We start from the raw sequence: 72,089 nt of genomic DNA on the forward strand, positions 1-72,089 counted from the left end.
CGACAATCACTTCAGGTGTCTCAAGAAAGAAATTAAAGAAGATCTCAGAAAATGGAGAGAACTCCCATGCTCATGGATTGGCAGAATTAACAAAGTAAAAAAGTCCAGACTACCAAAGGCAATCTACAGATTCAGTGCAATCCCCATTAAAATCCCAACACAATTCTTCAAAGACATGAAGAGAACAATTCTCAAATTTATCTGGAAAGGCAAAACCCCAGAATAGTGACAACAATTTCTTTTTTTCAATTTTATTGAATATTCTCTGTATTTACATTTCAAATGTTATACCCATCCCTCCCCACTCCCCTCACTCCTCCCCCTCAACTTGCTTTGATGAAGGTGCTCCCTCTCCCAATCACCCTCTCCAACTCAGTGCCTTGGCTGGTTGATGATGTTGTTCTTCCCATGAGGGTGCAAACAGTTTCAGCTCCACCAGTCCTTTCTTTAGTTCTTTCATTGAGGTCCTCATGTTCAGTCTAATGTTTAGCTGCAGGTATCTTCATCTGTATCTATATGACACTGGGAGAGCCTCTGAAGAGCATTCATATCTGGTTCCTGTTAGTAAAAACTTCTTGGCATCAGCAATACTGCTGCAACAATTCTTAACAATAATTGAACAACAATTCTTAACAATAAAAGAACAGCTGAGGAAATCACCATCCCTGACCTTGAGCTCTACTACAGAGAAATTATGATAAAACCTCCATGGTATTGGTACAGAGACAAACAGGTTGATCAATAGAATAGAGCTGAAGACCCAGAAATGAACCCACACATTTACACACACTTTGACAAAGAAGCCAAAAATATACAATGGAAAAAAGAAAGCTTCTTCAAAAAATGGTGCTGGTCTAACTGTCTGTATGTATGTAGAAAAATAAAAATAGATCCATATTTGTCATATTGCACAAAGCTCAAGTTCAAGTGACCTCAACATAAAACCAGATACACTCAATCTCATAGAAGAGAAAGTGGGAAAGAGCCTTGAACTCAATCACACATGGGGAAATTTCCTAAACATAACAATGGCTTAGGCTCTAAGATCAACAATTTATAAGTGCGACCTCATGAAACTGAAAAGATTTGGGAAGGCAAAGGACATAATCAACAACACAAGTTGGCAACCTACACACTGCTATAAAATCTTCAATAACCCCACATCCAGTAGAGATCTAATATCCAAAATATGCAGAGAACTCAAGAAGCTAAGTCCCCTGCAAAACCAAGCAACCCAATCAAGAATTGGGGTATAGAACTAAACAGAGAATCTGCAACAGAGGAATCACAAATAGCTGAGAAGCACCTAAAGAAATGTCCAAAGTCCTTAGTGATTAGAGAAATGCAAATCAAAATGACCCTGAGATTCCACCTTATATAAATCAGAATGGCTAAGATCAAAGCCTCCAGTGACAGCACATATTGGCAAAAATGTGGAAAAAGAGGAACACTCTACCAGTGTTGGTGGGATTGCAAACTGGTACAACCACTCTAGAAACCAATCTGGAGGTTCCTCAGAAAACTGGAACTAGGTCTACATAAAGACCCAGCAATACCACTCCTGGGAATATACCCAAAAGATGCCCCACAATGCCACAGAGCCACATGTTCCACTATGTTCATAGCAGCCTTGTTTTTGATAGCCAGAAGCTGGAAACAACCCTGATGTCCCACAACAGCACAAATGATACAAAAAATGTTGTTCATTTACACAATGGAATACTACTCAGCTATTAAAAACTAGGACACCTTGAATTTTACAGGCAAATGGATGGAACTATAATATATCATCCTGAGTGAGGTAACTCAGTGCCAAGATGACATGCCTGGTATGTATTCAAAATTAGGAGGACATTAGCCAAAAAGTACAAAATACACAAGATACACTCCACAGAACTCAAAAAGGTCAATAAACGGAAGGGTCCAAGTAAGGATGCCTCAGTCCCACTTGGGAGGGTGAAGAAAGCAATCACAAGGGGGGAAAGGGGGGGACCTTGGAGGGATAGGGGATGGGGAATTGAAAAGGGGGACATAATCTGGTATTGCGTGGGGGAAAAGGTCTGAAGACCTGAAGGCCAGCAGAAAGAATGGAAAAAGGCAACCTCAGGAGGTAGGAGTTTGAGGGGACCCTCAAGAATGCACCAGAGACCTGGTAGATGAGAAACTCTCAGGACTCAAAGGAGGAATCTTAGATGAAATGCCCTACAATGGGGAGAGGGAAGTTGTAGAGCCAGCAGAAAGATATGGCATCAAGTGAGGGATGGGGCTGCCAACTCACAGTCAAAATTCTGACCCATAATCATTCCTGTCTGAATGAACTGCAGAGATGGAAATGGAGAGGCACCTGAAGGTTCAACAATAAGCCCAAAGAAGGATCCAGTTCAAGGGGAGTCCCCAAGGCCTGACACTATAAGTTAGAATATGAAGCACTTACAAAAAGAGACCTAGCATGACTGCCCTCAAGACCAAACAAGTAGCAGCTGAAAGAGTCGGATGCCATTATTCACACCCAACCAATGAACAAAAGCTGATGACGCCTGTGGTTGAATTAGGAAACAAACGGCTGAAAGACGCTGAGGAGTAGGGCCGGTATGAGAACCAGCAGTCTCAATTAACCTGGATCCCAGAGATCTCTCGGACACTGGATCACCAACCAACCAGGCAGCATACACCAGCAGATATGAGGCCTCCAACACATATACAGCAGAGGGCTGCCTGGTCTGAGTTCAGTCAGAGAAGATGCACCTAACACTCTAGAGACTGGAGGCCCCAGGGTGTTTAGAGGTCTGGTGGGGTTGGGAGTGGGGGTGTGTGGACATCCTCATGGAAACAGTGAGCGTTGAAGAGGTATGGGATGTGGAACAATGGGAGGGTGGACTGGAAGGGGAATAAAATCTGGAGTGTAAAGAAATAAATTAAAAAACGGAAAACAATCTTAAAGTCAATTCTGGACTTATCCTCAAAACCTTTCCTCACTATTATACCAGACAATCATGGAAGTCTATCACATCATATTTACAGGTCCCAACCATATTTAGGGAGGTTATTATACAGCCACATATACCAGGTGGTGGACTATTGGAATGCATTTTTGCCACTATACTCAGTAACTAAAAACTAACCAGGAATCCCTCTTTGCTACTATTATGGGTACTCAACCCTTCACTGAAGTTGGATATCAAGTTCCTAAAATCAACACTTATTTTCTTGGTTCACTACATGAGCTTGTATACCTTGTCCTCCAATGGCTTCCTAAAGCATTCTCCTTTTGGTTTATTAGGCATTAAATGGGGAAATTTTGGTTTGAAGTTAGTTTCTCCTCAGAATTCTGAGGAGAATTCCCATTTGCCTGCGCTATTTTTATTAACATCTGTTACCTGATTTTATGATGCTTTGTATGAAACTAGTTTTTCCCCATTGAAGGTTTATAAAATGTATTCCCCTGTCCCCAGCTTTGTGAATTCTTTTGTATTTTTCCTTTGAGGTTGCATCCTTTATCTATGGTTCTTAGCACCTAGACCCTTCTTTCACTCATAGTATTCATGTTCTTCATACATTCTAGGAAAAAAGTTGACGAATTATTTTATTGGTAATTTTTTCCTTGGATATTGTTTGTCTTGTATTCATAAGAATTTTAACTAATTTACATGTGTCTATTTTAACTAATTGTATATGTATCTATTGTTTCAAAATGATATCTTTTCTACTCTGTCTTATTAGCAGGAGATTCACTATTTTACTTCTTAATAAGTCTTTGGCTTGGTTTTTTTGAGACAGAATCTCTTTGTGTAGCAGATGATATATTATACTTAAATGACCCCAAAAATATTCACCAGAGAACTCCTACAGCTGATAAACAATTTCAGCAAAGTGGACAAATATAAAATTAACTCAAACAAATCAGTAGCCTTCTGCTACTCAAAGGATAAACATACTGAGAAATAATTTAGGGAAAAGACACCATTCACAATTATCAGAAACAATATGAAATACCTTGGATTAACCTTAACTAAGATGTGAAACATCTGTATGACAAGAACTTCAAATCTCTGAAGAAGGAAATTAAAGAAGATCTCAGAAGATGGAAAGATCTCTCATGCTCATGGACTGGAAGGATCAACATTGTAAAAATGGCCATCCTACCAAAAGCAATCTATAGATTCAATGCAATCCCCATCAAAATTCCAACTCAGTTCTTCATAGAGTTGGAAAGAGCGATTTGCAAATTCATTTGGAATAACAACAACAACACAAAAAAACAGGATAGCATAAACTATTCTCAAAAATAAAACAGCTTCCAAGGGAATCACCATACCTAACTCCAACCTATATTACAGATCATGATAAAAACTGAATAGTATTGATACAGAGACAGGCAGGGATAGAATCGAAGACCCCAAAAATGAACACACACACACACACACACACACACACACACACACACACACACCTATGGTCACTTGACTTTTGGCAAAGCATCTAAAAACATTCAATAGAAAAATGACAGCATCTTCAGCAAATAAGTTTGGTCCAACTGGCAGTCAGCATACAGAAGAATGTAAATCGAACCATTCTTATGTCCTTGTACAAAGCTTAAGTCCGAGTACACCAAAGATCTCCATATAACACCAGGTACACTGAAACTATTAAAAGAGAAAGTAGGGGAGAACTTAGAACACATAAGCACATGGTAAATTTTCCTGAACAAAACACCAGTGGCTTATGCTCTAAGATCATAAATCAACAAATGGGACCTCATGAAATTGCAAAGTTTATGTAAAGCTAGGGACACTGTCAAAAAGACAAAATGGCAGCCAACAGAATGGGAAAAGATGTTTACCAATCCTATATTTCATAGAGGGCTAATATCCAATATATTAAAAAAAAACTCAAGAGGTTAGACTCCAGAATATCAAATAATCCTATTAAAAAATGTGGTACAGAGCTAAAAAAAAGAATTTTCAACTGTGGAATACCGAATTGCTGAGAAGCAACTAAATAAATTTTTAACATCCCTAGTCATCAGGGAAATGCAAATCAAAACAACCCTGAGATTCCACCTCACATCAGTCAGAATGGCTAAGATCAAAAACTCACGTGGCAGCAGATGCTGGTGAGGATATGGAGAAAAAGGAACACTTCTCCACTGTTGCTGGGATTGTAAACTGGTACAACCACTCTGGAAATCAGTCTGGCAGTGCCTCAGAAAACTGGACATAATACAAATTGAAGACCCAGTTATTCCACTCCTGTGCATATACTCAAAAGACTCTCCAACATATAACAAGAACAAATGCACCACCATATTTATAGAAGCCTTATTTATAATAGCCTGAAGCTTTAAAGAACCCAGATGTTCTTCAACAGAGGAATTAATACAGAAATTGTGGTACATTTACACAATGGAGTGCTACTCAGCTATTAGAAACAATGACTTCATGAAATTCCTAGGAAAATGGATGGAACTAGAATGTATCATCCTGAGTGAGGTAACCCAGTCACAGAAGAACACACATGGTATATACTCACTAATAAGCAGATACTAACCCCCAAAAGCTCTGAATACCCAAGAAACAATTCACAGATCTTATGAACCTCAAAAAGAAGGAAGGCCAGAATGTGGATGCCTCAGTCTTCTTAGAAGGGAGAACAAAACATTCACAGAAGGAAATACCAGGACAAATAGAGGAGCAGGGATTGGGGAAAAAAAGATCATTCAGACATTCAGAGAGTGTCTCACCTGGGGATCCACCCCATATGCAGCCACCAAGCACTGTTACTGATGCTAAGTAGTGCTTACTGGCAGGAACCAGATATGGATGCCTCCTCAGAGCTCTGTCATAGTCATACAGACACAGTTGAGCATGCTTGCAGTTAGTCATTAGACTAAACACAGGGACACTAATGAAAACGCTAGAGAAAGGACTGAAGGAGGTGAAAGGATTCACAGCCTCATGGGAAAAACAACATTATCAATCCACCAAACCCTCCAGAACTCCCAGAGACTAAAACACCAAGCACTGAAAACATTGAGAGACCTATGTCTCCAGTTGCATATGTTGCAGGCGATGACATTTTCTGGCATCAATTGGAGGAGAGGCCTTTGGTCCAGTAAAGGCCCATTTTCCCAATGTAGGGGAACACCAAGGAGCTGAGGTGGAAAGGGGTAGTAGTTCAGAGAGGGAGCACCTTCATGGAAGCAAGTGGAGGTTGAGCAGGGATAGATGTGGGGGTATAGGGGATAATATCTGAAATGTAAATACAGAGAATATTCGATAAATATTATACCAGACAAAAAAAGCAATTCCTAGAGCTTCCCTTAAAATGTAAAAGGTCTTACAGAACTAAGCTGGACTACATGGGTCTGACCCTTTGCATATATGTTAAAATTGTATACTCTGATCTTCATGTGGGACTCCTACTGGGTTGTCTCATCCACCCTTAATTATGAGGGATTTTATTTAGTCTTATTATAACTTGTAATTCCATGTTTAGTGAATATTCTAGGGGAGGGCTCCTTATTAATTTGTTTGTTCAATTATTTATTGGGCACAGTACATTAGATCTAAGGGAGCAAAGTGGGGGAAGGGACTTGTAGAAATGAACAAATGGGAAACTGCAATTGCAGTTAGGATATAATATATGACAGAATAACAACAAAAAAATTAAAGATCTGGAGCAGCACCTCATAATTAATACTTTTTAGGGTAACAATGCTGAAAGAAGACCTCATTTAGTCACCCATGGTGGTCTGGAACTCACTGTATAACATAAAACTACAAATTTTAAGTGCCCTTCTTTCCAAGCCCTGTGTACTAGGAGTTATCCTTGTAGATTCAAGTAACTGAACTATGTTACAAAGAAAGAATAAATATATCACACCAAATCTCACAGCCAAGAAAAAAACAATGCTACTCAATTGATCTCACAATTTCCATACAATACAAGTTCTCTACCAGCACTTTTGGAAGCCTTGCTACAATATTAATATAGCTAATAATATAATAGCCTACTCATTGGTACTTGACAATTTTATGGCTGGGTGAGAAGAATGCCATTTCCTACATATCCACAACTAATGTCAAGGAGGGGTTTTTGTATAAGGGTGTATCATGTACCACTGTAAATACTATCATTCCAGTGCTCATCACTCTGACTCAGCAAGCAGACCACATTTCTGGAGATACATTCACTGTCTAGAAGGAAACCTGTATCTTTCTTAGGCTTGATATCCTCTGCTTTGAACCTCAAAACACCTCATATCCAGAAACGAGACACTCTACTCCATAGGGGTGCTTTATGGAGACAAAGCTATATCTAGTATCTAGAAACAAGTTGATATTTCACATAACTATACTTAAATTTACCTCACCCAATAATATATTTTTGTATCTTTCTCTGAAGATTGAGAACAAGGTCCAACTAAAAGTTGTTTTTAAAGCTTACATAGAAATAATTTATGATGTATTTGAATTACTCCTTTTCAACTTTTACCTTAAGTACATTGCAACTGTCAGATCTCACAAGCTGGCTTTAGAAGTTTAACTTCACAAACTGACTTCATATAAAATATTGATAAGCATTAGAGATGTATTACTGAAGCAAAGTTCATGATGGCCCTACATGCTCATCAGGAGTTACATTGGGAAAACAGGACACATTCTTAATTGTCAGCATAAAATATAAATAGGTACCAGGAGAAAATTTTTTTATTTTTAGACACTTGGCTCATACAAAATTAATTGATATTATATGTTTTATTATATATTTTTGCTCAACTGTATATATGCTCTATAGAAAAAAATCATAAGGAATGTCAATTATTTATTTTTACTAATCAAAATTTGAAGAGAAAAATAATATGTCAAGGTCTTGTGATGAAACTGGAAAATGTTAACATCTGAGGATTTGGAGCTGTAAAGGCACAATTGAGCTCTGTATGTCCAAGTTACTTAGCTTTTCGCAGCTGAGTACAAGTCCACGCTCTTATTGCTAATATAGAAGCCGAGATATAAAGAAGACTAAGGAAGTTGGTATGCTTAAAATATGCTTTGAATCTTACAAAGGAATGATGCAGGTGCATACTTTGTGGATTTTTCCCAAATGTTTGATTTTATTTTGGAATCTAATGGCATTCAGTAAGCTTAATTTGGTGGTTTTAATATTCACAATAATGTCAAATGAACGAAAGGGAGACTGACTTTGCTATGAATGTTAAATGATTATTCAGTTTGATTTACATTCTCTGCCATACTCAATCAACAAGTCTGTGGGAAATGACCAGGTGCCATGGGTATTTGTTGTGAACAGAAACAATCGACTCCACTGGCATGAAGAATGTAACTTGGAGAGCTATAGATGTGGACCTCAGAAGAACACCAGAAAGGATCAATTTGTTATATTAAAAAAAAAGTCATTCGGGGAGCCATTTAGATGGATGTTCTAGAGGTGAAAACTGGAATGATGAAAGCAAGGATCCTAGTCAATTTGGAAGACTTAGCTTCTCTCCTTGTACTTGAGTTTTAAATTCTACCTTATGCTCACACATTTCACTTTATATCTACTCAAGTAGCTGATTTTTGGTTACTGGTCAGCAGAAAAAGACCTGTATACCTAATCCAGTTAGCTCTCTCTAGCATGCCTTTCCTTCTCTGCTCTGTCAAATTTTCTCCCAAAAGATCAATTGTCCCTTCCATTTATCCAGGACAGGTTTGTTTTTTTTACTTCCTGATGGTCCATTTATGCTTTATTCTCCTTTTTTTCTCCTCAGACTTGTAAATGAAGACAAACATTTCAGCACCATTTAAGATGTCTTAGTTTTTAAATATCCATGTTTTATAGTCGTTTCAGTACTTTTCCTCCTTCAATTTTTAAACCAGTTTCCTTAGATTTTTGCAAATTTATACATTTCTTATACACACATAATCCCACTTTCCCACAAAATGACACAGTATGCTTCCCTTTTGCTGGTTGACTTAACCACAAAATACCAACCCAACCTATATCACTTAAGATCCCCATGTTCCGAAACTTAAGGTTTCTTCTCATATTTCTTCTCGTTCACCACCACACAGATTTTAAGTGGTATACAGTCTATCCCTCAAGGATATCTATGTCTGTGACATTCATCCATTCCTTCCAGATTGACCCTTCCTTTTTCTTGCCATCAAGACCTCATGCCCAGAACAAATATATCCCAAGAGAAATACAGACCAAGGAGTCTAGGAGGTCAGATGATGCTGTTAATTCATGAATGGATTATTCACATGCATGCTCCAGATGGCACCAACTAAGAAAACATGGAATAATTTCCCCTCTGAAGAAATTCCCCTCCAAAGATCCCGAAAGACTAAAATAAGTGTTATATATTAAATAGAGGCTTATTCATATGGAAAGAGTCATATCTATATGGATGGGATCTTTTTAAAAATGGAAAAAGGAAAAGGAAAAACCAACATCATCATCGTCTTCTTTTAACTAGTTGATATACAGTAACAATGTGGTAACACCATAAGCATGTGCGCAGCAAAAGAAATGACCTAGAAAATTGCATCATGATATAAAACGCAAGTAATTTTTGATACTTGTTTGTATTTTAAAATATTTTGTATTGATATAATAAAAGTAATGCATGATTGTTAAAGCAAAGTTTTCTCTCTTCCTCTCTCTCTCTCTCTCTCGGGATTTTTGCTAAAATCTGTCAAATATTAAGTGAGATAAATTATTTCAAAAAATTAAGAAAAGCCCATAAAAGGAAAAGATATTGAGACAGAACTCAACCATATATTTTCAAAACTATTTTTGAACTCAGGGGGAACCTAAATAATCTAATAGTTTTTTTTTTATTCAAGAAGTTTTTAAAATTCCAGATGTGTAGGGAAAAGATAATAAAATTATAATACCATTGTTATTTAAAAAACTTGAGTTCTCTTGCTAATAGTTAAGGATACTGATTTATTTAAAATATTACATGTTTCTGCTTCATAACAACGTCTGTATTATTTTACATTTTTATTGGCAACTCCCACTGTACCCTGGTGATTTCTAGAAATCCTCATACTTTTCTGCCGGTCAGAGTTTCCAAAAAATAACAAACAAATGATTATAAACTATGATCTTTTTATTCTATGACCATGTACTTCATAACAAGCATTTAAAAAGGCTGAGCTATTAATTTGGGGGGAAATTAGGTCCATACACCAGATTTCAACTGCAGAGATATTTGGTGCGGGAGACAGACCATCTAGTATTGATAGTAAAACACCCACCATAAATATATTGGACCCAAGAGAGAGCTTCAGCATCTGGACTTCTACTAATATTATACACACTTCTTGTCGAATATCCATTGTTCACAGAGAAGCTGTTGTTGTGGGCAGCATTGCCTGCTGTGAAAAGACACATCCAGAATTTCTTAACTCTGGGTGATTTAGATTCCCATGGAACACAGTAATGACTAGAGGTAGTTTTGGCTATTATATCTTGAGGATTTTCTAGTGGGTAGAGCTCAAAAATTCTATTAAAAAAGAATACAAAGCACCAGACATCCCCTTCACCAAGGAATATTAATGTCCAAAATGTCAGTAGTGCCAAGGTCAAGAAACCCTATACTAAGTTTATAGTTCCATAAGTTGGTGCCTGGGTACTACAGGCATTTTGCATGTATCTACTTTATGATCTTTTACCTGGAGAATTGAAATTACAGGGGGTGGGAATAATTCATGCCGGTAGCCTTCAGGAAAGATATGATTAACCAGTTTTAAGATACTGTACATTCTGGGCAGTTGGCAACTCAAGTCACTGCACATAGCCAAAAAGTAAGGGTTCCTCCTTTACCTTCTAGTATCTCACCCAGTTCGTTTACACTTGAACTTACTTCATATCCCTGGAACATTTTATCACTCACCCTCTAACAAGTCTTGCTCCCAAAGCCTTTAACCATACAGTAGTTTATATGATTCCTATAAAGTTTTCAGAAATATTACCTAATGGAAATGGAGTTTTTTTTCTTTTTAAATTTGATCTTATTTTTTTAATTGATTGGTTTATTTATTTACATTTGAAATGTTGTCCCCATTTCAGGTCTCCCCTCTATAAACCCCGCATCATATCCCTGATCCCCTTTGCCTCTAAGAGGATACTCATCCACCTACCCACTTTCACCTCACCCCTCTAGCATCCTCCTTCCATAAGGGAATAAGCTGTCACAGCACCAAATGCTGCCCCCTCCCACATATGCCAGATAAGGCAATCCTCTGCTAAATATAGAACAGGAACCATGGACCCACTCATGTGTACTCTTTAGTTGGTGGTTTAGTCCCTGGGAGCTCTGAGGGGTCTGGTCAGTTGATATTGCTCTTCCTATGGGGTTGCAATCCCCTTCAGCTCCTTCAGTATTTCCCTATTTCTTCTTTGGGGTACCCAAACTCAGTCCAATGGTTAGCTCTGAGTGTCCACATCTGTCTTAGTCAGGTTCTAGCAGAGCCTCTCAGAGGACAGCCATACTATGTTCCTGTCTGCAAGCACTTCTTGGCATTGACAATAGTGTCTGGGTTGGTGTCCATGGATGGGATTGACCCCAAGGTGGAGTAGTCTCTGGATGGCCTTTTCTTTAGTCTGTGCTTCATTTTTGTCTCTGTGTTTCTTTTATACAGGAACAATTCTGGGTTAAAAATTCTGAGCTGGATGAGTGACCCCCCTCCCTGAAATGGAGGTCATGCCTGTCTACTGGGAGTGGTCTATGTAGGTTTTTTTCTCACCTCTATTTGGTATGTTGGATAATGTCATCCTCATTGCGTCCTAGGAACCTCTCACATCACTGGCATCTGAGACTCTCTACTGCTACATATTTCTACTCATTCTCCAGGCCCTCTGGACTTCTCTCCAGTCTCTTCCCAAACCTGAACCTGCCCTCCCTTTTCCCTCCCCGAAATGCAGTTTTCCATTCAACCTTGATTCAAACTGGATTAAAAAATAAGATTGGCATTGGAGACTATTTGAGGATACTAGGGATCTCCCATGCTATAGCAGGCCCAAATGAATGTTAACAGATATAGCACTATGACTTCATCAAATTCTGTTTCCTTATCCTTGTGGGACCAATTTGATAAATGCCTTGCCTCCTCTTTGATGCAAGCAGGCCATATCACTGATTGTGTTCCACATGTGGATATCTTGCACTCGTAGGCATAATTCTTACCACTCCCCACACACATATCTTCATATTCGTTTTCCTCTATGCTTGGTTACAAATGATGTAATTAAATTCTGAAGCATCAAGTTTAAAATCATAATGTGAATGGAACATATTATCTGACAGGTTGAATATTGTAGGACCTTTCTCTATACCATATCAACTTTGCTTAATTTATATCTTTGGTATCCCTTGGCATTTCAAATATTAATGCGTACCTTAATATATTTAATCTAGCTGCATTTAAATGATGTCATAAGAACAAGATTTATTAGAAATTTCCTAAACAGTTTAAGAACTCTGACTGTGTGAAACTACATATAGCAGCATCCTAGAGAATTTGGGAAAGAGAAAAGCCATCTCTGCTATTATAAGCATAGCAAGTAGAAACAATTTAATCAAAGGCATAACCACTTACAAATCAACAAACAACTGGCATCCTGCATTATGGAACCATGAAAGGTATCCTGGCTCCTGGTGGAGAGAGGTTGAAGCCCTAGTGACCCTAAGAGACAGTAGGCACTTCCCTAAAACTCCCAGGGAACCAGGCTGCCATCAATAGCCACAGCCCTCCATAAATTTATGGCCATCACATAGGGCAATGCCCCAAGCCCCTCCTCCACAAGGGAGGATGTGACCATAGGTCACGTAGGTTCAAGACAGATCTTCTTTATATAGTGAGGTACCTAAAGGCCTGGAGGTTTAGCCAGTTAGCCTATTTTTTCCCAGACACTCCTCCCTGCAGAAGGTATTTAGTTTCAGGCCAACCCTCAGAAGTCAGGGTATGTTTTTTTTTTTTTTTCTTGTCCGCTTTCAGCCATGACAATAAATTCCTTGAAAATATGGACTCTCCTTTCCATCTCGACCTGCTGTTGAGAAGCCTTTCGCCTACAGAGCTGCTGCCTAATCTCCCGTAGAAAGCCTCTCTGCGTTCCTAGCAGAGGCTGCCACCAGACCAAGCCTGCAGCCAACCATAGACAAGACAAGGAACTACATAGGACTAGCTGGAACTCCCCTCTTCTCCCTCAGCCCCCAGTCCCCTGGCTAGACCCTGCCTGAGGCCCCCCACTCTGTTCTCAGCTCCTCCGAGGCATCCAGCAGCGCCTGGGTGTCCAAGGGCCTGGGAACCTGCTGACCCTGGGCCTTGTCACAGGCCTGGGGCCCTGAGCCAGCTTCGGCTGTTCAGCCCCACACCCCAGACTGTGCTTCTGCAACCCCAGAGACGTGCCCTGGTGCCCTGCGGCTTCCCATAGGCTCAAACCGGCTCTGTGGTGGCATGGGGTAAGTGCAACTTCCTGTGTCCTGCCTCCCCCAGTGGCTCAAGCCTTGTGGTGGAGTGGACCCAGGACCTGCACACCATACAACCCAACACTGCATTTAGCTTTGGAAGCTATAAATGGGTCGTGTAATTGTGTTCACCCATACACATTATACACAGTACTGATTATGTGTTAATGTGTTTTGATTTTGTTTCAAAAACAAAATACACTGCCAGAATGCTCTGGGTGAACAGATGCTTGGCAAAATGATGAACAATGTCTTAGAGTAGAGAAAGAAAACTTAAAGCAAGCAACAATAATATGTTCTACTTGAAAGAAAAAAATCCAAAAGATAAAAAGATAGCTAGATAAATAGAGAAATTATACATATAGACGGGACCTTTAAGAAGCATGTACTATAAAGGCCAACATAAGCCAGGCATGCTGAATATTACCTTGCTTTCCAGATGCTTCCATTCCATATTTGGAAGTGAAAGTGATGAAGTGAAACAGGATGAAGTTGCTTTTGCTGTTAAGTGATTCCCCCTATGTTGAGGATTTGGCTGTGCTTCAAGTCTCTGGAGAAACTCTATTAAAAGAAAACATTTTTTTAAATCTTTGCAACCACAAAGGGCTGAAATTTGAAGTAGTAAGAAACTTTGGTTTAAAACCTAGAAACGCATCTGATTTTATTTTATTTTAAATTTTATCCTCAAGGAGCACATTACCCGTTTTAAGACATTCTTGAAGACAGCTTCCAAAAATCTTTCAGTTCATAGGAGTATTTGCTAGACTGCAACATTTTCATCTACTTACTAATGTCTGAATGCTACCAACACTTATGATTAGTTTAATCTACTATGGGTTGTGCATGTTTGGGTCATTTTGTTGCAACAAACACAGCTTTATATACCTTTTGTATGTATGAAGTTCCCCATCGTGTCAGGGCAAAAGTGTATTAGATAGGCTAGACATCTGTAGTATTTAAGCAGCTACACAATCACATTCAAATTATGGCAGTAGATGTGTATGCTCTATCAATATAGGATACAAATAAACTCTGTTCTCTTGATTTTCATGAAACTGCAAAAATATGGTGTGTGTATTGTCACACTTGAAACATTATCAAGAACATTCGTAGTGGAGATGACTGTGACTTTAAACAGGTATTACTATGAGCCAATCAAGGACACATAACTCTACACTTCTGATACCTAGAAAACTTCTCTAAAATCTTGATTCTGAACTCATACACTGAAAATCTTGTTTGCTCTTACTATCTACAAACATCAATTATTATACTTATGTATCAGTAGTTTCTGGTCCTATACCTTGGATCAAAACACAAGGTATCTCAACACAAATGGGATTATTTTTTCATTTCTCCCACTGGACAAAACAACTAATGATAACATATATTACGGGCCTATTAAAAATGAATTTGGAAGGTGTAGAAATGTACTTCCTTGCTAAGAATTTTAAACTTCTATCTTTCATCTGTGAGTAAAGGCAAATGCCATTATCTACATACCGAACTCTCTTTAACCTCAGCCAGATCCACTCCTCCCCAAAGCCCAGGTTATCTTAAAAGTCGCATACCACAAAAGGAATTGAAATGGGGTCAAGCTTTGGCTAAATGATCTCAGTTTTTGAAATTATACAAAGCACTTGAGACATCTCAGGAGTCCTTCCATAAAATCCCAGAAGAGGGCTGTCCAATAGCATGTCCTCAATCTTAAGCTTCATCACAATCAGAGTGCTTCTATTTTTATATGTCAGAGTTCTTTTTTGGTGAAAATAATTGTATCATGGCAATTTGTTAACATGTAGATGTTAGAGCATAATAAAAAGTCATGGTACATTCATTTGGTGTTAACAGTTGTCAACTAGGGCTTTGTCTTATTTCTTCAAAATCCTCATTTTTCTTCCCTCCTGTCCCTAACCCTAAGACATATTTCCAAGTAAACTCGAAGTGTACTATTTCACCAATAATTAAAATATATACATATTTGTGGTTAAGTTTATATCTCCTTTAAAAAAAACAAATTGAGACAGTACATCATTCTGTTGCCTAGGCTAGTCTGGCACTTTCTATTTAGTCCAGACTTGCCTTGAACTTATAGTCTCCTTCCTGAATATTGGGAACAGAGCCATGAGATACTGTGCCCAGCTCTAAGTTTACATTTCTAGTACAAGATTTTATGCCAAATGTATCAGTAGTTACATGAAATTAAAATGAACGTTTGCTTTGATTTCTGCAAGGAATCTTGCATTTATCTTCCCTATTTTCATAACAGCTAAGTCTATTTTATGCCATTAATTTTTAGTATTTGCAACAGAAATGTTATTCCATGTGAACTGACAATGACCCTTTTTGTTTGCAATAGAGCTGTGAATCAACTTCTGCTCCAAGGAATTATATGTTACTTTTCTCTCATTTCTAATAATAGTAATTAATCTATTGTAATTCATACGAACACACAAATACACACACAAAAAAGCATGTGATTCTTCATCTTATTTTTCATTATCTCAGCCTAAACAAAACTGGAATTTCAAATTATGAAGAAAAATATACATAAAAGATGTGAAGAAAAGAACTATGAAAATACACACAGAAAAAAAATCATCTAACATGCTATCTGCTAAGGAAACACAAGTCATACCCATTCCATTAGGCATGCTCAAAATTTAAAAACAAATGATTAAAAATCTCACCACTAGTGTTAAGTTCAAATTGAGAGAGAATTTCAGTTGATGTCTTTAGTGCATGAAGAAATTTATAAGATTTCACTAATCTTACTAGGAAAATGAAGCCTGTTGAGATACTATTCCTTCCAGAATTTTCATTTATAGTCATAAATGTTCTAGCATAATATGAAAAAAGAATATTAGTGAGCGTATTTGTTCAGGAATTACTATAACATTAAACAGCATGAAAAATTCCTTTATAATTGTGCAGTCTAGTCTGGGCTAGAATCCAAGGGTTCTGGAATAACCTATTCTCATAGAACTTAAGATCTAGGAAACAGACAACTGCATAAAAAGACACAACATAATGTGAATGTTATTACCACTGAGGAATGACAGAGGCTTTCATAGTATAGAGTAACAGTGAAACCAGAATAACCTGGGACATGAAACTAAAGGTAAGATTCAGTATCTTTCTTGGTGTGATTTTGTTGTATTAAAGGTATTGCTTTGAGAAGAATTGAGAGACTCGGAGAATACAACAAATGCTGGCATAATGTTTGGAGGGCAAAAGATGTTAGCACCTTGAATAAGGGTAATGGTTAGGAGGAAGGTTAGATGAGCAGAAATTGAGGAACTGATTTAGAATTAGTTTCTACTGGGGCTTGGTGATCGACTTGTCTGTCTTGGAAGAAGACATGAAGAACTAATTTGATATCCTAGAATGAGAGATGCTAATATTGTGAGACTGACAAGACAAATGAAGAGTCAAGGATATGCATATCTGGGAGCGATTGACTAGATCATGTTATTTAAAGTAGAAAAATCTACCTTAGATGTGAGCATTAACATTCTACAGTACCAGTCTTTGGATTCCAAACTGAATGATGTGAGCTGAGAACCAGCCAATCATTCTTATATATTAATACCCTTCTCCCAACTCTGTCATCTCTCATCTCTTTTCTTCTGTTACCCCTGTCCTTTTCCTGATCCTGATTGGCCTAGATCCTGATCGTACTTCTAATATGACTAGATGTTTCAAAGTTTTGAAACATTCCCTTAAATACACCATGACATTCCCTTAAATACACCATTCCTTATTCAATATGCTTTTGCCAGGTATTTGGTCAAAGCAATGAAAGAAAGAACTAACACAGAATGAAAAGTGGTTTGTGAACTAGAAAAGTGGGTTGAGCTTTTTGATTTCTAGACATTTTAAAATTGTTTTATTTATTTAATTCTAGTCATTGTCCCCCCCCCCCCGAGTCCCCTCTCCCACAGTTCTTTACCACAATCTTCCTCCAGCTGAGACTCTGAGAGGGTACTCCCTCCCAGGCCTCTCCCCTCCCTGAGGCCTCAGGTCTCTGGAGGATTAAGCACATCTTCCACTGAAGGCAAGCAAGACAACCCTCTGTTATGTGAGGCCTTGAGCTGTAAAAGGTATCCTGATTCCCAGTTGAGATAAGTCGAAGCCCCAGAAACCATAAGGATGGTAGGAAGCTTTCTAATCTCCAGGGAAATCAGGCCCCTCTCACATAGCTACAACCCCCCACAACCCCCTAAAGAGAGGTTTGAGTTGATTAAGACAATGCCCCAAGTCCCTCTTCCACAGGTGAGAATGTGATCACACTTCATATAGGCTCAAGGCAGGACCATACTCCCAAATATGTAAATGAGGTATTCCTAAGTTCTCAGGCCAAGCCATTAGGAAGTACCTGTTGCCAGACTCTGACTCATTCCAAAACTGTATATAAGAAGCCTATCCAGAAGTATTAAAGGTGAGCATAAATTACTCCATTGTCTGAGAGCTTCTGTCATAAGAGCTGTATTACCACCACTTGGGAAGAGATCTACTCTAATGAGATGATTATGTTGTTTTCCTTGAGTTTGGTTATATAGTAAATTATGTTGATCGGTTTTCTTATGTTGAACCATCCCTACAGGCCTCTGATGAAGTCTACTTGATAATGGTGACAGATGATTTTGATGTGCTCTTGGATTCTGTTTGCTAGAATTTTATTCAGTATTCTTGCATCAATATTCATAAGTGAGATTGGTCTAATGTTCTCTTTCTTTGTTGGGTCTTTGTGTATCACAGTAATTGTGGCTTCATAGAATGAATTAGGTACGGTTTCTTTTGTTTCTCTTCTGTGGAATACTTTGAGGAGTGTAGGTATTAGCTCTTCTTAAAAGACCTGGTAGAATTTTGCAGTAAAACCATTTGGCCCTGGGCTTTTTTATTTGGAAGGTTTTTGATAACTATTTCCTTAGGGCTTATGTGACTGTTTACAAAGTTTACTTGATCTTGATTTAACTTTAGTATATGGTATCTGTCTAGAAAGTTATCCATTTCCCATAAGTTTTCTAGTTTTGTAGAGTATGCACATTTGTATTAGATTCTGATGATTTTTGAATTTCCTAGTTTCTATTGCTATGTCTCCCTTTTCATTTCTAGTTTTGTTAATTTGGATACTGTCTCTGTGCTCCTTAGTTTTCTCAAAGAACCAGCTCTTCTTGGTTTGCTTGATTCTTAGTATTGTTCTCTTTGTTTCTAACTGGTTGATTTTAGCCCTGAGATTGACCATTTTCTGCCATCTTTTAAATTTATGTCCATCTATTTTTTTAGGTTAGGAAAGTTTTCTCTATGATCTTGTTGGAGGTGTTTTCTTGTCCTTTGAGCTGAGATTTGTCACCCTCTTCTATTCCTATGATTCTTAAGTTTGAACTTTTCATTGTAACTTGAATTTCCTGGATATTTTGGGTTAGGAACTTTTTATATGTGGCATTTTCTTTGACTGAGGGGTCAATATCATATCTTCTAAGGTATCTTCTAAGGATGAGATTCTTCTCTAGCATTCTATTGGTGATGCTTACATCTGGAGCTCCTGTTCTCTTTCCTATGTTGCCTATTTCTAGGGTTACCTCCCATTGTATTTTATTTATTATTTCTATTTTCATTATTAGTTATTCAACAGTGTACTGTCTGGTTTTATGTCAACCTTAAACAAGCTGGAGTTAATCACAGAGAAAGGAGCCTCAGTTGAGGAAATGCCTCCATGAGATCCAGCTGTAAGGCATTTTCTCAACTAATGATCAAGAAGGAAGGGCCCAGCCCATTGTGGGTGGGGCCATCCCTGGGCTGGTAGACCTGGGTTCTATAAGAAAGCAGGCTGAGCAAGCCAAGGGAAGCAAGTCAGTAAGTGACATCCCTCCATGGCCTCTGCATCAGCTCCTGCCTCCTCACCTTCTTGATTTCCAATCCTGACTTCCTCTGGTGATGAACAGCAATATGGAAGTGTAAGCTGAATAAACCCTTTCCTTCCCAACTTGCTTCTTGGCCATGATATTTTGTGCAGGAATAGAAATCCTGACTAAGACAGCTTTGTTCAATTCATTAAAGTGCTTGATTGTATTTTCCTGTCTTTCTTTAAGGTGTTTATTTGTTTCTTCTTTAAGTGCTTTTACTTGCTTTCTGGTGTTTTTTTAAGGGAGTTCTTTAAATCTTGCTTAAAGGCCTCTATCATCATCATGAGAGTCAGAGAGGATGGGGAAGAGAAGGATCTGGTGTGGAAAGAGATAAGGAAAATGTACAGAGGGTCAGGAAATTGGACAGAGGTGTGTAGCAATGGGGAATGGGGAACTGGGGGTAGCTACCAGAAAGTCCCAGATGTCAGGAAAGCAAGAGAATTCCAAGACCCAGTGGGGATGACATTAGCTGAAATGCCCAATAAAGGGGAGAGAGAACCTGTAGAGACCATATCCAGAGGTTTGGCACAGTCGCTGGCTGAAGGACTGAGCCACCCACCTATCTCCAATATTTTAACCCAGAATTACTCCTATCTAGTCCCTCCTATGCAGGGACTGAAGAAAAGGCCATCCAAAGACTCCCACCCCTGAGGATTCATCACATATGCAGCCACCAAATTCAGGCACTATTGTTGATGCCAAGTACTTGCTGATAGGAGCCTGATATCTTCTGAGAGGCTCTACCAGAGCCTGACCAATAGAGATGGGGATGCTTGCAGCCAACCACTGGACTGAGCACAGGACCACACTGGAGGAATTAGGGAAAAAACTGAAGGATCTGAAGGGGTTTACAACCCCATGGAATGAATAATGTCAACAAACAGATGCCCTGGAGCTCCCAGGGACTAAACAACCAACCAACAAGTACACATGCAGGGACCCATGGCTCCAGCTGCATATGTAGTAGAGGATGGCTTTATCTGGCATCTATAAGAGGGGAGACACTTGGTTCTGTGAAGGCTGGATGCCCCAGTGTAGGGGAATGCTAGGGCAGTGAGGTGGGAATGTGTGGGTGGGGTAGCTCACTCATAGAAGCAGGGGGATGGGAAACCAGGAAAGGGGATAACATTTGAAATGTAAATAAATAAAATATCCAATAAAAATTAAAAAGGAGTACTCCCCATAGACCCGTGAATTTGAATGTTTGAACCATAAGAACTGACACTATTAGGAAGTATGTCATTTCTAGGGTAAGTGTGTCCTTGTTGGAGGAAGTGTGTAACTGTGGGAGCAGGCTTTGAGGTCTCATATGCTAAAGGCACACCCACTGTAGCATTTACTTCTGTTATCTACAGATCAAAGTGTAGAACTATCAGCTACTTCTCCAGAATCATGTCTGTTTGCATACCATGCTTCCCACCATGACAGTAGTGGACTAAATTTCTAAACTGTAAGCCAGCTCCAATTGAATGCTTTTCTTTATAAGAGTTGCTGTGGCCATGCTGTTTCTTCACAGCAATAGAAACCTTAAGACAATGACATTACATAACCTCAAGGCCAAACATACAGATAGTTGTAATTTATCTTTCTAGTTTACTTGCAGGGACAACTAAGAACAAAAACACACTGTACAGTGTTTGATCTCTGGTGAACCACAGCAAGAATTGTCCATTCTCCAGGCTTTATAATCCATTCTCCACAGATTTGTGATTATCATCCTTAACAAATAGAAACTGTGCCCAGCCAATACTACAAGTCAAGTAATTTTATATCCCAGGCTATTACTGCATTCCCAGAATGTCTCACATTATTCATATTTTCTGTAAAATAACCTTGAGTTCCCACCAGGAGACAACTTTATATTAAATGATGTAACTGCACTTTGGGATATAGATCCTATTAGTATATTTCATATTAGTATAATATCCCTAATTTGAAAATCTCATCTGTTAGTTTAAAGCAAAGCTTCACTTTCTGTTCACTTATAACTTACAAAAAGACATGTTGAACAAGTTAGTTATGTCAATACATGTCTGTTAAGCCCATGAGCTGCATTCCAAAAGGACTGAAAGAATTTTTTAAGTGCTCTGCTTACACTGCTGCTCTGTTAGGATCTCTGACCCAATTAAAAACATGCATGGACAGAGATGTAACAGTCTGTGATTTAAATGACAAGTGTATAGAAAGAGGCCACACTGGGTGTTTCAATGTTCTAGGAGTGACCTCGTCCATTTGCCAACAAGTCAGAGTGATCCATCTAAAAGATCTGTCTGGCTTGAAAAAATCCCAAGAATAAGAAAAATAATAAGCACATGGTTTCTCCAGAAGAAGGTGCATTTTTCTGTAGTTGTCTTGCAAGCTTAGGATTAATAACTCTACTCATTCCTATAAATGACCTTAAAACTTGAAGTTGGCAGCCTACAACCTACCAAAGTGACATACGCAGAAAGACAGAACTCTGGCTCTCCTTTTACCATCAAAAGGAAGACCCACTTATTGAGATTGTTGCTTGGTTTCTCTCCCATCTCTAGCTTTCCCCAGACTCTATGTGCTTGGCACTACTTCCCATAACCTACCTCTACTCTAATACCTGCTCTTTGAATACATTGGCTCCTTGGATACCTTAAATATAATTCAAACTCATTCTGTTACTCATACCTGGATCTACCCCTCCACAGAGACTTTAGGCTCTATGAGTTCTCTGTTTAGTCTAAAGTAGAACAGAATGGGCTGTGCCCTGAAGGCACACTATTGTCACTTGTGATTATTTAACTCCACAATGGCTCCAAATCAAAGTTTTCATTTTGCTAATTCTACATATTCATAATAGATGCTCTGGACTGCTCCAAAGTACCTTTTCCCACAGGCTCTCCACCTTTTGGGACATCATCACAGGCTCATAGGAAAGAGGAAAGAAGGGTGACACATTGGAAACTAATTTTTTCCAACACAATATTTTTACTCACTACTTGGGAATCTCACATCATGAATCCCTATCGCATCCACATCCCAGTCCTCCCATGTATACCCCTACACTTGTGACCCACTCACAAGAAAATAACAAAAGAAACAAATTTAAGTTTGCTGCCATATACTCAATGGCACGAGATCAAACTTCCAGTGACCAGCTCCTTAAAGAAAATCGAGTCCTTCCCCACCCCAGCATCCCTGCCAGAAGCTATCAGCTATAAAGAGCCACACTTCAACATCCTTATCACAATTTTTGAATAGTTCTCTTTAATGGCTTCCTGTCTGTCTCTCAATTGGGAAGGGGGGCCCAGAAGCCTTCTATGTTCCTCTTATATGTTATTTATCTGTTTGTTCAATTATTTATTTATTTATTTATTTATTTTATGTGTGTGAATACACTGTAGCTCTCTTCAGATATACCAGATAATGGGCCTAGGACAGGCCTTATTCAGTAAAGACAAGTTACAAGAGCTCCAACACAATCCTCACTGGCCACCCTGCAGCATATGAGACATGACCATTGAGCTTGTAGGCTTTGAGGAGAAGTGCAAAAGTTGTGTGACATAGTGTGTTATGGGAAGAAATGGATGTTCTCTGTAGATAATTGGGGTCTTTCTCATGTTCGTGTTCTCCCAGAGTAGAACTGAGAAAAATCTTACTGAGACACACTGGGTCCTGAGGCGCTGTTGCTTGTGACGTATGCTAAGATAAACCTGTCGATAACACTGTTAAACTCCCTTTCTTTCTACCTTCCCAAGTGGGACTGAGGTATCCTCAACCACAAAGGGGAAGGAAAGGACCTGGGAAGGAAAGGGAGGGGTATAGAGGGGAACATGTTCTGGTATTGGGTGGGAGAAAAGGAATGAAGCCCTGAGGGCCAGCAGAGAGAATGGAAACAGGTTCAATCTCAGGAGGTTGGAAGTATGCACCAGAGACCTGGGGGGTGAGACACTCTCAGGACTCAAAGGGAAGGACCCTAGATGAAATTCCCTACAGTGGGGAGAGGGAACTTGTGGAGCCCACCTCCAGCAGAAAGACAGGGCATCAAGTGAGAAATGGGGTTGCCATCCTACACTTAATATTCTGACCCATAATCATTCCTGTCTGAAAGAACTGCAGGGATGGAAATGAAGAGACACCTGAGAAAAAGAAGGTGCAGCAACAGACCCAAAGTGGGATCCAGCTTAAGAGGAGGCCCCAAGGCCTGACACTATTACTGAGAGCATGGTGTGCTCACAAAAAGGGGCCTATCCTGACTGCCCTCAGACAGACTCAACAAGCAGCTGAAAGAGTCAGATGCAGATATTTGCACCCAACCAATGAACAGAAGCTGCTGACCCCTGTGATTCAATTAAGAAAAAAACTAGAAGAAGCTGAGGAGGAGGGTAACCCTGTAGGAGGACCAGCAGTCTCAATTAACCTGAACCCCTGAGATCTCTCAGACACCAGATCACCATCCAGGCAGCATACACCAGCAGATATGAAGTCCCAAACACATATATAGCAGAGGACTCTCAGGTCTGGGTTCAGTCAGAGAAGATGCACCTAACCCTCAAGAGACTGGAGGCCCCAGGGAGTGGAGAGGTCTGGTGGGGTGGGTGGGATAGGTATAGCCACATGGAGACAGGGGTGCAGGGAAGAGAAATGGAATGTGGAACAGTTGGAGGGTGGACCAGGAGGGGAATAAAATGTGGAGCGCAAAAAGATAATAATTAAAAACACTCTTAAGTCAACAGTAAAAATACGCAGTTTTCACGAATAGAGAGAACATGGAACACAAGGATACAACATAGACTCCTAATCATTAGTTACAAGGGAAATGCAAATTTAACAAAATATTAAAGGACAACAATATCAAATATTGTTAGAAGATCAAAAGTAACTAGAATTTGAAAACATTTGGAACACAAAGTAAGGCAGTTTCAGTAACTGTTGGGCAGTTTTCTAATAAACATTCATGTATTCTCTGAGCCAGAGAATTCACTCTTACATAATTATTTAAAAGAAGTGAACAGTTCATGCTCACAAAACAAATTGTTTGTAATGATCAGAGAGCCATATTCTATTCATCACAGTACAACAGTGGAGAGCATTCATGTATTCTCAAAATGTAAGATTGAATAAAACCGTATAGGTTCATATAATCAATTACTAACCAGACATTAAAAATAAGATGTCCATAGAATCATGGATATTCTCAGTAACTCTATGCTGGTTGAAAGAATATAAGAGTACATATCTATAAACCATTTATATGAAGTACTGAAATGGGAGAATTCACATGGAAAATTAATATAGTAGTTGAAATGACCAGAAAGGAGTACAAGAAAGCTTTCTAAAATTATATAAATGATATTTTATTTTATTTTGATGGATAACACACACAATTCTCCAAATGTATTTGAGACAAGGATCTGTGCTAATTTTGTTTTAGAGGAATAATACCTCTATATAAAAATACATTATGCCATATCACTAATTAAGAATATTGAAAACAACTCAGCTCTGATTTTAGGCCATGACACAGAGTAAGAAACCAGGTCTTGCAGGCCAGCCGGTGTTAATATTTAAAAAAAAATAATCACAATTCACTAAATTTATCTGGTAAGTGAAGACATGACAAGGCTGAGTATTACAAAGGCACAATTCCACACCCAGCCAAAGAGCCTCTCCTTTTCTTTTATCTGTCTCTACAGTGTTATCTCACACTGATTTGTTCAAACCTGTCAGTGTGTCACTGCTGTAATCTCTCAGTGTCAGACATAATTGCCTAGGCCCAGTACTTAGAGCACTGGGGACGCCCATGCAATGCACTGAGCTTATCAATTGCATGGCTGGCTAGAGATGTACCAGGAACTGCTCAATTGGTCCATTATTCCTAATGCTGATAATTATGGTCTCTTTGAAAGTCTCTGCAAACAGTGTCCCTTATGATTCCTTGGAAACCACTATGGGTGACTAAGTGGGAAAAATAAAATAAAAGTCTTCAAATGTTAACATTGAAATATCACCTCTCATACTTTAATGTGCATACAAGTCAGCAACTGTAATTCAGGAACTCTGCCATAGAGCTCAGTGTTCTGTATTCTTAGTAGACTCCCAGGCTATGATAAGTTGCTATTACTGGGAGAATAGTGTGAGTTTTAAGGAATTGGTATTTTTTTTCTTTATGACTATGCGGTCTACAAAAATCACCTTTCTTGGTGTGTAAATGTATAATCCATGTTTGGGCAGTCAACAGTTTCAGTATCAAAACATAAAAGCTGGGGTCCCAGCAGTGAGGAGAAGATCTTCATTGTCAACTTCATCATATTTAGATTCACAGAAGTAGGAGTTACCTCTTTGCATGTTTCCAAAGGTGTTTCTCTAGAGATGGGGGTGGCTCCATACAATGAGCAAGAGTTGTGGACTGAATCAAAGGACAGAAAAGAAAAGTGGCTGAGCACCAGCTCTCATCTCTGTTTCTTTCTTTTCATTTTATGTGTATTTACTAATACACATAAAATACACATAATGCAATTTCTGTTTCATGTATGAAAACAAATCATGTGCATATGATTACAAATCATGTGCATAAAGACGCCCACAGAAGCCAGAAGCAGGTGTCCGATTCACTGGAACTGGACTTGAAGCTATTGAGATGAGAACCCAGTTCTTCTGTAGGAATAGCAATACTTTTACCCACTAAGCCATTTGTCCAGTTCTCATTCCTGCTTTTTTTTTATTCTTTAAAGACTATATACATGCATAAATACGTATAAATACACATAATATATACATAAATATGTGTATGTATGTATAGTGTTTGTCCTTCATATAAGTGTACTAAATGCTGCCTGGTATCCATGATGGTCCAAATAGGGTACCAGGTCCTCTAGAACTGGAGTTACAAACAGGTTTAAGCCACCATGTGGGTTCTTGGCAGCAAACCCTAGCCCCTTACAAGGGTAGACAATACAAACCATATAGCCTTGTCTTTAGCCCCTCACCTTTGTATCTTCATTACAAATTTAGTGTGACCTGCTGCTATGCCTTCCCACTATGCTGAACTGTATCCCCCACAATCCATGAGCCAAAACAAATCCTCCATTCTTTAAGTTGCTTTTGTGAATCATTTAGTCTAAACAAGTAGTGACGTAATTAATGCATCATTTGAGGCTGAGAATCAGCATTTTGGAAAGCCACTCTAGATTTTACTAAGTCCCTATCAGTGTATATCTGCTCTATATCCATCAATTTGCTGATTATCATTGAACAACACAGAAAAGGCAGACTTAGCTATTTATGTAAATTATCAAGCAACAAAAATACTGTCTCCATGCTAAAACTCTATGCCTTCATCTCAATAAAAATGCATTTTAATTGTTGAATGTAAGTAATTTAGAATATTCCTAACCCCAACCATTTTAAGCAGTGAAACTTTGGGGAGAGAAAAATACCATAAAAATGTATAAAAGCATATGAAATAGTGTTATAATCTGATACTAACAGATATTGGGTGATTAATATTTAGAAAAGAATAGAGTGATTTGTGGCTTTGTGGAATGTTTGTATTTTTGAAGGAAGAATGTGTTCATCGTAAATTTGCAGAAAGCATACCAAGTACCTGACAAGTACTCTTAAGATTTGTGTGACAATATAATATCTTGCAGGTGGTAGCAATTTTTTTCATTGCTTTAACCAAAACATGGTAAGAAGTAACTTAAAGAGGGACAGTTTATTTGGGATCACAGTCTGAGAAGATACAGTCAACTACAGTGGGGAAAGAAGGGTGGCTGGAAAATGAGACAACTGATCATTTGCTTTCTGAAGCCAGGAAGCAAAGAAATTGCTTGTGGTCATCCCACTTTTTCCTGTTTATTCAGTTATGGACCCTAGCCCTTGAAATGATATCATTCATATTCAGGGTAGATCTTGTCCCCCCCACTCAGCTAATCTTCTCAGTATATATATATATACTATAATGTTGTTTATAAAGACGTTCACCTTTCTGCTGGTCACATTCATGGAATGTTGAGTTTTATGCACTGGTATTAAGAAAATTTGATTTATTTTGTCCCCAAAAAACTAAATACAATTTACATGCTCACTTTTCAAACAGTAATTATTTCATAGTAACACTAATAAGAAGTTACAGAGATTTTCCCACCTACCCATAAAAAATGATTTTCTTAGAAGAAATGACAGGAGCCCATATGAATGAGTGAAAGAACACACTAGGAGAATTTTTATCATTGGTTGAAAATGTGTTCTAATTCCTATTCTGTTGCCTGTACACATGTATGCTTATTGTATATTTTCATTATCAAAAAGCAAGATGACTAACAAAAAATTTTGTGAATGTACACAATTGGAAATCTATAATAGTAACACCAACATATAACACTTGACTTTTCCCTCTTGATTTCGAGATAGCTTCTATAATCCTAACAAAGCACCATATCACAAGACAGCAGTCCAAACTGATGAGGACTGTTTTTTTCTTACAACTATATTTTAAAAAACAGAGATACATGTACAGATTTTTAAAATAATTTTTGCAAAAAACTATATGAATATATTTTTGTCAGTACTTGAGTTTTTTTTAAAAGGTTTGATAGTATGCATTGAAATCTTACTAGATACAGTGAGCATAAAGTACATGTAAAACAAGATGTAACCTGGAAATAGTCAAAGTTTTCTTGGTGTGTAAGGATTAAACATAATGAATTTTAAATACCAAAAATTGCAACAAGACAATTAGCTCTAGAGTTACTAATGATTTAAGGTCGAGGTGTACCCCACTCTGAAAGGGTGCTATATACTTACTGTGTTTTTTTTTTTTTCTAACAAGGGCTGAGGCTTCCACTTTTTGGCCTTTCTTTTTTTGAGCTTCATGTGGTCTGTGAGTTGTTTCTTGGGTATTCAGAACTTTCTGGGGCCACTATCCAATTATCAGTGACTGCATATTATGTCTGTTCTTTTGTAACTGGGTTACCACACTCAGACTTCTTATTTATATGGGTCATTACGGAAATTTAATTTCCTTAGCCTCCAGAAAATTCCTCTTACACCGAACTGACCATTGTCTACTATCAAATCAGTCACTGGAAAAGAGGTAGAAAATTTACACCTGCTCATGTTTTATTCTTTTAGGCTGGGCCTCCTTCCCTGAACAGAGAAAGCTAGGTTGCAATAAACAAAAGAAGAGGAAAATAAAGTATCACCCAACTTCTAAACAGCAAAATATGCTATCATTGGTAATTATCAATTAAAGATACATTTTATAAATAGAATCAAATGACATGACTTCACAATTACGTGTAATATAAGATGATATCATCAGTGTCAAGCACTGGTTCTCTCTAACTGTTCGATGAACAGAAAGGAGGTTTAGATGTGCAGTTCTCTCCATTCAAGTAGCGTGATCCTCCTGAAGCAGTGGTTCTCAATCTTACGTGTGGATCTCAGCAACTGGAGTGCTTGAAAAGCTATAGATATTTGGAACCCACCCCAATAGATCTGAAGTAGACTGCAAGCACATGCATTTCTAACAAGCTCTGCAGTATGCTGACGACGTGATTCAGAATAACTCTCCAGAACCACTGCCTGAGAGTAATGCATAAGCCTTGAGTATGATGAGCAGCATGCATAAACCATAGGCTTAAAACAATAACATCCTGTGCTCACTGAATGCTCACCAGTCCAACCAAATGACCTCAAAGACCAGATCTGTGGAATATATATAGCATTTCTGAACTTTTAGAGTGTTTCCAGGTTGCAGAGCCTCAGACAGAAAAGCTTCCTTCAGAGATAGATCCTTACAGGTAAGCTGGAAAGAACAGGTAGACCATCCACTGGAAGTAACTAGCTACCAACTCCCCCAACAAAGGGAAACTAAAATAGCATCCATTCACGTTTGAAATGCTTTTACTGGCTTAAAAGTCTTATAAGTTAACCATCCTTCCTTTCTCCTGTGCCTGATAAAATCATTTAAACACAGACCCCAAGCACTTACAGCTCTTTTACTTCTTTGCCAAAGGACAATTCTCCTTGATTGGTCTCTATCACAAAATCCAGAGCATAGCCCAGACAAACTGGCTAGACAGGTCTGCTGTCAACTGCTTTGCCAACAGTGGATGAAAGAAGCGGACTGGAAACTTTTTTTCTGTAACTCAATGCAACATTTTTTTTCAAAACAATATTCTAATTTGCATAGCAAGCCAAATTCTCTCTCAGAGGAGGGATAGAACACATTCCATTGTGTAAGACAATACTCAGTCATTCCCACATAGTGATGTCAGTGCCCAACAAGCAATGCTCTTTCTAACATTCTTTGTCTGCCTTGTAAAGTTCCTATTGTAAAATGTGAACGACTTCAGAATCAAGCAAGATGTTGCAAATACTTCTGTTATCATTTTTCTAAAACACAAAGAGACAAGGCTGTCACCAACTGCCTCGTTCACAACTATTTAATGACTTTTCCCTCTTGGTATGAATAGGATTTCTAAAATCTATCTTCACTTCCCAGGACTTTCTTCTCACAGGAATTCTGATTTGGACAGTTTATTTTTGCCAGCTTTTAACAGCCATGGAGCAAAGGCATTGTTTACTAAGATAAGAGGAGGCATGTCAAGGTTGTAAGACTGAACGTTAGGAGGAATTCTGAAGTTAATGGAAAACATACTGGGCATTTCATTAGGAGTACAGGAAAGAGCAAGGACAAAATATCCAACACATAAATAAATGATGGAACATGGTATGGCATAGCAGAAATCAGCATGGGCATTTTGACAAGAGCTTATTTATAATATTTCTCAAAAGCAAGGTAAAATAAAATAACTTATAAACCTCTATCTTCTGGTTTGTATAGATACTGTGAAAACTTAAGAATAAAAAAATACTGGCGAGGCATGGTGGCCTGTGCACCCAGGGTCAGAAGCAAGTGAATCTCTGTGAGTTTAATGCAGCCCTGGCTACATAATGAGTTACAATACAAGCCGAGCTATGTAATATAAAGAATTTGTCTCAAAAATAAATAAATAAAAATATAAAACCAAAAAGAATAAAGAATAATTGACTTCCCATTGAACTATAATCATGTGTTAATGTGTTCACTAGAAAGAGTTTTTAAAAACATAACAGTAAAGAAAATATAGCCCAACCTACCTAAATAAACTGTTCATTTTTAATCACTTTGACTTAGCAAATTCTAAACTAAAAAAAACAAAAAAAAAAAAAAACACAAAAAAAAAACAAAAAAAAAAACCCCAACAGTACAACAAAATAGAAATACCCTTAGTTCTTCCCATGTTCATTTGTTCCTTACTTCTTAATTTTTTCCTAATCTTCCAAATATTTTATAATTTCTATCTCCAAGCCTTATAGAAATACTCTTGTATATTTCTGTAAGAACTCAGTGATGCTGTTGCAAAGTATTTACAATTCTATAGTTTGATTGCTTGCATTTAATGGTAATTGGGAGCCATTATATTTGGAGCATATCTACCTAGGTATATACAGGTCTTGAGTAATTTTAGTGTTCTGATAGCGGTAAAACATAAGAAAATACAACAGTTTATTTTTGTCAGTTGATGGAGACTTTGGATATTTTCTATTTTTTAGGCTCACCATCATGGCCATGTTTCTTCAGCCATTAATGACATTATTTTCCTTGGGATGGTATCAAGGACAGGTCTGTGGGGTCCTAACATCAGCACACTTTAACCCTTGACATGTCCTCAAACTGTTGGCCCCAGAAGAGAGTAATTATTACTCCAAATAGTCAAGTGTGAAACTCTTTTCTTTCATTCTTGTCAAATCTCCAACTCTACATTTCCTCTCCTCCAAGAATCCCTTAAAAAACATGAAAAATAAAAAGTTTGCATAGACATAGAATGATAATATAGTGGCTATCTCTCTGCCTACCAACACCCCCATTTTTTGAAACACTGTATCTCTTTTCTATAGAAAACAGTCTTCATATATAATAGTGTAGTGAGTCATCCAGACATAAAGAAGTATCACTCTGGCTTCCATTCAGAGTCTGACAGGAGGCAATATAGACAAAAGGAGAGAAAAAAATTCTTTTTAAATAAACATGAGGAATGAGGACCAAGTTTTATTGCCTGCTGAGGTTGAAGCCAGGTAGAGAAAAAGAACAATCAAGATTTACAGAAATTCCACTTTTAGGTATAAATACCAAAGAACTAAAAACAAATCCGTTTCAACATAATTTATTTAAGTACATTTCCTGTCGCTCTGCTAAAATATTCTGAGTAAAGCAGCCCAAAGAAGAAAGGGAGGAAGGCAAGGAGAGATTGAAAGAGAGAATGGATCGATTTGCATTCTTCTACATGCAGACTGCCAGTTAGAACAGCAACATTTGTTGAGAAAGCTATATTTTTTTCCCACTGGATGGTTTTTGCTCCTTTGTCAAAGGCCAAGTTACCATAGATGTTTGGGTTCATTTCTGGGTCTTCAGTTCTATTCCATTGATACACCTTCCTGTCTCTGTACCAATACCATACAGTTTTATCACTATTTCTCTGTAATACCATCATGAGGTAAGGGATGGTGATTCCCCCAGCAGTTATTTTATTGTTGAGAATAGTTTTCAATATCCTGGGTTTTTGGTATTCCAAATGAATTAAAAATTGGTTTTTTTTTTTTGCCTTTTTTTCTAACTCTGTGAAGAATTGAGTTGGAATTTTGATGGGGATTCCATTGAATTTGAAGATTGCTTTGGAAAGATGACCATTTTTTAAAATATATTAATCCTGCCAATCCATGAGCATGGGAAATCTTCCTATCTTCTGAGATCTTCTTCAATTTCTTTCTTCAGAGACTTGAAGTTCTTGTCATACAGATCTTTCACTTGCTTGGGTAGAATTATTTTATATTATTTGTGACTATTGTGAAGGGTGTCATTTCCCTAATTTCTTTCTTAGTCTGTTTCTCCTTTTAGTAGAGAAGGACTACTGATTTGTTGGAGTTAATTTTCTATCCAGCAACTTTGCTGAAGTTGATTATTAGCTGTAGGAGTTCTCTGATGGAATTTTTGGGGTCACTTAATCATACTATCATATCATCTGCAAATAGTGATGTTTTGACATCTTCCTTTCCAATTTGCAAGTCTAACCATTCTTCTCATCCTGTACAAATCTCAAGCCCAAGTGGATCAAGGACCTTCACATAAAACCAGATACACTCAAACTAATAGAAGAGGAAGTAGGGAGGAGCCTCGAACACATGGGCACTGGGGAAAATTTCCTGAACAGAACACCAATGCCTTAGGCTCTAAGATCAAGAATAGATCTCCTAAAATTGCAAAGCTTCTGTAAGGAAAAGGACAATGTCATTAGAACAAAATTGCAACCAATAGAATGGGAAAAATCTTTATCAATCCTACATCTGATAGAGGTCTAATATCTAATATATACAAAAAACTCAATGAGTTAGACTCTACAGAATCAAATAACTCTATTAAAAAATGGGGAAAAGAGCCAAAGAATTCTCAACTGAGAAATATCGAATGTCTGAGAAGCACCTAAAGGAATGTTCATCAACCTTATTCTTCAGGGAAATGTAAATCAAAACAACCCTGAGATTCTACCTCACACCAGTCAGAATGGCTAAGATCAAAAAGTCAGGTAACAGTACATGCTGGTGAGGATGTGGAGAAAGAGGAATGCTCCTCCACTCTTGGTGGGGTTGTAAACTGGTCCAACCATTCTGGAAATCATTCTGGCAGTTCCTCAGAAAATTGGACATAGTGATACCTGAGAACCCAACTCTACCACTCCTGGGCATATACCCAAAATATATAACCACAGGGCATCATGCCACCCACATTCAGGCTGGGTTTCTCTATATCAACCTTGTCAAGATAAGCCCTTACAGGCATAAAAAGAGACCTGTTCTTCTAAGTGAATCTAAATCTTGTTGCCAATAATAACCACCACATTCAGAACAGTCAAAAGATAGAAACCATAAATGCCCACCAATAGACCAATAAATTTACAAAAGTCCCATATACATATAATAGAGTTTTGTTCAATAAAATAAATAAATAAAATACCGGCATCTTCTATAGGGTGGATAAGTTTTTAATTAATTTTAATCGTTTTTATAGTCCAGTCACTATCCCCCTCCTGTTCTGCCCTCCTCATTCCATTCCTCCTTCTTAGTCTCCAAGAAGATGTCCCCATATCCCAACAGCCCCTACATGTTGTTTTGTGACCTACAAACATATACAGTGGCACATGTGTACCTACACACACATACACACACACATACTCATACTCACACTCACATATTCTTTACATTAAACTAGTTTTAATTGCTTTGGCTTAATTAACCTGATACATTCTAGCATTCCCTTATTTTGAACTGGTTTTCTTTCAAACGGAACCGAAATATTTCTGTGTCATATAGATTCAGACACAATCTGTTATGAAGGAAACTAATATATTCCTGACACTTATTAAATGTGTAAACTTTTAAATTCTCAGTGCTTTCAAAGAATCAATGAAATCTTATTATAGTCCACTGGGGGGGGGGGGTGAGCAAAAGCTGGCAATGTCTTGAATGGATAGCATAATTCCTTAAGTACATTTAGCTGTTTGCTACAGTTCTAACTAAAACTTTCTCAGATTTATGTTATCATGTTAAGAAATGAGTGATATTTACAAGAAGATAGACATGAAAGAGAATCCATGATGATGAAAATATAGTAGAAATGATTCATTCATTCTAAAACTAAAAAGTAAAGGAAATTATTCAGTCCTAAGATAAACATAATTCTCTTATTTAAAGCACCAATCTTTATTCGGAGCATGACAATTCTTTCCAAGTTTCATTATTTCTTTTCCAATGAACCAGAAATTCCCTTCTTACTTTTTAATAAAGACATGTTTGTTGCTACTCTATTTGCCATAGCTACAAAATAGAAACAACCAAAATGCCTGTCAACTGATGAATAGATAATGAAACTCTGGTACATATGGAATACTATACAGCTGTAAAGAAAAAACAGTGAAATCATGATATTTGTAGGTAAGTGGGTGGAGCTACACAGTGAGTGAAGTGACCCAGATGAACAAAGATAAATCCTGCCTCTTCTCTCTTATCTGTGGACCCTTGCTGAGAACCTCTAGATAATCTGTAGTAACTTTAGAAACCAGGAAAGTAAAAAGCAACCATAGTTGGAGCTCTAAAGAGAAGACAATCAAGATACAGGTGCTATACAGGTGAAAATGTGAAAAACGTGGGTAAACAGGGCAATATAGAGGGATAAGGAAAAAAGAGACAATATAAAAAATGTTTGAAAAGGGCCATAGGAAAACATTAGTTTCGAATTACTTGAAAATACATAATATATATTTTTTTTTCTCTAAAAGCACTGTTTTATTTATAGAGTCCTAGCCAGTCGGCGGCAGGAGGAGAGTCTCAGGGCCTCTATCATGGTGGCTTGTTACTGAGCACACAGGCACACGGCACCATGGATCTGGAAAGCTGTAAGCGTTCAGTCTCTCTCTGCTAAAGCAACAAGGTGAGCATCAATCTCTGCTTCTGTAAGAATCCTGAATTTAGGATTTTCAACTGTAACTACTCCGACTTCTACTTCTGAAGGTTTGAAATCAATCGACAGAACAGTAGACAGGCATGTAATTGCAGTTTCCACTGTCTGTTCAAATGTCCAATCAAATTTCTTCTTCACTTTTTTTTTTTCAAGGAAGGTGGTTGACTCTGTCTGTTTAACTCCTGCTGCAGTGGCTTTAAAGCCACAGTTGTAGCCTGCAGGATCACACTTGTACACTTGAGGGCCTTGTTCTTCATCTATACCAATTAAAATCATACAACAACCAAGTGGCCTCATTTCTGCATTCTGTGTGTAGACTTGAGAAATATCAGCAATTCTTTTACACAGCATGTCCACAGGAATCTCATAGCCATATTTGTATTTCCAATTAGCTGCCTTATAGCATGCCTTCTGTACCTGGAATCTGCTGTCAGCTGTCATCCCTGTCATCACGCAGCCAATGTTTTCCGTTATCTTGAATAGGTGAGTCACTGTGCTGGAATCCAGTAGTTTGTCAGGTACTTTCTTCTGTGTGACAATAACTGTGCAGTCCTTCCCTCTGCCAGCTACAGATGTAAGTCAACCCTGGTTAATAGCCTTAAAAGCATATTCTACTTGGTAGAGTCGGCCCTCAGGAGAGAAAATAGTAATGTGACCGTCAAAACTGGCACTGGAACCACTGGACATGGCTTTCCCACTATTTCAAACACAGTCTGCACCCCGTAGCACACGGTCCAGGCACACAAACCCATCCCAGAAGTTATCAATATATAAATTTTTGTGTATAAACACACATACACACACACACATACACACATGCAGTCGGCTACATCACATACACTAATACAGCCCATGAGAGTTCTAGACTGTCTAACCAAAACTACAGTGTCAGACATGTAAAATATCTCTGATTGCTTTTCAGAGGTCTCCAAGAGACTTCTAAAACAATACAGGATATTGCAATTTTTCTTGGTTGCCTCTCCATAGTTAAAAGTAATACCATATTACTAGAGACATTACACACTTCAGACACATGACTTGGGGAATAAAGGGAAAAATGATCTCATTGCATCTAAAGATGTACGGCAGGCTGACAAGAAAAAAAAGGCAATTAACCAACATCACCTGATTGGGCTAAGGCCCACTCAATAGGAAAAATATCAAGCTTGCTACTGTAAATCTAGAAGACAAAGAACATAACCAAAAAATGTCAGGGGATTATAATTCCTTCAGAGTACAGGTATGCTTCTACAGCAAGCAAAGAACATCCTAACACAATTTCAACAAAAGAAAATAACCTTAAATCCAATCTTATAACAATGATAGAGGCCTTTATAAAGGAAATAAATTAATCCCTTATACAGGAAATTAAATAAAACAGGTAGCTGTTTAAAGAGGAAACAAATAAATCCCCTAAAGAAATACTGAAAAATACAATTAAACAGGGGAAAGAGATAAAACTGTGCAAGACCCGGAAGCAGAAATAGAAGCAATAAAGAAAACACAAACTAGGGAATCCTGGAGATAGAAAACCTAGTGAAAATAACAGGAACAACAGATACAAGCATTACCAAAATAATACAAGAAACAGAAGAAAGAACTTCAGGTACAGAGGATACAATAGATGAAATTGATATATCAGTCAAAGAAAATGTTAAATCTAAAAAATTCTTGACATAATACATTCAGGAATTCAGATATCATGAAAAGACCTAACTTAAAATAAAAAGGAAGGTGAAGAGTTCCTGCTCTGAGATCCAAAAAAATATTTTCATCAAAATCATAGAAAACTTTCCCAAACCAAAGAAAGAGATGCCTATAAATATACACGAAGCTTATAGAACACCAAATAGACTGGACCAAAAAAGAAAATCCTTCCACAACATGTTAATCAAAAGAACCCTACAAAACATAAAATATTAAAAGTAGCAAGGGGAAAAGGCTAAGTAACTTACCAAGGCAGACCTATCAGAATTACATCAGAGAAACATTAAAAGCTAGAAGGGCCTGGAAAGATTTCTTGCAGCTTCCAAAAAACACATCCAGACCACTATACAAAGCAAAATTCTCAATCCCCATAGATAGAAAAATCAAGATTTCAAAGCAAATGCAATTTCAATATATATATATATATATCCACAAATCCAGCCCTACAGAAAATACTAAGAGAAAAAAATCCGACCAAGGGAGAATAACTATATCCAATAAAACATATGAAACAAGTAACTCCATACCAGCAAAAACAAGAAAAGCACGTGTACATACATGAGCACACACACACATACACGCACACAGAGAAACACACACAAATACCACAAGCATCAAAATAACAGGAAATAACAATCACTGGCTATTAATATCTCTTAACATCAATGGACTCAATTCCCTAATAATAAGACACAGGCTAAGCAAATGGATGGGAAAACAGGATCCATCATTCTGCTGCATAAGAAACACACCTCAGCAATGAAGACGTCAGAGTAAAGGGGTACAATTTTTTTCTAAGTAAACAGACCCCAAAGGAAATCAGAGTACCCTTTCAAATATACACATATTAGACTTTCAACCAAAATGAATCCAAAGAGACAGGAAAAGATAATTCATATTTATCAAAGGAAAAATTCTACCAGGATGATATCTCAATTCTGAACATCTATGACCCAAACACAAGGGCACCCACATTTGTAAAAGAAACATGCTAAAGCTTAAATTTAACATTGAAAGCAACTACAGAGGGAGGGAGGGAGCGACTTGGAAGGGAAAGAGGACAGGAGGGTGGGGAGAGAGGAATAGGATGGAAAAGGACTGAAGGGCCTGCAGAAAGAATGGAAACAGGCAACCTCGGGAGGTAGGAGGTTGGGAGGACCCTCCAGAAAGTACCAGACATCTGGGAGGTGAGAGACTCTCAGAACTCAAAGAGAGGGACCCTAGATGAAATGCTCTACAGCAGACAGAAAGAACTTGTAGAGCCCACCTCCAGCAGAAAGATGGGGCATCAAGTGAAAAGTGAAGTTGCTAGCCCACTGTCAAAACGCTGACCCATAATCATTTCTGTCTGAAAGAACTGCAGGGATGGAAATGGAGAAGAGCCTGAGAAAAAGAAGGTGCAGCAACAGGCCCAAAGTTGAATCCAGCTCAAGAGGAGGCCCCAAGGCCTGACACTATTAATGAGGCTATGGAGCACTCACAAAAAGGGACCTAGCATTACTGCCCTCTGAAAGACCCAACAAACAGCTGAAAGAGTCAGATGCAGATATTTGCACCAAACCAATGACCAGAAGCTTCTGACTCCTGTGGCTGAATTAGAAAAAAGCTGGAGGAAGCTGAGGAGGGTGAACCTGTAGGAAGACCAGCAGCCTCAATTAACTTGGACCACTGAGATATCTCAGACACTGGATCACTAACTAGGCAGCGTAAAATACCCGATATGAAGTCCCAACACATATACAGCAGAAGTCTGGGTTCAGTCAGAGAAGATGCACTTAACCCTCAGTAGACTGGAGGCCACAGGGAGTTTAGAGGTCTGATGTGAGGGTGAGTGGGGTGGGGACAGCCTCGTGGAGACAGGGTACAGGGATGAAGTATGGGGTGTGGAACAGTTGGAGGATGAACCAGGAGGAAATAAAATAAAATCTGGAGTGAAAAAAAGAAAGAAAGAAAAAAGAAATTGAAGACCTTCTAGAATTCAATGAAAATGAAGGCACAACATACCCAAATTTATGGAACACAATGAAAGCAGTGCTAAGAGTAATGTTCATAGCTTTAAGTGTCTACATAAAGGAAGTAGAGATGTCTCATAGTAGCAAGTTAAAAGTACACCTGAAAACCCTAGAAAACAAAAGAAGCAACAAACAGCAGAGGAGTAGAACTCGGGAAATAATTAAGATCAATGCTGAAATCCATCAGTTAAAAACAAAAGAACACAAATAATCAGTGAATCCACGAGTTTTTTTTTTTTTTTTTTTTTTTTTTTTTTTTGTAAAGAAAATCAACAGCATAGGCAAACCATTAGCCAAGCTAATAAAAGACAGAGAGGGGGAGGGGGATGGAAAGGGAGGGAGAGAGAGAATAGTCAAATATACAAAATCAGAAGAAAATGGGAGACATAATAACAGACACTGAAGAATTCCAAGAATTATTATGTCTTACTCAAAAGCCTATACTCCACAAAATTGGAAAATCCTAAAGACATGGAGGATTTTCTAGACAGATACCAATTACCAAAGTTAAGTCAAGATCACACAAAGTATTTAATCAGCACTGTAACTCTTAAGAAGAAGCGATTAAAAGTCACCCAACCCCCCCGAAAAATCCCAGAACCAGATGTTTTAGTACAGAGTTCTACCAGAGTGAACACCAGTTCTTCTCAAAATATTCCACATAATAGAAACCGACAGAACACTGTCAAACTCATTCTATGCGGCTGTAGTAACCCTGTATAGTGGCTGGTTTTGTGTCAACTTGACACAAGCTGGAGTTATCACAGAAAAAGGAGTCTCTGTTGAGGAAATGCCTCCAAGAGATCCAGCTGTAAGACATTTTCTCAACTAGTGATCAAGGGGGAAGGGCCCAGCTCATTGTGGGTGGTGCCATCCCTATGTTGGTAGACCTGGGTTCTATAAGAAAAAAAGCTGAGCAAGCCAGGGGAAGCAAGCCAGTAGGCAACATCCTTCCATGTCCTCTGCATCAGCTCCGGCTTCCTGACCTGCTTGAGTTCCAGTCCTGGCTTCCTTTGGTGATGAAGAGCTATATTGAAGTGTAAACTGAATAAGCCCTTTCCTCCCCAACTTGCTTCTTGGTCATGATGTTTGTGCAGGAATAGAAACCCTGACTAAGACAAATTGGTACCAGCAGAGTCGGGTATTCTTGTGGCCACCTGATCATGTTTTGGGGAGGACTGTGGAAGAAATGTGGAACTATGATCTAGAAGAGCCATTGAGATATTAAGAGCTCTGTGGGATGTTAGTAGGAGCTTGGAAGATAATGTTAAGAACAGCACAGAAGATAGAAGCCTGGCTTGTGAGATTTCAGAGGGAAGATTAAAGACTCTTATCAGGACCATTACTGTTTTGATTATGAAATTTCTGTGGTTTTGGTTAGCTGGGGCTGCAGAATCAGCCGTGGTTAACAAGATACCAGAACTACTAAAACAAAAACCTTTGCATTACTGAGACTATTGATATTGGTCAGGTGGAGCCAAGAAATTAGTGGTCATTAAGAAGAGACCATTGAAGTGGAATCTTCTGGCAACTGTTTTCTGAGAGCACAAAGAAGCTGTGTTCCAGAGATAGCCAAGGTTGTACCTCATGCTGTGGTTGGACTTGATTATGTGTAAGAGTCACCCAGGTGGTACTGGTTTTGAAGGCATGAAGGGGTCATGGAGAGCAGCTGAGGCTTGGCACTGTGAGAGGCCATGGAAGGCCACTGGTGAAGGTGCAGCCTCAGTTGCAATTAATGCCCCAACACTGAAGGACTTGCAATGGAGTTGAGGCTTGGCACCATGAAGAGAGCTTATGAGAGGCTATTGGTGAAGCCTAGTTGCTGCAGAAGACAGCATTGTTTTGGAGGCCAGTACCATGGTATGACCACTAGAAATGGCAGCAGCAGTGGAGATCAGGCAGCTGGAGCCTAGAAGACAAGGTGTGTGCTACAAAGGGCAGAGCTGGTGAGATGAGATGTTCATAAGTGGATCCCAGACAGTGATGGTTAAAGTTTGATTTTGCTTTTGATTGTGACTGTGTCCTGATATTTTTCCCTCTTGAAGGAAGAAAGTATTTGGGGCTAGTATCCACTTATGAGTGTGTACATACTATGATAGCAAAAAACATTCTTAACAATAAAAAGACTTCCAGGGAAATCATTATCAATGACCTCAAACTGTATTACAGATCAATTGTGATTAAAAACTGCATGGTATTGGTACAGAGACCGGCAGATTAATTAAATAAAATTGAAGACACAGAAATGAACCCACACACATATGGTCACTTGATCTTTGACAAAGGAGCTAAAAACATTCAATGCAAAAAGATAATCTCTTTAACAAATGGTCCTGGTTCAACTGGCAGTCAGCATGCAGAAGAATACATATCGATCCATTCTTGTCTCTTTGTTCAAAGATCAAGTCCAAGAGGATCAAAGACCTCCACATAGCACCAGGTACACTGAAACTATTAGTGGGGAAGGGCTTAGAACACATGGGCACAGGGGAAATGTTCCTGAACTGAATACCAATGGCTTATGCTCTAGGATCAAGCATAGACAAATGGGACCTCATGAAATTGCAAAGCTTCTGTAATGCTAAGGACACTGTCAAAAGGACAAAATGACAACCAACAGAATGGGAAAATATCTTTACTAATCCTACATCTGATAGAGGGCTAATATCCATTATATACAAAGAACTCAATAAGTTAGACTCTAAAGAATCAAATAATCCTATTTAAAATGGGGTACAGAGACACAGAGATGCTTTTCCACCTGGACCAGCAGATAACCTGGGGCACAGGCCTAATGAGGCTGCGCAGTGAGCATCCAGAGCACACAGAGTGCTTGGCTGTGGTACTTGTGGCAAAGGTTCCTTTCTGGCTCAGAGTAAAAGGGTATCAGATTCTGTCGGGGAAAGGCTGTTTTTGTAGACTAGACACCCAGGTGTTCTTCCACCTAAACTAGCAGATAACGTGGGGTATAGGCCTAGTGAGGTTTCACAGTGAGTACCCAGAGCACAGAGAGTGCTTGGCAGTGGTGCCTGAGCCTGTGTCAGAATCCTGATCTGTCTGGGAAAGGCTTTTCTGAAAGATCAGGCCCACAGGCACTTTTACACCTGGAAAAGAGGTGAGCCTGACACTTATGCCCAGGGAGGGCACACTGGGAGTTCTCAGTGAGCAGAGAGAGTGCTGTGCTCCCTGGAAAGGGGTCCTTTTACCCTAGAGAAAAAGCCAGGTCCCCACCACTAGTACTCAGGACAGTGGGCAAAGGGCTGAGCTCCCAGTACTGGTTTTGAAGGAATGAAGGGGTCATGGAGAACAGCTGAGGCTTGGCACTGTGAGAGGCCATGAAAGCCCACTGGTGAAGTTGCTCCAAATATAAGAGCACACATATTCATAAAAGAAACCCTACTAAAGCTCAAAAAATACATTGCACCCCACACAATAATAGTGGGAGACCTCAATACCCCACTCTCATCAATGGATAGATCATGGAAACAGAAATTGAACAAGTATGCAGTGAAACTAGCAGAGTTTATGAACCAATTGGAATTAATAGACATCTACAGAACATATCATCCTAAAACAAAAGGATACACCTTCTTCTCAGCACCTCATGGCACCTTTTCCAGAATTGACCATATAGTCAGTCACAAAACAAGCCTCAATAGATATAAGAAGACTGAAATACTCCCATGCATCCTATCAGATCACCATGGACTAAGGCTGGTCTTTAATAACAACAGAGGCAACAAAAATCTCACATGCACATGGAAGCTGAACAATGCTCTACTCAATGATAGCAAGGTCAAAGAAGAACTAATGAAAGAAATTTAAATTTTTCTAGAATTTAATAAAAATAAAAGCACAACATACTCAAACATATGGAACACAATGAAAGCAGTACTAAGAGGAAAAGTCATAGCTCTGAGTGCCTCCAAAAAGAAACTGGAGAAAGCATACATTAGCAACTTGACAGCACAGCTGAAAGCTCTAGAACAAAAAGAAGCAGATGTACCCAAGAGGAGTAGACAGCAGGAAATAATCAAATTCAGAGCAGAAATTAGCCAAGAATAAACAAAAAGAACCATACAAAGAATCAGCAAAACCAGGTGCTGGTTCTTTGAGAAAATGAACAAGATCGATAAACCCTTAGCCAGACTAACTAGAGTGCAAAGAGAGAGTATCCAAATTAACAACATCAGAAAGGAAACCAGAGTTATAACAACAGACACAGAGGAAATTGAAGAAATCATCAGATCCTACTACAAAAACCTATAATCAACAAAACTGGAAAATCTTGAGAAAATGGATACATTTCTAGACAGATTCCAGACACCAAAGTTAAATCAGGACCAGATAAACCATTGAAACAATCCCATAACACCGAAAAAAATAGAAGCAGTCATCAAAGACTCCCCCCCTCAAAAAAAAAAAAAAAAAAAAATCCCAGGACCAGATGGCTTCAGTGCAGAATGCTATAAGACATTTATTGATGACCTAATACCAATACTCTACAAACTATTCCACAAAATAGAGTCAGATGGAACACTACTTCCAATTCCTCCTTGGAAGCCACAATAACTGTCATACCTAAACCACATGAAGACCCTATAAGGAAAGAGAACTTCAGGTAGAGGCTGAGCAACTGTGACCGGGAACATATCTTAGGAACTTCTGTTTCCAACCGGAGGCCACTTCAGGATGCAGAGCGGAGCCTGGCCCATCTGCCATCCAGAACGGCAGCTCGTAGAGGCTGAGCAACTGGTGAGTGGGAGACCTAGGCTGCTGGGGAGCGGAGGGATCTCTGCGGGGTGCACACGGAAAGTTCACCCCCTGCCTTGACCTGCCCTGTCCTGCCAGATCCAGTGACCGGGAACAGATCTTAGGAACTTCTGTTTCCACCCGGAGGCCACTTCAGGACGCAGAGCGGAGCCTGGCCCATCTGCCACCCAGAACGGCGGCTCGTACAGGCTGAGCAACTGGTGGGTGAAAGACCTGGGCTGCCAGGGAGCAGAGAGATCTCTGAGGAGTGCACACAGAAAGTGCAGCCCCTGCCTTGCCCTGCCCCGCCCTGACTGATCCAGCTACCAGGAACAGAACTTTGGAACTTCTGTTCCCACCCGGCAACTCTGACAGGGCTTGACCCACCGGCCACCTGGACCAGTGGAGATCCAGGGACACAGATCAGATACAAGGGAAAGGCAAGAACATATCACTGACAACAAAATGGCAAGAGGAAAGCGAAAGAGTATATCCCAAGGAAACCAAGACAACCTGGCAACACCAGAACCCAGCTCTCCCATAACAGCAAACATCGGAATTCCAAACACTCCAGAAAAGGAAGACACAGACCTGAAATCATACCTCAAGATGCTGATAGAGATACTTAAACAAGAACGGGAGGAAAAGCAAAAAGATTCAGAAGCTTTTAAAGAGGAAACAAGAAAAACACTCAAAGAACTCAAAGAACTAGAGGAAAACAGAATCAAAGAGATGAAGGAATGGAAGAGGGAATTTAAAACGGAAATTGACACAATAAAGAAAACACAAAAAGAGATAACCGTAGAGGTAGAACACCTAAAAAAGAAATCAGAAAGCACAGAAGTAAGCATTTTCAATAGATTACAAGAGATGGAAGAGAGAATCTCGGGGGCAGAAGACAACATTGTAAACATAGACAAAACAGCCAGAGAAGATGCAAAAAACAAAAAGATCCTATCCCAAAATGTCCAGGAAATCCAGGACACAATGAGAAGACCAAACCTAAGGATAATAGGAATAGAAGAGGGAGAAGAGTATCAACTAAGAGGCACAGTAAATATCTTAAACAAAATCATAGAAGAAAATTTTCCTACCCTCAAGAATGAGATGGCCACAAGCATAAAATGGCGACATAACAACTGAAACTGAGGAAATTCAAGAAATCATCAGATCCTACTACAAAAACTTAAACTCCACAAAATTGGAAAATCTGGAGGAAATGGACGAATTCCTAGACAGATACAAGATCCCAAAGTCAAAGCAGGACCAAGTAAACCATCTAAATAACCCTATAACACCTAAAGAAATAGAAGAAGTCATCAAAAGCCTCCCAACCAAAAAAAGCCCAGGTCCAGATGGGTTCAGTGCAGAATTTTATCAGACATTTATTGGGGATATAACACCAATACTCTCCAAACTATTCCAAAAGATAGAATTAGATGGAATATTACCAAACTCATTTTTTGAGGCTACAATAACCCTCGTACATAACCACACAAAGACCCTACAAGGAAATAGAACTTCAGACCAATCTCACTTATGAACATTGATGCAAAAATACTCAACAAAATCCTTGCAAACCGAATCCAAGAACACAATAAAACGATCATTCATCATGACCAAGTAGGCTTCAACCCTGGGATGCAGGGATGGTTTAATATAAGGAAATCCATCAATGTAATCCACCATATAAACAAACTCAAAGGGAAAAAAAAAAAGCATGGTCAGCTCACTAGATGCTGAGAAAGCAGTTGACAAAATTCAAGACCCCTTCATGTTAAAACTTTTGGAAAGAACAGGAATCCAAGGCCCATACCTAAACATAATAAAAGCAATATACAGCAAACCAACAGCCAACATCAAACTTAATGGCGAGAAACTTGAAGCAATCCCACTAAAATCAGGGACTAGACAAGGCTGCCCACTCTCCCCCTACCTATTCAACATAGTACTGGAAGTCCTGGCTGGAGCAATTAGACAGCAAAAGGAGATCAAGGGGATACAAATCGAAAAGGAAGAGATAAAACCATCACTCTTTGCCAATGACATGGTAGTGTACTTGTGTGACCCCAAAAATTCCACCAGAGAAATCCTACAGCTGATAAACAAGTTCAGCAAAGTGGCTGGATACAAAATTAACTTGAACAAATCAGTAGCCTTCCTATACTCAAAGGACAAACATGTGGAGAAAGAAATTAGGGAAAAGGTACCCTTCACAATCATCACAAATCTATGAAATACCTTGGTGTGACTCTAACTAAGCAAGTGAAGGACCTGTATGACAAGAACTTCAAACCTCTAAAGAAAGAAATTGAGGAGGATCTCTGAAAATGGAAAGTTCTCCCATGCTCATGGATTGGAAAGATCAACATCTAAAAAATGGCCATTCTACCAAAAGCAATCTACAGATTCAATGTAATCCCCATCAAAATTCCAACCCAGTTCTTTAAGGAATTGGAAAGGTCAATGTGCAATTTTATATGGAATAACAAAAGACCTAGAATAGCGAAATCCATCCTCAACAACAAAAAAACATCTGGGGGAAAACTATTCCTGACCTCAAGCTATATTACAAGGCAATTGTGTTGAAAACTGCATGGTACTGGTACAGAAATAGGCATGTGGATCAATGGAATAGAATAGAAGATCCAGAAATGAGCCCTCAAGTATATGGTCACCTGGTTTTTGACAAAGGAGCCGTAAACATTCAATGGAAAAAGGACAGCCTATTCAACAAATGGTGCTGGTCCAACTGGCACTCAGCATGCAAAAGAATGAAAATAGACCCTTTCTTATCTCCTTGTACAAAGCTCAAGTGTAAGTGGATCAAAGATCTCCACATTAAACCAGATACACTGAAATTATTAGATAAGAAAGTAGGGAAAACTTTAGAACATATAGGCACAGGAGAAAATTTCCTGAACAAAACACCAATGGCTCAAGCTCTAAGGTCAAAGATTAACAAATGGGACTTAATGAGATTGCAAAGTTTCTGTAAGACTAAGGAAATTGTCAAGAAAACAAAAAGGCAACCAACAGAATGGAAAAGATCTTTACCAACACCACATCAGATAGAGGCCTAATATCCAAGGTATACAAGGAACTCAAAAAGCTAGACACCAGAGAATCAAATAACCCTATTAAAAAATGGGGTACAGAGCTAAACATAACGTTCTCAGTAGAGGAACACCGAATGGCTGAGAAACATCTGAGGAAGTACTCGACATCTTTAGCCATCAGAGAAATGCAAATCAAAACAACCCTGGGATTCCACCTCACACCAGTCAGATTGGCCAAGATCCAAAACTCAGATGACAGCAGAAGCTGGTGAGGTTATGGAGAAAGAGGAACACATTTCCACTGTTGGTGTGGTTGTAAACTGATACAACCACTCTGGAAATCAGTCTGGTGATTCCTCAGAAAATTGGACATAGTACTACCTGAAGACCCAGCTATTCCACTTCTGGGCATATACCCCAGAGACACTTAATACACAACAAAGATATATGCACCACAATGTTCATAGCAGCTCTATTTATAATAGCCAGAAGCTGGAAAGAACCCAGATGTCCTTCAGAAGATGAATGGATGCAAAAATTGTGGTACATTTATACAATGGAATACTACTCAGCCACCAGAAACAATGACTTAACCAAATTCTTATGAAAATGGCTGCATCTAGAGAAGATCATCCTGAGTGAGATAACCCAGTCACAAAAGAATAGACATAATATGCAGTCACTGATATTGGGATGCTAACCCCAGAGGCTTGCACTCCCCCAGAAACAACTCACAGACTGTATGAAGTCCAAGATATAAAGAAAACAAACAAAAAAAATATGTATTTACAAAACAAGAAGACTTTGACTATTTCCATGTTGCGTTTTGTTTTGCATGTACTTTATGCTCATTGTAACTATTAGGTTTTCAATGCATACTGTCAAGCCCTTGAAAAAATCAAGTACTGACTAAAAAATATATTCACATAGTTTTATGTAAAAATTATTTTAATATCTGAAAAAACAGTACTGACAAAAATGTATAATTTTACGCAAAAAAATGTTGAAAATCTGTACATTTATCTTTGCTTTGTAAAATAAAGTCGTTTTTTTTTAAAAAAAAAAAAAAAAAGGAAAGAGAACTTCAGACCAATCTCCCTTATGAACATTGATGAAAAATATTCAATAGAATGCTTGCAAACCGAATCCAAGAACATATCAAAACAAGCATTCACCATGATCAAGTAGGCTTCATCCCTGAGATTCAGGGATGGTTTAATATATGGAAATCCATCAATGTAATCCACCATATGAACAAACTCAAAGAAAAAAACTACATGGTCATCTCACTAGATGCTGAGAAAGCATTTGACAAAATTCAACACCCCTTCATGTTAAAAGACTTGGAAAGAGCAGGAATCCAAGGCCCATACCTAAACATAATAAAAGCAATATACAGCAAACCAATATCCAACATCAAACTAAATGGTGAGAAACTTGAAGCAATCTCACTAAAATCAGGGACTAGACAAGGCTGCCCACTCTTCCCCTGCCTATTCAACATAGAACTGGAAGTCCAGGCCAGAACGATTAGAAAGCAAAAGGAAAGCAAAGGGGTACAAATTCGAAAGGAAGAAGTAAAAATATCACTATTTGCAGATGACATGATACTATAATTAAGTGATCCCAAAATTCCACCAGAGAACTTTTCCAGCTGATAAATAACTTCAGCAAAGTGTCTGAATATAAAATTAACTCAAGCAAATCAGTAGCCTTCCTCTACTCAAAGGACACACATGTAGAGAAAGAAATTAGGGAAAAGGTACCCTTCACAGTAGTCACAAACAATATGAAATACCTTGGTGTGACCCTAAGTAAGCAAGTGAAGGATCTGTATGACAAGAACTTCAAATCTCTGAAAAAGGAAATTGAAGATAATCTCAGAAGATGGAAAGATCTCTCATGCACATGGATTAGAAGGAACAACATTGTAAAAATGGCCATCTTACAAAAGCAATCTACAGATTCAATAAAATCCCCATAAAAATTCCAACTCCATTCTTTATAGAGTTGGAAAAAGCAACTTACAAATTCAACTGGAATAACAAAGAGCCCACAATAGGGAAATCTATTCTTGAAAGCAAGAAAACATCTGTGGGAATCACTATCCCTTACCTCAAGCTATATTACAAGGCAATTGAGTTAAAAACCACCTGGTACTGGTACAGAGATAGGCAGGTAGATCAATGGAACAGAATAGAAGATCCAGAAATGAGCCCTCACACATATGGTCACTTAAATTTTGACAAAAGAGCTAAACACATTCAATGGAAAAAGGACAGCCTCTTCAACAAATGATATTGGCTCAACTGACAGACAGCATGCAGAAGAATGAAAATAGATTTTTTCTTATCTCCTTGTACAAAGCTCAAGTGCAAGTTGATCAAAGATCCCCACATAAAACCAGTTACACTGAAACAATTAGAAGAGAAAGTGGGGAAAACCTTAGAGCACATAGGCACAGGGGAAAATTACTGAACAGAACACCAATGGCTGGTGATCTAAGAACAAGAATTGATATATTGGACTTAATGAAATTGCAAATAATGGGGTACAGATCTAAACAAAAATTCTCAATTGAGGTATATCAAATGGCTGAAAAGCACCTAAGGAATTGCTCAACATCCCTACCCATCAGGGAAATGCAAATCAAAACAACCCTGAGATTCCACCTCACACCATTCAGAATGGCTAAGATAAAAAACTCAGATGACAGCAGATGCTGGCGAGGATGTCGAGAAAGAGGAACAATTCTCCACTGTTGGTGAGATTGTAAGCTAGTACAACCACTCTGGAATTCAGTCTGGAGATTCCTCAGAAAATTGGACATAGTACTACCTGAAGACCCAGTTGTTCAACTTCTCAGCATATACTCAAAAGATGCTCCAACATACAATTAGAACACATGCTCCACCTTGTTCATAGCAGCCTTATTTATAATAAGCCAGAAGCTGTAAAGAACCCAGATGTCCTTCAGTAGATGAATGGATACAGAAATTGTGGTATATTTACACAATGTAGTATTACTCAGCTATTAGAATGAATGACTTTATGAAATTCCTAGGAAAATCGATGTATCTACAGAATATCTTCTGGAGTGAGGTAACCCAGTCACAAAGGAACAGACACAATATGCAGTCACTGATAATTTTATACTAGCCTCAGAATACACAAGAAACAACTCACAGACCATATGAAGCTCAAAAACAAAAACAAAAAAAAAAATGGCCAAAAAGTGGAACTCTCAGTCCTTCTTAGAAAAAACAAAACACGGTACACTGAAACTATTAGAAGAGAAAGAAGGGAAAATCATAGAACACATAGGCTCAGGGGAAATTTTTCTGAACAAAACACCAATGGGCTGTGCTCTAAGAACAAGGATTGATATATTGGACTTAAAGAGACTGCAAAGTTTCTGTAAGGCTAAGGATACTGTCAAGAAAACAAAATGGCAACCAACAGATTGGGAAAAGATCTTTACTAACCCCACATCTGATAGAGGTTTAATATCCAATATACATAAAGAACTCAAGAAGTTAGATGCCAGATAATCGAACAATCCTATTAAAAATGGAGTGCAGAGCTAAACAAAAAATTCTCTATCGAGGAATGTCGAAGTGCTTAGAAACCTCTAGAGATGTGCTCAGCAACCCTAGTCATCAGGGAAATGCAAATCAAAACAACAGTGAGATTCTACTTCACACCAGTCAGAATGGCTAAGATCAAAAACTCAGATGACATCAGATGCTAGTGAGGATGCAGAGAAAGAGGAACACTCCTCCACTGTTGGTAGGATTGTATACTGATACAACCACTCTGGAAATCAGTCTGGAGGTTCCTCAGAAAATTGTATATAGTACTACCTGAAGACCCAGTTATTCCACTTCTGGGCTTATACCCCAGAGATGCTCCAACATACAACAAAGACACATGCACCACAATGTTCATAGCAGCTCTATTTATAATAACCAGAAGCTGGAAAGAACCCAGATGTCCTTCAACAGAGAAATGGATACAGAAATTATAATACATATACATAATGGTGTACTACCATGTTAATAAACCAGTGACTTCATTAAATTCCTAGGCAAGTGGATGGAACTTGAAGCTATCATTCTGAGTGAGGTAAACCAGTCACAAAAGATCACTGAAGCTGGAGTTATCACGGAGAAAGGAGCCTCAGTTGAGTAAATGCCTCCCTAAGATCTATCTGTAAGGGATTTTTCTCAACTAGTGTTTAATGGGGGAGAGCCCAGCCCATTTTGGGTTGGGACATCCCTGGGCTGGTAGACCTGGATGAGTTTTTTAAGAAAGCAGGTTGAGCAACCCAGGGGAAACCTGTAAGCCACGTGCCTTCATGGCCTTTGCAACTGCTTTTGCTTCCTGACCTGCTTGAGTCCCAGTCCTGACTTCCTTTGGTGATGAACATCAATATGGAAGTGTAAGTTGAATAAGCCCTTTTTCTCCCCAACTTGCTTCTTGGTCATGATGTTTTGTGCAGGAATAGAAACCCTAACTAAGAAAACTAGTATGTCCTTTTTCTCCCGAGGCTCAAGTATCCCGGGACCAATTTCTGTAATTAAGACCCAGGGTTAAATTTCCAAGGATTCCTTTCATCCTGATTCAGAAGTCTCAGTGAAAGGCAAGCTGTCCCCAAGCATGTGACCTATGATGAAAAGATCACCCTTGATATGGAAGGAGATGAGAAAGGGGGAGCAACCAAACACGATACCCTTTACATTTCCAGAGCAAACACCAAGGTATAAGTTACATTCCAACTCTTGCTACCCATTCAAATTGTTCAATTTGACCTGAGAATTCCATTTTATCTCCTGTTTCATCTTGAAAGCTTAGATGGCACACTGATGTATTGTGACCTCTGGGTAGGGGAGAGTATAGGCAAGCAAGGTATTCTCAGTTCTTATCTGAAGAAAATTTCCTAATTTCCTCCAGCCGTCACAGGCTGCCCACTGGGTTGCTGTTTGTATAAGATAGATAGTTCCCTCCTTCTCTCTTTCTCCCCTCTCACTCCCTATCCCTCCTTCTTTCTCTCTGTCTCCTATTCTGCCCATCTGCCTACTGTTAACTTCAGCTTTAACTTGAGAGCATTAGGGAAAATGGGCTATATGGAAGGCCATGTTACATCACAGGTATTGCTGTCTGAGAATTCAGAGAGTTTTCCCAAGTACAAGGGAACTTGCCTCAAGGAGAGGCTTTGTCCAGTCCTGAATCTCTCACAGGCTTTCCCCATACCCTTAAAGTACCTAAGTGGACTACATACTACCTATCTTCATATATATGTAGAATCTCCAGATGACAACAGAGGCAGTAAGAAGTATGGGAGTGAACTAGAGATGTCTCTAGTATCCTAGCTTCAGGGTTGTTTCCACCAGGCTCCATTGTTTAACTAGGGGCCCATGTAGATTGTCCTGAAGCTGTTTGTATTTTAATGTTAATTCCACTTCCCCAAGGAGGGTTGCCTAGTCACATGACTCCAACTGAACCTTCCTATTTTAATTAGTAAAATAAATGAAAGCCAGTGACTGGGTGGGGTAAGGGAGGTGGAGAGGGCTGAGGATGGAGGGTGAAGGTCATGGCAAGGTGGAGGTTCCCAGGGACCAGCTAGACCCAACTGATATTAATTGGTGTTAAATAGCTATGAACATTAAAGATTTTATAGGTCTAGTATCTCTTATAGAAGGGCAGTTTATATCTTTGTCTATTTGATGTAATCTTGTTGTGTGGAGGGTTTGTGGATTGAGAGTTGAATATATAAACTTGTATAAAAAGCTATTAGGCTATAGCGTTGTATTTTTGTGGGATATTGGAGCAGGGAAACACCCTGGAACAGAGGCAGAGGACAGGCAGTGGAAAACCACCAGGGAAGGGAGTTGCGTGGACAAGTTGGGCTGGTGGCTTGGGCCGGGCAACAGAAGGCATCAGGGTCGGGCCTCAGGAGGGAGACCTTAGAGCCCATAAAGAGATAAACCATTTTTTTAATGTTTACTGCAACAGGCCCATCCCAGTTCATTGGCAATCTTGGCTCAGTTCTCTTCATCTTAGGTCCTAGAAGCTAACCTCTGTCCTACACCCTTTAGGTTATTCCTACAGCCTGTGGTAATATCTTTTAGAGGCTTACATACTATTTGAGCTAGATGCTTTAGGTTAATCTCTTCAAATTACCCAGTGAGAATGTGCCAGTACACTTTGAGTCATGCATGTTCATATAATAGAGTTCTGAATTAAAACATAGTGGCATGGATTTACATCTCTGTGTATGGTTGCCTTTTTGAGGCATGTTTCCCTGTACTTGGGAGAACCCTCTGGATTCTCAGACAGCAATGTCTGTGACATAACATGGCCTTCCATCTGAGTCATTTTCCTTCATGTTCTCAATACCATTCCCATGCTGTGGTTACCTTATATTAAATATTCTCCCCTGAGACTTTGGTTAATAGCTCTCTGGACTCTTAAAATTCCTCTGGCTCCCTCAAGCCTTTTCTAGATTTTCTCCCTCTGCCTCTAGACCCCTGAGGAAAAACTGACCATTTTCTTGCACTGTTGCTTATCAAAGGATTCATTATATAGACCTCACATCTAGGAAAATCTGTTTCCTTCATTAACACTATTTCATTTTAAGGGATAATCCCATACTCCAAATGAGAATAGTGCTGCAATCAGAACAGAGGTGCTCAACAAACAACTACTGAGTGACTTCATTGTGAAAGTTAGCATTATTTCACTGCCTAAATGAACTCAGCCAAGACTTCATGCTGTACAGTCCTTCTGGCTGAGCACAATGTTGTGTCTAAAAATGCACTGGGATATAACTGTGAATCATTATTTATGAGGCCTTGATTACTCAACGGCTCATATATAATATATGTCTTGGACACAAAATCCTAGCACACAGCAGCAACAAGCTCTTTCTGAAAACATACTTCAACAAGGAAGGGTAGCCAGTTAGAACCTGGCAGCTATAGACGATAATTCTGTTATGCTTCATAGCCTCCAAATTCCTATCTTGTTTCTAAGAGATGAAGAATTTCAAGTCTCCAAGGAAAGTATATAGCATGAGAAAACTTTTCTCAGGAAACTACAGGGCCCTGGGGCCATAGTTTAGAAAACACTTAAGCAGCTGAGGCTGTTTTCAAGAATTTTTGACTGTATAAATTCCTCTTTGTCAGAGTTAGCACATATTAGTCCAAGACAGTTATTATATTTTCTGCCTATAAGCATTCATGGTGTTCTGCATCTGGTACATTTGCCAAATTGTAGATTTATTCCTACTTCTATACATCTGTTAAAAGAATGTGTGTTCCATCTCATCAGGGAGTTACTTGAAGTCACAGGTTGCTAATTCCAAATGAATAGAAACAGTGATTAATCTGGGAGATATCACTATTCATGTAACAGATGTCCATTATGATGAGTTACACATTTGTTCCATGTTTACACTAGAATATAAAAAGAAGATTCAAGTATTTTGTAAAAGAAAAGAACAAGAAAAATGGGGGTGGGAAGGTAGGGAGTTACAAAATATTTGAAAATGTTTATTCAGGTGCCAAGTTAGATGCGACAGAGACTAGCAGTATGTCTGGAAGGTGGCAGGTAAAGAGTTGAGAAAAGGTCGAGAGCTAGGGGAGAGAGGCATCTGTATCCCTGGCTTCATTTCAGGGTGTGGATATTAACTCAGTCCATCTCACTTGGCTGACAGAAGCACTAATGCCAAAACCGGCAATTTCATCAGCATCAGTTACACAGAAGATGGGATTTCAGAGGAAGGCACGAGAAAAGGGAGAATGATGCATGTGATTCTATTCAAATAATTAAAAACAAAGTTGGCAGTCTATCTTCCTGTCAAGAATAATAAATATCAGACTATGGACTTGGAAGGAGAAGTGCAAGTGGCTTCCTGCTGCTCCATATTAACTTTAGTCCAATACAAACTTAATAGTTGACTTTTCACACACACACACAAATCCATTTGAAATTGTCCTCATATATATATTTCTCTAGTTAACTCTGTGAGCAGAACAATAGATGAAGAGGCTACCAGCCTAAGGTAAATGGTGTAAGAGGACACATGTCTGGGCCACACTAAAGCTATTCACTTGGATGGTAAAAATAAAGTGTTTGTACACCCAGGTTTCTTCTTCATAGCTGATGAATGGTTTCTAATATTGTTCTATTTCTCATTATTTGCATCTTGTTCTCATAAGCTCAGAAACTAATGTGCACCCTTAAAATAGATGATAGACAGACCCGATGCATGCATATAGCATGTACAGACCAAAAATGTAATGAGTGAGGATGGACTAAAATCAATGAGTAAGATGTGCACAGAGATAGATTTTATTAACCAATGTGCTCATTATTCTGTGCATATGTTGTACTCATCAATGTGACCAAATAACTTAAAGAAGCAAAAGGTCTATTTCGCCTCATTGTTCCAGTAGACTCAGTACATGATTAATTTTCCTATGTACATGGGCACAACATCCAGGTGTACAGGATGTGCAGCAAGAGAAAAGACTGAGAATAAATTATAACTTTGAAGGCATACACCCACAATGAATATTTGTTTTTGTCACTAGGACTCAACACCCAAATGTCTCACCACTTTTCAAGCAAATGACACAGGTAAAGAACCAAGCATGCAATAAACAAGCTTGTGCAGTGTATTTATATTCACACCACAACATTCTGTCTTGGATCTTAAAAGGACCATGGCTATCTCTGTGCAAAATGTAATTAGCCTATAAGAGTCCCCAAAGTCTGAAGAGTCCCAACATTTTTCAAAAGCTGAAGTCCAGTCTTTTCTTAGTCTCAAAGTAAACTTCTAGATTTAAGGCTCTGTTAAAAAAAAAGTATCTAATGGTACAGGCAAAACATTCCCATTACAAAAGAAAGGAAGAAGAAAAGAAAGAAACAGATTTATCTAATAGAATAATTTCAGCTTGCATACATATTGAAATATCAGATGGTATCAGATGGCGTAAGGTTAAGAAACAAGGTTACCAATAATTGGAGAGACAGATGCTGACTATCTGTGTGGCACAACAATGGGGGTTGATAATCAAAAGCAATACAGGAACCTACTCCAATTGCCAAACATCTCTGACAAACCTTTCATTGAGTGTTTTAGCAGGCACAAGCAGAGAAAGTTTCTCAAGACATCACTAAAAGGCCTCCTAATTCACATGTAGCTAAATCTGAGTGAGCATACGATTTCATTTCTCACTTGAAAAGAATAGTTCATATTGTCCTTATTGGAAAACCCAAGGCCATAAAGGGAAGGGGACTGAGGGCATATTTTATCCCAGTTCTCCTCTTTAATATATAAGGGCTCTCAGAAATAAATAGTAGTAGTATCTAATTGACAATAAATAAAATAATAGCAATCCACCCTTTGTCCAGACTATATCCATGTATATAGTCTGTTATTTTAAACTTGCTTATAAAGTGAATAGTATCACACTTTTGTCCTACTTGATGCAACTGTTTCTCACACATCCTGAATTCATTCATCACCCACTGTAAACAGAATCACAAAATCTATTTAGTTTTCCTATAACTTGTTAGTGTTTCCTTGTCTTCCAGTTCATCACAATAACTCATTGCTATCCTTCAAGTAACTGTTAAATATTGGGTTAACTTACCCCTTATAATACATAATGAATAAAAGTAAGGAGAAAAAAAACTTATTAATATAAATATGTATGTGTATGCCTTTACCGAAAGAAGGAAGAAAATATAAATTAATACCTCTACCCACATTTCGACTGCATTGGGTGGCCATGCTTAATGTTCATAACTGCCTTGTCCTGTATGCATAGAGATTACAAATATACACAATACACAAGTAGGGTCATCATCCATTTGGAATATCCAACTCATATCTGTCACCACCATCTCTGAATCACCCCTTCCTTCCGTACAGTGTTTCAGTTTAGAATTCTTCAATATTGTGAATCCATAACAAAGACCAAATCTACTCCAACTCACTCACTATTTGGTATCTCCTCTTTGGCTCAAGAGAGGCAAGCATATTAGATATAAAAGTGGCAAAGAGGTGATCCAAACCTATCCACATTGTGTTAACTTATCTGTATTTTCTTTCCATTGCCCACCTACCCCATATTTTAACCTTTCAAACTAAATCTCAGACCTTCTGGTGGGCACAAAATTGAACTTTATCTTCAACTGATATCTCTATCTCTCCATCTGTTTCCCTACCCCCTTCCCTCTCTCCCTCCTTCCCTCTCACTCAAATAGAGTTTACAGGGAAATATCTTCATGTTAATCAACCTAAAAGGCATGCATTAACTTTCTTTGATCTAAGTTGGATAACTTAGTTGATTACAGACTAGGGTGGGTGGATTTAGAGTATTCATGAACACATTTTGTTTTGGACTGAGAAAAAGAGTATTTTCAGGAATTTCCAAGTTCACAATGCGTGGTGCTTGTCAATGGCAAGCATAACACTTATGATGGTTCAGTGCAATCTTTCCCCTATTCCTCACAAAGCCAATAGAGACCATTTCTTCTTTAGCGACAGCCTTTAAATGGTAAAGGAAGATGAAATTCTTTTGTATTAAAAAGAGAAAATATGATCAAGATGTTTGCATAATTTATATAAGCTTAGTTAAAACAATGTTAAAACATTCTAAAAAGTGGTAACTATCTTGTAGAAACTTATCTTGCATGCAGGTGTACATCACACATACACACACATGTACACATTTATACATATACACAATTAACCTCAGTTCATGTACTTACAATCTCTGGATACTGATGTCAAGATCTTTGGAGTGTCAAATAAAGCATTTACGGGTCAGTATTCCTCAGACTATTTTAAGATAACAAACATCAGTGACATTATATATCTATACATTCTTTCTTGGAAAATGCTGACTGAGTGGGAAAGAAGGAATGAGCTTCTAGAGAAGAGTTTTAGAGAAGCTAAGATTTCAGAATCAGTTGCTCAGTTCTAAGATTCATAAGGAAAAAGTCACTCAAATTCAGGGGGAGTTTAATTTGTGTTTCTCAATAGATAACACCCACAATGAAATAACGATAGAGAAACGTTTAAGTCAGACCTAGGATGTTTAATTCTATCTTTTGTAAAATTCTCTCCTCTCTTGTCCAAGCCGTCTACAGTCCTATTAGATTATCTAAGTAGTCAAGTAGAGAGAGCTTCACATACTTCTCGTCAACCAGTTAGCCAGTTATTTACTTTCCCTGGAGATGCCATTTTCAATGTTTTAAAGATGAACACAGCATTTTTTCTTGATACTTTATTTTGACTTTTCAAATTTCAGAAATTTTACAAAAATGGCAAAATAAAATTCAATATGCCCACAATCAGCCCTTGCTAATATTTTGTTTCTATCTGACCACTCTGTCTTTTGCTCTCTCATAAATTTTGCAAATGAAATGTCGCCTTATCACCATTTTCATACCAAAGAATTTGACACTGACAAAGCAACAGTATTTAATATTATGTTAAATATTATGTTCTTTAAATGTTAAATATTAATTGACACACTGTTAAACACAAGCCTAAATCCATCTAAGTTGTCATTTATACCTGCTTTATAGAAAATCACTCAGGATTCAATAAAGTGTTACTTACCATATTTTGACTATAAGTGATAGAATTTTAGCAGCCATCTTTGTATTCTGTTTACCACAAAGAAACAAACAAACAAAAACCATAATTTATCCCCAGTAATACTCTGCCCTAAAATCTATTTTATCTAAAATGAACGTAGTCAGGTCAGCTTTCTTTTGAGTAGTTTTACTTTTTGAATCCACTCATTGTGACACTACTCATAACTTTTAGATTTAAAGCAAGTTAACTGCAGGCAGTATATAGATCAAATTTCTATTTGTATTCTCTCTATTAATCTCTGATGTTTTCCTGAGTATCCATCGATGGACAAGTGGACAAATATATAATATTAGATCTTTGCTTTGAGGGGCATAGACTGCTCTTGCAGAGGACTCAATTTTATTTCTCATTAACCCTGCCAGTGTTTCACAACTCTTTGAGGAGCAGAGAAATTCCTAAGTGTATGGAGTCCTGACTGATATATTTATTGTTAACACGAGCCAGCAGTGTCTAGTACCCTAGCCTCGGATCCATGGGAAAATGTCGAAGACTCCCCACTTCTCAATGGTAAAGCTTAGAGTGATGGCAAAGCCTTCCTCTGGTCTGAGTTAGAATGTTGTCTGTGTGTGCAAAAATTAAAATTAAAATTAAAACTGCCCACCATAGCTTTCTCCCTTAATATTAATGGTATGGACACCGCTATCCTACAGACATTAGCTAATCTTGCCTACTTGTTCATCTGTATAAGTTAAACCTGCCTCCTTATTAAGCTGTATATGATACCTTTTCTTCTGGTTTTCTGTCTGCAATAACCCCATCTTTCTGCTCAGCTGTATGTAATAGACACAGAGATTATAGGAATTGTAGTTTCTTCAGGATAGAGCTCAATCTAACCAAACCCAGGGTTTCTCTGTGTCTCTGTGTCTGCCATTTTTTTTCATGCCCTTACTGCCCCAAGTCAAGTCCATCCCAGGAGCTTTACTGTATGTAACATAACTCCCTGGAACTCCTGCTACAGGGAACCAGATCCCACTTTCCTGTCACCTTTGCAGGCAACTTTACTCACATGCACATATCTACACACAGGCACACTTACAGATACATAATTAGCAATAAATTAAATATTTAAAATAAAGATTTTTCTTTTTGTTGGACAATTTAGACTATTTATATTGAATATAATTATTAGTGTGATTTGGTTGAAGCATACTAACTTGCCATTTGTTTTCTATTTTTCCTTCTAGTCTGCATTTTCCTTTGCCAGCATTTTGGTTATTTGTTGTGATTTTATTTTATTTCCTTAATTGGCATATTAACTAAAACAGGTTACTTTAAAATTTGTATGTTATTTGTGACTAGTCTAATCTAAAAGATATTATAGCATTTCTTGTATAGCATATAAAGCTTCCAGTAGTACATTTCTATTTTCCCTTGAATTCCTTAATAATGAGACAATGTGATACATTCATTTTCTCCATAATACACATTGCCTTTATAACTATTTTTGTTTAAATAGTCAATGATCTCTAAAAATACTTAAATAGAAGAAAGATATATATTTATTCATATAGCGATCATTTCCAATTGCATTTTCTTTTGTGAATTTGTAATTCTAATTGGCATAAGCTTCCTTCTGCCTGAAAGATTTTCTTTAACTTTTATTATGGTGTGAAGACATTGGAGATAAGTTGATTCAGATTTTGTACATTTGAAAAAGTATTTTTTAAATCTTCATTGGGTATAGAATTCAAAGTAGATAAGTTCTTTCTTTTCTTAGTACTTTAAAAATTAAAATTTATTATTGTATTGCTCTCATTGAAGTAAGAAAGCTATCATCGGTACTTATGTTAATTTGCACATCTTATTTTCTCTGGATGCATTAATAAATTTCTCTATAACAGATATATAGACAGTACATCTTAGTGTAATATTCTTCATGTTTCTTAAACTTTGACCTTACTATTTAGATGTATATTATTATTGTTTTGTCAAAATTAGAAATATTTTGGTCATATTTATTGAAACATTTTTTTCCTGTAATATACAGATTTTGGGAACTGTTCCACAAACAGGTTCAGCTATATGGATTAACCCAGATCACTGACATTCTGTTCTCATATCATTTTATATGAATTCTATCATTATATCTTCACATTCACTAATCTTTATTCTACAATATCTACTCAGCCATTATTCAGCCGTCTATTTTGAGCACAAATACTGTAGCCTTTATTGTCAAGATATTTTAATAAAGCTTTTCTGTATGTTCCATGTTTCTGCTTAACTTTTTGATCTTCTTGTCTTGTGCTTAAGATCTATTAGCCAGGACAAGAGCTGTATTTCATTTAGGGAAAAGTATGCACAGCTGCTGAGGTAGGACCCTCTTGAATAATGTATCCAAAACTCTGGAAGAAATGAAGTTTTTCAGAGTTTCATGATTGAAACAGGCCCCATTTCCATCCTTGTGCATGCAGCACACACTACTTTCTGTACACGTTCAGATAATTTGTCCTTTGGACCTGGGCAGCTTCCTCTGCCGCACATGCTGAATAATACTGTACTGACTATTCTTCAGATCTTCAGTGCTGTTTCCCTGGAAAATGCTGTTCTCAGGAATGTCAGCACCATTTCCTCAATTCAAACAGATTATTGTACAAAACTGGACTGTACCTTGATTCTCCTTGCTGAATGGTGGCCTGGAAACTCTCAAAGCAGTAAGCTTGAAAAATCATAGGGCTCCTGCAAGTCACTTCCCATCTCTCAAGAATCACTGTCTTAAACTGTCTGATATCAGTTTCTCATAAAACACTGCCTGATATATTTTATGCAAGATATTTTTATTATTTCTGACAAGAGCCTAAATCTGGTCCAGGCCATTCTACATTAGTCTGCAGTACTCAACTACCACTTTCTTATCTTGTTTTATTTTAAACAATAATCACAGTAAATCTTTTGAGAACCTTTACTGCAAATCATATTTTAACCTACTTAATATTGACAAGTACTCTTTAAGAAAAACTATAAATACATTTAAAAATGTCTATTAGATTTTTTACTGTTAAGTGATTCTCAATTAATTAGTCAAAATGGTGAAGTTTTGCTATAATACTTCACATAAGCCCATGATGAATGAGAAATATCTTGATAAATCAAGAGTCAAATACAAATAAATCATACATGTGCACTACAACAATTATACATTTGTGCTATACAATTATTGAAAACAAGGACAATGTAAATTAATTTAGTAGATAGGATTTCCAAAATGAATATTCTGCCACATGACTTTTGGTGTCTATTTCAAAAGAAGCTGAATTCACTACAAATAGTATTTAATTTAAGAGGCAGGAGATAAATAAATTCAAATAATTCTGGGTCTTTCTCAGCTTTCTTCCCTCAAGCCTCTTCAAGTCACTGCTGCCAAAGTCAATCTTACTCTTTCATTTTTAGCCTAAGACATATCTTTCTTAGAGTCTGTCTTTGGCATAACTTTCTACACTCCAAGATATCTTTATGGTCTGATTTGATTGCAAGGAATGAACAAACCCTCTAGTATAAGCACATTCATGAAAATAAATAAAACACAATGAAATTCATGATCAGACAAAAAATACTATTACTGATATTATCTTACAATAATAATTATATAGTGAAAATTTTTGTCCATTGCAAATGTTAATCATATTTCATTTAAGCAATGTGGGTACACAAATAAAATGTTATGGAATAGCTCATTATGAGTTTTTAACTAGTAGAAGAAAAGTGATTGAAAGTAAGAAGTGGGCTTCAAGTCTCCATCTGTACCCTGGAGTTACCACTGTGGCACAGCTCTACAGATGCAAATCCCACCCCAAGAGTGCTGTCCCATGAGTGCTGTCACTCCAAAGTTCACAGGCTCACAGGCCCACAGGAGGGATAGGCTTCAATCAGAGACAGAAATACCCATTAACACCAGAGATAACCAGATGTCTAGAGGTAAACGAAGAACCTAAGAAACAGAAACCTTGGCATCATCAGAAATCAGTTTCCCACCAAAGTAAGGCCAGGATTCCCCAGCACACCTGAAAAGGGAGATTATTATTTAAAATCACATCTCATGATAATGATAGAGGACTTTAAGAAGAAAATAAATAAATTCCTTAAAGAAATACAGAAGAACACAGGCAAACAGGTAGAAGCCGTTAATGAGAAAAAAAAATCCCTTAAAGGGTTAGAGGCAAACACAACCAAACAGGTGAAGGAATTGAACAAAACCATCTAGGATCTAAAACTTGATATAAAAGCAATAAAGAAATCATAAAGGGAGAAAACCCAGAAGATAGAAAATAAAGGAAAGAGATCAGGAGTCGTAGATGCAAGCATCACCAACAGAATACAAGAGATTGAAGAGACTCTCAGGAGCAGAAGATACCATAGAAAACATTGACAGAAAAGTCAAAGAAAATACAAAATGCAAAAAGCTCCTAACCCCAAAACATTGAGGAAATCCAGGACACAAGAAGAAGATCAAACATAAGGATAATAGGCATAGAAGAGAGCAAAGATTAAAAACTTAAAGGTTCAGTAAATATCTTCAACAAAATTATAGACGAAAACTTCCCTAATGTAAAGAAGGAGATATTCATGAACATACAAGAAGTCTACAGAACTCCAAATAGATTGAACCAGAAAAGAAATTCCTCCCAAAACATAAGAATCAAAACACCAAATACACAAAACAAAGAAAGAATTTTAAAAGCAGTAAGGAGAAAACGTCAAGTAACATATAAGCACAGACCTATCAAAATTACACCAGACTTCTCACTGGAAATGCTAAAAGCTAGAATATCCTGGGCAGATATTATACAGACCCTAAGAGAACACAAATGCCACCCAGGCTACAAGACTTAGAAAAACTCTCAGCTAACATAGAAGGAGAAAGCAAAATATTCATAACAAAACCAAATATACATAACATCTTTACACAAATCTAGCCATACAGATGATAATAAATGGAAAACTCAAATACAAGAAGGGAAATTACACCTTAGAAAACTCAAGAAAGTAATCTTCTTTCAACAAACCTAAAAGAACATAGCCACACAAGCATAATTCCACCTCTAACAACAAAGATAACAGGAAGCAACAATCACTTTTCCTTAATATCTCTTAACACCAACGGACTCAATTTCCCAATAAAATATATAGACTAGCAGACTGTATACACAAACAGGACCCAGCATTTTGCTGCAATACAGGAAATGCACATCAGTCACAAAGACAGATATTACCTCAGAGTAAAAGGCTGGAAAAATTTTTTCCAAGCAACAACCTGGAGTTGCCATTCTAATATTGAATAAAATCTACTTTAAACCAAAAAGTATCGAAAAAGATAAGGATGGATACCTCATACATATAAAAAAAATCTACCAAGATTAACACTCAATTCTGTTCACCTATGATTCAAACACAAGGGCACCCACATTCATAAAAAACAATTTACTAGAGCTCAAAGCACACATTGCACCTCACACAATAATAGTGGGAGACTTCAACACATCATTTTCATGGAAACAAAAACTAAACAAAGACAGTGAAACTAACAGAAGTTATGAACTAACTGAAACAAAGAAAAAGCCACATGATCATTTCATTAGATGCTGAGAAAGCATTTGACAAAATTCAACATCCTTTTATGATAAAAAGTTTTGGAAAGATAGAAATTCAAGGCCCATACCTACACAAAGTAAAAGCAATATACAGTAAACCAGTAGCCAACATCAAACTAAATGGAGAGAAACTCTAAGCAGTCCCACTAAAATCAGGAACTAGACAAGACTGCCCACTTTCTCCCTACCTATTCAATATAGGACTACAAGTGCTAGCTAGATTTCCTACACATTAGGAAGGAATAAGTCAAAATATCACTATTTGCAGATGATATGACAGTATACATAAATTACCCAAAAAATTCCACCAGGGAACTCCTAAACTTGATAAACAACTTCTGCAAAGTGACCGGATATAAAAGTAACTCAAATAAATCAGTACCCTTCCTCTACTCAAAGGATAAACAGGCTGAGAAAGAAATTAGGGAAATGACACCCTTCACAATTGTTACAAATAAAATAAAATACTTTGGTGCGACCCTGACAAAGCAAGTTAAAGGTCGATATGACAAGAACTTCAAATCTCCGAAGAAAGAAATCAATGATCTCAGAAGAAAAGATCTCCCATGCTCATGGATTGGCAGGATTAATATAGTAAAAACGGCCATCTTGCCAAAAGCAATCTACAGATTCAATGCAATTCCCATAAACATTCCAACTCAATTCTTCATAGAGTTAAAAAAAGAAATTCTCAAATCTTTATGGAGTAACAAAAATCACAGGATAGTAGAAACTGTTCTCAACAATACAATAACTTCTGGGGAAATCACCATCCCTGACCTCAAGCTGTATTACAGAGCAATCATGATAAAAACTGTATGGTATTTGTACAGAGACAGGCAGGTAGATCAATGGAATAAAATTGAAGACCCAAAAATGAGTTCACTCACATATGGTCATTTGATCTTTGACAAAGAAGCTAAAACTACCCAGTGGATAAGATAGAATTTTAACAAATGATGCTGGTTCAACTGGAGATCAGCATATAGAAGAATACAAATCAATCCATTCTTATCTCCTTGTACAAAGCTCAAGTCCAAGTGGATCAAGGACTTTCACATAAAACTAGATACACTAAAACTAATAGAAAGTGGGAAAGAGCCTCAAACACATAGGCACAGGGGAAATTTTCCTGAACAAAACACCAATCGCTTATGTTCTAAGATCAAAAATTGACAAATGGAACCTCATAAAATTGTAAAGCTTCTGCAAGTCAAAGGCCACTGTCAATAGAGCAAAATGGCAACCAACAGATTAGGAAAAGAGTGTTATCAATCCTACATCTAATAGAGGGTTAATATCCAATATATACATAGAACTTAATCAGTTAGACTCCAGAGAACAAAATAACCCTATTTAAAAAATTGGGTACAAAGCTAACCCAAGAATTTTCAACTGAGGAATATTGAATGACTGAGAAATACTTAAAGAAATGTTTAACATCCTTAGTCATCAGAGAAATGTAAATCAAAACAGCCCTGAGATTCCACGTCACACCAGTCAAAATGACTAAGAACAAAAATTCAGGTAATAACAGCTGCTGCTATGGATATAGAGAAAGAGGAACACTCCTCCATTGTTGTTGGAATTGCATACTGGTATAACACCTGTGAAAATCAGTCTGGAGGTTCCTCAAAAAATTAGACATAATAATACCCGAGGACCCAGCCATACCACTTCCAGGCACATGCCCAAAATATGCTCCAACATATAATAAGGACACATGCTCCACTATGTTCATAGCAGCCATATTTATAATAGGCAGAAACTAGAAACAACCCAGATGTTCTTCAACAGAGTAATGGATACAGAAAATTTTGTACATTTACACAATGGAGTACTACTCAGCTATTAACAACAATGATTCATGAAATTCTCAGGAAAACAGATAAAACTAGAAGACATTATTTTGAGTGAGGTGACTTAGACACAAAAAAACATACATGGTCTGCACTCACTGGTAAATTGAAACTAGCCCCAAAACTCAGAATACCCAAGATACATTTCTCAGACCACATGAAGTTCATGAAGAAGGAAAATCAAAATGTGGATGCTTCAGTCCTTCTTAGAAGGGGGAACAAAATGTTCAAGGGAGGAAATATAGAGAGCAGGTACTAAAGGCAAGGCCATCCAGAGACTACCATACCTGGGGATTTATCCCATATATAGACACCAAACACAGACATTATTGCTGATGCCAAGAAGTGCATGCTGTCAGGAGCCTGATATAGCTGTCTCCTGAGAGGCTCAAATACATAGGCATATGCTCAGATGCTTGCAGCCAACCATTGGACTGAACACAGGTCAATGGAGGAGTTAGAGAAATGACTGAAGGAGCTGAAGCGTTTTGCAACTCCATAAGAAGAACAAAACTATCAACCAACCAGACTTCCCAGAGCTTCCAGGGACTAAACTACCAACCATGGAGGGACCCATGGCTCCAGTCACATATGCAGCACAGGAAGGTCTTGTTGGACATCAATGGGAGCAAAGGTCCTTGGTACTGGGAAGGTTAAATGTCCAAGTGTAGGGGAACTCCAGGGCGGGGAGGGGCAGTGAGAGCACCCTCAGTAGGGGTTGGAATGATGGAATAGTGGATTTCTGGATGGGAAACTGGAAAGGGGGATAACACTTGAAATGTAAATAAATAACATATCCAATTTTAAAAAAAGAAAAATAAATTAAGCATCAGAAGTACCAGGTTTTCACCTGTCCCTTGTAATTCTGTGGTAGGATTATTATACTATTAGCCATTTGAATGCATCAATTTTCTCATTAGTAAAATTTGAATAATTAAAACTTTTAAAAAAAAAAAACAATCATCCAAATTTGTGGTAAAGTCGAACTGTGTGATCTTTAAAAGCCTTACCAAGGCAGTGTTTGACTTACCTAAAAATTACCTCATTATCTAGAATATATACTCATGATTTGACTTTCTGTTGTATGTCTAATTATAATTCAGATATTCCAAATAACTATAAATTCATATTTCTACCCAGTAAAGTAGCAAATTCTGAAAGGTTGTCATTTTGTTGCTTGGAAAGGTATTAATAAATTTTGACTGCTTCTTCAAAAGCTTTTTGCCAAAACTTTTATTCATCAAAATTTCTATAATAACAAATTCCTCAAAATGCTCCTGGAATTAGTTTAATTTCTCATAGTTTCAACCTTAATGAGCTGAATAAATGTCTGACATGTGTTCTTGTTCAATTTGTATTTGTAGACAACTTATATTTCTAACTCTTCTCCCAATATCTATGAGGTTCCATGTCTATAAATTTGAACAACTATGTGTTCTTAAAAATGCAAGTATACTGAAAACACATAGCTCTTTTGTCATTAGGCTCTAAACAACACAGTTGATATAACAACTTTAGCATTTTTAAGATATCATTAGGTACATAGGTGGTTGAAAATATAAAGAAGAATGTATGCTTGCTACATGCACATGTGATACCATTTGATAATAGAGATGAACATTCACAGATTTTTGACATCCATGGGGGTTTGGAATCAATCTTCCATGACTATAGAGAAATGTATTTACATAATATGAGGTTATCTAAAATCCTAAGTATGTCTGAGAACATCAAAACCTTTTCTGAACCACACATATTATTTCTTGAATTTAAAAAATTAATCTTACTTTCCTTTGGTTCCCTGGGTCTGGATAACAGCTCGGTATATTTAACCTGAATTTAACTCCCTACATTCTTTGGTTTGCCTTTTTAAATAAGTACAGTAGAATACTACAGTTTTTAAATAAGTAGATTCCTTCTGTGTTTGAGACATTTCAAAACTATTTGATGACACAGGCTCTCTGTTGTTTTGTGTACTCGACAGAACAAATCCAAGTTTCACTTAGTTCTCTTGTGCATGGAAAGTTTGAGCTCCAGTACTTGTAATTTTTTCCTGTGGATGCTTTTTAAAAGGAATTATCTTCAGACATTGGAGTGGAAAGAAATTGCTACTGAAATGCTGTTTCAACATTTATTCAATTATTCAGTTGATTCCTCGGCACCTAAGCTTACTAAACTCCTTTGCTACTTTCTACAAAACAAACTTAGAATAAGAAATATAAAATCCAATGAGTTGTTTTTGAGGATTTATAAACTGAATAAGTTAGTTGAACATAATTAGCACCAAAACGCTAATGAGATTAGGGACACTGGTCATACTTCTCCCTTTTTATTCTTTAGTTTCTTTCAGGGGGGGTGTGTTCTCTAAAAACCATGTAGATTAGATTAGATTAGATAGATAGATAGATAGATAGATAGATAGATAGATAGATAGATAGATAGATAGATAGATAGACTGATTTAATTTTGTGTGTGAGGCAGCAGATCTCTTGGAACTGGAATTAGAAACAGTTGTTAACTGACACATTGGTGCTGAGACCTGATTCAGGGTCCTCTAGCAAGAGCAACAAACACTCTTTATCACTGATCCATCTCTTCTACCAAGCACAGGGTTTGTTTTGTTTTATTTTATTTAGAAGGAAGTCATCAGTACTTTCAGTCACTGTTAAAAATCACAAGAAGGAAGATAAGATATGTCTTTACATTCCAAGTTTAAATTTAAGAACTAATCTTCAATTCAGTTCTCAGGGTATTTAAAAACATATTTGGAACAATTTGGTAACATGAGTATAAGTATAGATTATTTCTGGTGACCCTAACCAAGCAAGTGAAAAAATCTGTATGACAAGAACTTAATGTACTGTGATTGTAAAGTATATACCAGGTTTTAAAGACTGCATGAAAATATTAATGTAAATTATACCATGGATAATTTATGGTGACACTTCGTTAAGTGATAAAAATTCTATCTGTTCTATAAACCCTACCCCTCAGTTACCTGGCAATAGCCAGGTATGCTCCACCCCAGTTACCTGACAATATAAAGGGGGCTGCTTGCCCCCTCCTCTCTCTCTTGCTTTCTTGTGCTCTTCCTCTTTCCCCTTACCCTTCCTCTTCCCATTCCCTCCCCCCCACCCCCACATGACCAGAATAAACTCTGTTCTGTACTACATCATCATGTGGCTGGATCCTCAGTGGGAAGGGATTCCCAATGTGAGTTCCCCAGAGGCATTCCCCTTGCCCCCAGTCCTCGCTGTATCTCCATGGGCCATATCATCCCCATTCTCTTCATCCTTTTCCTAACACTTCCATATTGGGTTATGTCTTAAAAACATGTACTTCCCCTTTACTTTAAAAAATGTGATAGACTTCCAAAATTATGGATTCTCCTCTGTGTTTATTGGGCAATGTTACTTTTTGATGCATGGTTATCAATCTATAAAATGTATACTTAGGTCTCATTCCCACTGACCATCTTGAGTAGCCAAATTAGAGTTGAAGCTCTATGGATTTCAAATTGTCTTTCATGATTTCTCAAATGTTGACAGCCACCTTGTATCAATACATAAAGACCAATAAGTCAATATTGGCCTCCTTAGGATTTGATAATTTGAAGAGAGGCCATCAACACATAATGTTTTAGTGGAATTCCACGTTAGTGGAACTGGAGAAATAGTGTTCTCTTTTGGAGCTTGCTTTTTGTTGTTTGCTTATTTTGTTTTGAGATAAGATTCTACTAGGTAATCCCTGGTTGGCCCAGAACTCTGGTTGTAGTCCAGGCTGGCCTCCAATTTATATACATTTTCCTGCCTTGGCTTCCCAAGTTCTGGGAATGTGGGTGTGTGGCACCACACCAAGATCAGTGGTTCCTTTCTTCATGCAAAAATAACAAGCATCATGGCAATAAAATCGCTCCTAATGGCATGTTGTAATGTTCATAGATCAGTGCATTTCTAAGCTATTAGCAGAAAAGCTTCTAACAGTAGATAGGAACTAACACAAAGATGCATAAATGGACAACCATGAACTGAGAATGAGAGACCCAGGAGTGCTCGTCTATAACCAGAGTGTGTCTACCAAACTCCTTTCTTCACGGCTAAGGTATCTATCTGGAAGAGGAGACAGAAAAACTCTAAGGGTCAGAGGTGATGGATGAAGTCAAGGAAATAGTGTCTTCCATATACAACAATACTAGTGCATATGGGACCTCACAGGTTATGTTAGCACTTATAGACCTGAACAAGTCCAACACAGACAAAATCCCAACATTGAGGAGGTGGAGGAGGACAAAGATCAATCATATTCCCAAGCAAGACCCATGCCCAGGAGTAGTAGGTAGACACAGTGAAATAAACCCATGGTTTTATGGGCTTTATGTTTTATTCGTTATTGTTGTTGTTTGTCTTATTGGTGTTTCGTTAGTATGTTTTGATTTTCATATTTTGATTTTTGTTTGTTTTATGTAAAGAGAGAAAGAGAAAGAACATGAAGTAAGGTGGATAGGGAGGTGGGAGGATCTGGGAGGAGTACAGGAAGGGAAAAATCATGATCAAAAGATATTGATGAAAAATTTAATTAAAATGCATATACCTAGTGTTATTTGGCTGGATTCTGGTTTTAGTACTCTTCCTCAGCTTCAAGCAGAAACACACACCCAACCAGATGGAAACTGACCTCAAGAAACTGGTCCCAGTTCCTTAAGCAATATATCTTTCTTATCTGACAAAGTGGATCCCAGTTACCTGGATATTTAGAATAGTCTTCTTTGCAGTTAATTTAAAATAAGATTTCTCAACCCTAGCAAGTCACGCAGTGAGGTGATTAACTGTCCTGGTTTGTTCGACATTGTCATAGTTTGGGTTTTAGCACAAATTAATCTTGTAAATTGTGCAGGTGGCCATCCAATTTAAGTGAAGTGCATTTCTTACAAGCAGTCCAAGTGACACTCCTTATATTGTTCACTAAACACTTTTTAGTGATGTTCTTCCTATATTAATTAACTGTTCTTTTCACAAATAGTCAATAAAGTTACAGGGTTAACCAGTTCAGCACCTGGATAGACTGATTAATTTGCTTAAATATATCATCAAATTGATTCAATCCACTTGTAAATATGCAACAAAGAGGCTGCCATGGTAATCCTGGTGGAAATGTTTACAGTGTCTGAAAATTAACAGATACTAGAGAAACAACATAAGTGTGTGGCACATTAATTTAGTCCTGAGATTAAATCATGGCTTAAATCTGCTGTGTGCTGTCTGACTTTGGAATATTTCCTTAACCTCTCTGTGCTTCAATGTTTTCATATATTTACAATCAAAGATAGCCATGAGAATGAGTAAAATGCATTCCATCTGACAAATCTTAGTTAGGGATAATCAACAATGGACCAGTCCAAACTGTCAATATCATTACAAACAAAGAAAGTATAAAAACATGTCACCACTGAGAAAAGCTTAAAGAGATACGATAATCAAGAATAATGTTGTATATGAGATGGAACTTCTGTTATGAGTGAAATACTCAGGAGAACAACAAAGGGTTAAGAAAAGCTTACATTGGCTCACGGCTTCAGAACTGTCAGCTCATAGACCATTGCATCTGTTCTTGTGATTTAAAAAAAAAAAAAAAAAAAACCTATGGTAGTGGGCAGGAGCCAAATTCTAGTCATCTCCTGGTGACCAGGAAGCAAAGGAAGTGAACACAACTAGGGACAAGGCACAACCTCTGAAAGAAAAACCCAGTGACCTCCTTCACCCCCTAATCCCGACTTCCTAAAATTTCCCCAAGTAGTACCATCACCTAGGGACCATATGTTATCATATTCCTGTTGGGAACATTGTATGTTCAAAGAATAATGGGGATCCTGCAATAGAAAAGACTATTAGGTAAAAATATATAGAAACCCACATGTAGTATGTGAATAGTATATCAAAGACTTTACTGTAGTCCGGGAAACATAGACTGTATTTTATTTGCATATGTAAGCCCAAGTTATATCCCCAATCCTGCAAAATAACAAAGCAATAGTTAAAAATAACAAATTTAGTTATTTTTTGAAACACATGTACTTCAGTAATTTAATTAACAATAAACAAAAAATGTGTAAGTATGAGAGAATTCTCTATGTACCTGTATCTTTTCTGTAGACTATTCTGCAACAAAAAGCTTTTACAAAAAATAAAATAAAATAAAATAAAATGCTTTGAATAGTAAGGCCAAGCCCAGAACTACAAAGTCAGTGACAAGTGTCAGAATTGTTGTAAACTGTACAATACAGATGACAGAGATATCACATTCATTTATTGATTCTAGATGGTCAGGAGATGCTGGGAGCTTGAAAACCATAGTTTAGAGTAGAGCAAAGAGGCTGGAAGGGAAGTTGAGCGAGGCATGTTGGTTGTTACTTTGCGGCCTACAAGCCTTTTACTTCTGTCATGTGACCCTGTTAGCTTTCTTCATAGCATTGTTCACATTCTGTAAGGATTTGATTTCATTTTGAATTCTTTCT

General features: G+C 37.9%; 1 pseudogene across 1 annotated transcript; it reads right to left on the reverse strand.

Annotated features, from left to right (window-relative positions):
* Positions 1 to 34,797: 34,797 nt before the first annotated feature.
* LOC308414651 (proteasome subunit alpha type-6-like) lies at positions 34,798 to 35,608 on the reverse strand (annotated as a pseudogene). Its single transcript has one exon. The product of its transcript is annotated as a proteasome subunit alpha type-6-like (transcript).
* Between the last annotated feature and the right edge of the window lie 36,481 nt (positions 35,609 to 72,089).

Source organism: Micromys minutus (genome assembly GCF_963924665.1).
Source record: "Micromys minutus genome assembly, chromosome: X".
NCBI classification, from domain to species: domain Eukaryota; kingdom Metazoa; phylum Chordata; class Mammalia; order Rodentia; family Muridae; genus Micromys; species Micromys minutus.